The sequence below is a fragment of the Cnephaeus nilssonii genome (assembly GCF_951640355.1).
Source record: "Cnephaeus nilssonii genome assembly, chromosome: X".
NCBI lineage: Eukaryota > Metazoa > Chordata > Mammalia > Chiroptera > Vespertilionidae > Cnephaeus > Cnephaeus nilssonii.
In genome coordinates, this window is record NC_137071.1 from 43,661,519 (window position 1) to 43,733,607 (window position 72,089).

At 40.3% G+C, this 72,089-nt stretch overlaps 1 pseudogene across 1 annotated transcript; it reads left to right on the forward strand.

Annotated features, from left to right (window-relative positions):
• Positions 1-21,228: 21,228 nt before the first annotated feature.
• LOC307095292 (importin subunit alpha-1-like) lies at positions 21,229-58,920 on the forward strand (annotated as a pseudogene). The gene is made up of 2 exons: positions 21,229-21,250; positions 57,368-58,920. The product of its transcript is annotated as an importin subunit alpha-1-like (transcript).
• The last annotated feature ends 13,169 nt before the right edge of the window (positions 58,921-72,089 follow it).

Sequence of the window (72,089 nt, forward strand, 5' to 3'; positions counted from 1 at the left end):
CAACTACTGTAAAAACATCCCAAAACATTCAAACACACAGAGGCTAAATAGCATGTTATTAAACAATGAATGGCTTACCACCAATATCAAGAAAGAAATAAACATCCATTCCAATTACATTCAAAATTGTGAAGGCTAATGGCTACATTGCACAGATGCTCTTTCACTTGCAGTTCTGTTTGGAATTAATAGTTAGAAGGCAAAGTGGAATGCAGTGTTTTGGAGGCTGCTCTTTGCCCTCTGTGCTGGTAAGCAGATAGAAAGGCATCTTTGCTTTTCCTGTAGCACTTGTAGCAGAGGTGCCATGTCTGGTCCCCGCCTTCCCACTTTGGGGAAGACTGTGACAGATGTGGACATTTAAACAGTCAGTAATTTCCTAACTCACTAAGGAACAGATGCTTTATTGGTGACCTAGTTCTGTATTGAGGCTTTGGGAGGTGTGCCTGGAAAGTCAGCCTAGGTTCTGTTTTGTTCACCTTCCCAATGAATCTGGCACAGTACTTCATATCTACAATGATGCTCCTTATGCTAATGAGGTGGGGTTTGTTTTCTGAAAATGAGCCCCGACACAATACATCTGCTATCATATTTATTTATTTTTTAAAAATATATTTTATTATATATAGTGTATATCTTCTATATAATAAAGAGGTAATATGCTAATTGGTCCCAAAGGTGTCACAGTCACAACCAGGTTGTGTGTGCACAGGAGCTGGTGGGCGGGGACAGGAGTGGGGACTTGCGCCACCAGGACATGTGGCTGCCACAGGGGAGTTCCCCTGGTGATGGTGCGCGCAGGCCCATGGCGCCACCAGGCCTGGAGGGGGGTGGCAGGACAGGCTGCTGTGGCCTCCTCAGCAGAAGCATGAGCAGACCCCGTGGCGCTGCCTGGTCTGGAGGGGAGTGTCAGGACGAGGGCGGGGCCTTGGCAGAGAGCTCTCAGCACTCTTGCACTGGAATCTGAAGGCACGGAGAGGAAGGGAGTCACATAGGCAGTTAGGGGGTTTAGGCCAGGAGGGGAGAGCAGATAGGCACTTAGGGGGATCAGGCCAGGAGGGGAGAGCAAGATAGGTGGATCAGGCCAGCAAGGAAAAGCAGTTAGGGGGATCAGACCAGGAGGGGAGAGCAGTTAAAGCAATCAGACCAGCAGGGGAGCAGTTAGGGACATCAGGCAGGCAGGAGATCAGTTAGGGGCATCAGGCAGGCAGGTGAGTGGTTAGGAGCCAATGGTTCTGGATTTTAAGAAGGATCCCAGATTGGAGAGGGTGAAGGCCAGGCTGAGGGACCCCCCCCCCCCCGTGCACGAATTTCATGCACTGGGCCACTACTGTGTGTGTGTGTGTGTGTGTGTGTATACACTGAGTGGCTAGATTATTATGATCTCTGAATGCATAATAATCTGGCCACTCAGTATATATATATAATTTCAGAGAAGAAGGGAGAGGGATAGAGAGATAGAAACATCAATGACAAGAGAGAATCATTGATCGGCTGCCTCCTGCATGCCCCACACTGGAGATCGAGCCTGTAACCCAGGCATGTGTCCTGACTGGGAATCATACCGTGATCTCCTGGTTCATAGATCAATGCTCAACTACTGAGCCATGCCAGCTGGGCTATCATATTTACTTTTTATTGCTTAGAAGGTAGTGTTGGAAGGAAGATAATTATTGTGTGCTCTTTGGTTTCTATTTTGTGTTCTGTACCAATGTATATATTACCTATTCTGATGATGATGATGATGATGATGATGATAAAATCCAAGTCCACACACACACACAAAAAGAATATATGTACTCCATGTTCATTGCAGCATTACTTACAACTGGAGGCCCGGTGCACGAAATTCGTGCATGGAATGGGGGGTGTCCCTCAGCCCAGCCTGCACCCTCTCCAATCTGGGACCCCTCAAGGGATGTCTGACTGCCCCTTTAGGCCCAATCCCGGTAGGATAGGGCCTAAACGGGCAGTCAGATATCCCTCTCACAATCCAGGACTGCTGGCTCCTAACTGCTCGCCTGCCTGCCTGCCTGATTGCCCCTAATCACTTCTTCCTGCCAGCTTGATCACCCCCTAACCACTCCCCTGCCAGCCTGATTGATGCCTAACTGCTTCCCTGCCATCCTGGTCACCCCTAACTGCCCTCCCCTGCAGGCCTGGTCACCCCTAACTGCCCTCCCTTGCAGGCCTAGTCCCCCCAAACTGTTCTCCACTGCAGGCTTGATTACCCCCAACTGCCCTCCCTTGCAGGCCTGGTCCCTCCCAACTGCCCTCCCCTGCTGGCCATCTTGTGGTGGCCATCTTGTGTCCACATGGGAGCAGGATCTTTGACCACAAGGGGCAAGCCATCTTGTGTGTTGGAGTGATGGTCAATCTGTATATTACTCTTTTATTAGATAGGATAGAGGCCTGGTGCATGGGTGGGGGCCAGCCGGTTTGCCCTGAAGGGTGTCCCGGATCAGGGTGGGGGTTCCCTTGGGGTGTGTGGCGGCCTGCACAAGAGGCCTGTGGTGGTTTGCAGGCAGGCCACATCCCCTGGCGACCCAAGCGGAGGCCCTGGTATCTGGGATTTATTTATCTTCTACAATTGAAACTTTGTAGCCTGGAGTGGAGCCAAGCCTCCTGCTTGCTTCGTGGTGGCAGCCATTTCTGTTGGGATTTATGTATCTTCTATAATTGAAATTTTGTAGCCTGGAGCGGAGGCCAAGTCAGGCCAGGGCTTCAGAAGCTTGGCTTCCTCCATCGCTGGGGGCAACCTTAGCCTCCTGCTCTTTCCAGCTCCGTGGCTGCCGCCATTTCTGTTGGGATTTATTTATCTTCTATCATTGAAACTTTGTAGCCTTGAGTGGAGGCCTAGGCCAGGAAGGGCAGGTGGAAAGCTTGGCTTCCTCCATTGCCGGGGAAACCCAAGCCTCCCTCCTGCTCTCTGTGGGCGCACCCATCTTGGTTGGGTTTATTTGCATATTCATTCCTGATTGGCTTGTGGGCGTGGCTTGTGGGTGTAGTGGAGGTACAGTCAATTTGCATATTACTCTTTTATTATATAGGATAGCCAAGATATGGGAACAACCTAAGTGTCCCTTGACAGATGAATGGATAAAGAATATGTGAGATATATAGTCCTAACCAATTTGGCTCAGTGGATAGAGCATCGGCCTATGGACTGAAAGGTCCCAGGTTCGATTCTGGTGAAGAGCATGTACCTTGGTTGTGGGCACATCCCCAGTAGGAGGTGTACAGGAGGCAGCTGATTGATGTTTCCCTCTCATTGATGTTTCTAACTCTCTATCCCTCTCCCTTCCTCTCTGTAAAAAATCAATAAAATATATTTTTAAAAAAAGAATATGTGAGATATATAGAGATGATAGATGAATAGCTATATGGATAGATAGATGATATAGATTAGATATAGATATAGATATAGATATAGATATAGATATAGATATAGATATAGATATAGATATATAGATATGTAGATATATAATATAAATACTTACATTTATACTAATATAAATATATACAAACACACATCCTAATATATAAAAACCCTGGGTCCATCATGACTGGAGGCTTGACCAACCGGAAGTCAGTCCTGCAGTCAGTGCTGGGTTGCCATGGCAACTCAGCACTGACTGCTGCAGCTGCAGGCGTGCTGAACCAGCACTGACTGCTGAGGGGGCTGTGAATCATGCCTGGAGAGAGGCCTGAAGAGAGATGCAGGGTCTAATCCATAGCCTGTGTGGCAGCTGTTGATCAACACTTGCCTCTCTCTTTCTCTCTGGGCCAGGCCAGCAGCTGTGCCTCCATTTCTCTCCAGGCTTCCACCAGGGCTGATGATCAGCCCCACCTTTCTGATCAGGCCCTGTTGATAGGGCCAGAGATGCTGACAGGCATAGAAACCGACCAACCAGAACCAAATATGGGTGAAGTGTGAGGAGCCAATGGCTGCCTAGGAGGCAGAGCTTTTGATGCTGACTGGCATAGAAACCAACCAATCAGAACCAAATTGGCCGGCAGAGGAGGGAAGTTGGGGGCAAGGTCAGGCCTGCAGGGGAGGGCAGTTAGGGGTGATCAGGCTGGCAGGGAAGAGCAGTTGGAGGCAAGATCAGGCTGGCAGGGGAGGGCCATTGGGGGGCAAGATCAGGCCAGCAGGGGAGGGCAGTTGGGGGGACCAGGCTGGAAGGGGAGGGCAGTTTGGGGTAACCAGGCCCACAGGGGAGGGTCTTTGGGGGCAAGATCAGGCTGGCAGAGGAGGGCAGTTGGGGGCAACCAGGCCTGCAAGGAAGGGCAGTTGGAGGGGACCAGGCCTGCAGGGGAGTGCAGTTGGGGGCAATCGGGCCAGCAGGGGAGGGCAGTTAGGCATCTATCAGGCTGGCAGGGGAGTGGTTAGGGGGTGATCTGTCTGGCAAGCAGAAGAGGTTAGGGGCAATCAGGCAGGCAGGCACGAGTGGTTGGGTGCCAGCAGTCTCGGATTGTGAGAGGGACTAAACAGGCAGTTGGACATCCCCTGAGGGGTCCCAGATTGGACAGGGTGCAGGCCAGGCTGAGGGACATCCCCCATGCATGAATTTCATGCCCTGGGCCTGTAGTCAAGTCATAATTATCTAGGTTTCTTGGTTACCAATTTTAAAATAATTTGTGGCAAAAGAAATGAAAGGGAGTGTGTTACCTAAATCTAAAGTTCTAAAGGTTTAAACATGTTAGTTTCTTGGAATGACAGTTCTTGGTGCATTAACTTTTCCCAGTTTCTCAATCTGTAGAAGCAAATACCTTTAATTCAGTGATTGTGCATTTCCTTTGAATAAAACCCTTCTGGACTGGTAAGGAAAGTAATAAAGTGACAAATTCTGTTCCCTTGCTGTTTGTATTCTATTGAACTGTTGACACTTCAGGCTCTGTGCACCTATATAGGTAAAATATGTCCATTGGGCTCATTTGAGGCCCCCCTCTGCCCTGCCCTCAAGTTTAAACACAACAACAGAAAACCCAACAACCAAAGAAATCTTTATAGGTGGATAGGACTTTAGGAAGTTTTCTCTTACACCTTTGCCTCCCTAGGTAAGAGGGGAAGGCACAGAGGAGATGCTAGACACCTTAAACAATGAGATAACTGTAAAGGAGTGTTTTTTCAAGTTGTTGTCTGTGGAGTTTTTGTTTGTTTGTTTGTTTGTTTTTAATATTTTCCAAGAGCCTTCCCATTATTTGCATCAGAGCAGTCTTATGAAGGATTTTATTGTTGCTATTTTATGGATAAAATGAGTAGATACCAAAAATTAATTGCATAATAATGTCACACATCATAAAAGGCTTTGCAGTATGCAGAGCACATTCATTCACCTACCTCATCTCATTTGATCTACATAACTACTGTATGAGGGAGAGATGATGCTGTTTTCCTCAATTTAAACATTACTCTTTAAACAAGGTCAAGAGGAAGAGCTCTTAGCTAGGCTAGGGCTAGGATCTGTTCTTTTGACCCCAGCCTTGGGGTTATTTTTGTCATAGGCTACTGTGGAACCTGTGAATAAATAGGACTTGGGTTATGGATCCAACATTTAAATCCCTAAGATTTAGCCCAGGTAGCTACTTGTGGTCTCCAGATAGAGCTTAAGCAACAGAACACAGAGGAACAAACTTGATAAAATTTTTTAGGTTTAATTTAGCTTAACAAATTCAAAATTATTTTAATTAAATTAATTACTATTGTATCCTGTATAACCCGTACCTGGTATTAGTACCTCCCACTATTTTCATCCTGTTTTGCTGTTAGAATTGGTATAATTGCTTTATAAATTTTGTTACTTGTTAAATTAAAGGTTTATTTTTGTATCTCATGTTTAGTATCTGGAATAGAATAGAAAAATTATGTCTGTGTGCCCTTGGGACTCATTAGAAACTTTACAGTGAAAAAAAAGGGGCAAAGCTGGTCAATGGGGAAAAAACAACAACAAAGGGGATATCTGTGATACTTTAAACAATAAAGATAAATTTTAAGAAAAGAAAAAATATTTTACAAAATAAAACAAAGGGGCGAAGCTCTAAAAAAATGTATCTCTTACCTTGAGACAACATGGAGGGTCCTGGAGAGTATTACGGTAAGCGAAATAAGCCAGTGAGAGAAAGATAAGTATCACATGATCTCACTTATAAGTAGAATCTAATGAACAAAATAAACCAATGAACAAAATAGGGTCAGAGACATGAAAGCATGGCACAGGCTGACAGATCTCAGAGGGAAGAGCGGGGGAGGGATGGGCAGAGATTAACCAAAATCCATTGACACAAACAATAAGGTGGTGAAGGCCTGGGGTTGGGTGGGAACCAGGTGAAGGAGGTAATGGGGGGGCGGGAAATGGAGGACATCTGTAAATACTCTCAACAATAAAAATTTAAAAAGGGCAAAGCATCTTAAAAGACATTACTCTAAAGTAGACTTATAAATAGCCAATAAATACACAAAAATAACTCAAATTATTATGCATCAGGAAAATGGACATTAAACCCACAGTGAGATACCACTTCAGATTCATTAGAATGGCTATATTAAAAAAATAGAGATAATAACAAGTGTTGGTGAGATTGTGGAGAAACAGAAACCCTCATATACTTGTGATAAAAATGTACAGTGTTGCAGCCACTTTGGAAAAATGCTTGGTTGGCGGTTCCTAAATGGTTAAACATAGACTTATCATATGACCCAGCAATTCCTCTCCTACTATATGCTCAAGATAATAAAAAAAAACATATATTCCCACAAAATATTTGAACACAAACGTTCAAAGAATATTTATTTATAATAGAAAGTAGAAGCAACTCAAATATCCTTTAATTGTGAAAGGATAAAAAATAATGGAATATAATTCAGCCATAAAATGATATAAGGTACCAATACATAATATAACCTGGATGTATCTTAGAAATATTAAGGCAAGTGAAAGAAGCTAGTTACAAAAGATCAAATATTTATGATTCCATGTATATACATTTTCCAGAATGGGCCAATGTATAGACACAGAAAATAACTTAGTGGTTGCCTAGCATAGGGTGTGGTTGATTGAAAATGGAAAGTGATTGCTAATGAGTATGGGAGTCGCTATTGGGAGTAAAGAACATATTTTCCAGCTGATTGTGGCTATGGTTGCATAATGCTGTAAATATAATCAAAACCACAAAATTGTACATTTAAAAGACTAAGTTTTTGGACTATATCTCAATAAAGCTATTATTAAAATGTGGTGAAAGGGACATGTCCATTCAATGAAATATGGCATATCCATTCAATGGAATATAATGGGGACATTAAAATAATAATGTGACTCTTTACATATTGACATGGAAAATGTTAATATGCAGGTAAATGATAAAAATCAAGTTAATTCTGCATGAAGGGTATAAGCTTGCATATGTGTATGTACATTTAAAGATTCTATAGAAGGATATATAATAACATTTTGAGTGATTATACATTTGTGAACAATTATTTGTAATTTTTGTTTCTTAATTTTAAAATATATTCTATGATTTTTATTAATAAACTAGAGGCCCGGTGCATGAAATTCGTGCATGGAGGCAGGGGTGTCCCTCAGCCCAGCCTGCACCCTCTCCAAACTGGGACCCCTTGAAGGATGTCCAACTGTCCATTTAGGCCCGATCCCAGTGGGCAGTTGGACATCCCTCTCACAATCCAGGAATGCTGGCTCCCAACCACTCGCCTGCCTGCCTGCCTGCCTGATTGCCCCTAACCACTTCTGCCTGTGAGCCTGATCACCCCCTAACCACTCCCCTGCCAGCCTTATCAACTCCTAACTGCTCCCCTGCTGGCCCAATTGCCCCTAACTGCCCTCCCCTACCAGCCTAGTCACCCTTAACTGCCCTCCCCTGCCAGCCTGGTTGCCCCTAACTGTCTTCCCCTGCAGGCCTGGTCACCCCCAACTGCCTTCCCTTGCAGGCCTGGTTCTTCTAACTGCCCTCCCCTGCAGGCCTGGTTCCCCCCAACTGCCCTCCCCTGCAGGCCTGGTTCCCCCCAACTGCCCTCCCCTGCAGGCCTGGTCCCCCCAACAGCCCTCCTTTGCAGGCCTGGTTGCCTCCAACTGCCCTCCCTTGCAGGCCTGGTCCCCCCAACTGCCCTCTCCTGCAGGCCTGGTCCCCCAACCTGCCCTCTCCTGCAGGCCTGGTCCCCCCCAACTTCCCTACTCTGCCAGCCCAGTCACTTCTAACCGCCCTCCCCTGCTGGCCTGATTGCCCACAACTGCCCTCTTCTGCAGGCCTGGGTTCCCCCCAACTGCCCTCCTCTGTAGGTCTGGTCCCCCTCAACTGCCCTCCCCTGCTGGCCTGGCCTCCCGCAACTGCCCTCCTCTGCCAGCCCAGTCACTCCTAACTGCCCTCCCCTGCTGGCCTGATTGCCCACAACTGCTCTCCCCTGAAGGCCATCTTGTGTCCACATGGGGGCAGCTATCCTATGTGTTGGAGTGATGGTCAATTTTATATTACTCTTTTATTAGATAGGATTGTAAATTTTTTTAAATTTTTGGAGTTTTAAAAATTTTAGAAGAAAACTTAGGGTAAAATCTTCATGACATTGGATTTGCAAAGATTTCTTAGGTTTAAAACAAAAAGTGCATGCAAAAAAAATAATAAATTGGATTTTGTCAAATTTAAAAACTTCTGTTAATTAAAAGTCACTATAGAGAGGGTGAAATGCTACCTATGGAATGGAAGAAGGTATTTGCAAGTCATACATCTGATAAAGGATTAGTATCTAGAATATATAAGGAACTCTGCAATTTTATAGCAAATAATCCAATTTATAAATGGTAAAGGTGCTTTGAGTAGACATTTCTCCAAAAAAGATATATAAATGGCCAAAAAAAACCCCACAAAAAACAAACAAACCATTAAAAGATGCTCAACATTACTAATCAAATATAGAAAAACTCGACCCCTGATGCATTTATTGTTTGAATATAAAATGGTACAACCACTTGGAAAGCAGTATGACAGTTTCTTGAAAAGGTAAAAATAGAACTACTGTATAAACCAATATTTCCATTACAATTTTTACATACAAAAGTATTTTACATTCCTGCACAATGCTCATAGTAATATTATTCTGATCCATTTTGAGTTATTTTTATATGGACACACAATTGCACCATAAACCCCACCCACAACACAGTGTTTTACAATTGGGAAGGAACACTCCAACTCTGTTTCTCCCTGAAAAGTGAAGGGATCAGATCCCACATTAAACACTCCAACTTTTTTTTATTTTTTATTATTATGATGATGAAAAACATAACATACAATTTTCCATCTTTTTTCATTATAGTTCACATTCAATATTATTCTGTGTTAATTTCAGGTGTACAACATAGTGGTTAGACAATCATATACTTTACTGAGTGGTCCCCCTAATATTTCAAGTACATCCCCCCCCCCCGGCCTGTACATAACTATTACAATATTATTTTTTCCTCCATTGATCTCTCTCCAGCCACTCCCACCCCACAGCACATGCCCTCACCCCCTAGTGTCTGTGTCCACTGGTAATGCTTACATGCATGCATACAAGTCCTTTGGTTGATCTCTTCCTCCCCCTCCCCTGCCTTTCCTCTGAGGTTTGACAGTCAATTCAATGGTTCTCTGTCTCTGGATCTATTTTTGTTCATCGGTTTATATTGTTCATTATATTCCACAAATGAGGGAGATCATGTAAACAAACAAAATTTTACAGCTCCAATCCAAGTGACTGGGTCCCAAATCACCTAGCTCTGAAAATCAACAGGTTTCAACATTCATGGGTCCCCTAAGACCACAGAAAATAAAGTAGTGGCTTTAAACAGATGCAAGAACACAAGCTATAATCCATCCAACCCAAAAGGCTCAGCACAGAAGGAGAAAGTAAAACCACTTAGCTCCCAGATTCTTTCACAGATTCTTTCTGGAAGGGGTTTGACTACCTACTTCCTTACTTGCTACCTGAATGTCAGGGTTCTAATCAGCCTGCATCTGGAAGTTGACAGTGCTTCTCTGGGAGCCTGAACGGGCTTTTGGGAATATTTCATGCCTCTTCCTCTGCTTTATTCCAGTGATAAACCCAAGTTCCTATCTTCTCTATGGAAGAAAATATCTACATATATAGCACCACAACTTTCATGGCTGGCACCTAGGTACTGACTCCCAAATATCTAGCTATGATAGCCAATAAGGGTATGAGTACCAATGGGATATGTGTTCCCTGGGACCACTGAAAACAAAGATATAGATTTAAACTGATGCATGAATATTTTCTGTGGCTATCCCATTAAGCTCAGCACACAGAAATCAGGCAAAAATGTGCAGCTCTCAGTTTATCCCTGGAAGGAATTTGAATTCCTACTTTCTCTACTGCTGCCTAAAAGTGAGGTTTCTAATTAGTCTGGACACTGATAGAAGGTAATTAATAGTCCCCTGAGAGCATGAGTGGGCAGGGGGGAAATTCTTGTACTTTCTTCACTTGGGCTCACCCTGGCAATAATACCAAGTCTCCAACTTCTCCTTGAAAGGAGTTTTTCACATATTATCCACCCCATATTTTAAGGGACAGCCTCATAAATCAACTAGCTCTGCTAACTTATAAGGGTCAGTGTTCTTGAGTTCTCTGGGCCTGCAGGGAACAAAGAGGTTGTTTTAAATGGATGCACAATAACTTGCAGTGGCTATTACCTCTAGATCACCCCCCAGGTTCTAGTTCCTCCCTAAAAGGGCTAGACTACATATTTAATACCATGCTTTCCCCCGTGTTACTCAAAGGTAAGGTTTTCAATTAGCCTTCAATGAGGAGTTGATGGGCAGGCAATAAGTAGTCCTACAGGGGCCTGAACAAGAATGTGGGCATTTCACCCACCTTTGGAGCACTGAGAAAACTGGACATATGCTAATCCCATGAAAGTTGCTAAAAACAAAACAGCATCTTAGAAAAGCACAAAGGTTTGAGAGACACTGACTCTTAGGAAGCTGATTGGGGAGGTAAATATATTTTCTTAAAGATACCAAAAAACTGATGCCAAAAACTGAAGCAACAAAAGCAAAAACAAAAAAGTGGAACTGCATCAAATTAAAAAGATTCTGCAAAGTAAACAATCACAAAATAAGATTACCTATGGGCTGAGAGAAAATATTTGCAAACCACACCATACAATCTATATATATAAAGAGGTAATATGCAAATTAGCCAGGATGTCTTAAGGCATCACGACCAGCTCAGGAGGAGGCTGCATCACGACTGGCTCAGGAGGAGTTGCGTACGCAGATGGGCAAGAGGAGAATGCATGCCGCCCCCAGCCCCAGTGGCCATGGGGAGGCTGGGGCTGGGGGCAGGCTGGAGCGGAGACACAACACACAGGGGCACCTGTTCCAAGCCTCCAAGGAGTGGCTGGGAACACGCCCCCACCCCAGCAGACACACACCAGGGGTGGGGACATGCTTCAAGCAGCCACGGCATAGCTCAGAACATGCCCCCACCCCAGTGGACACACACCAGGGGGGCCTCTGAGTGTGAGCTGCAGAGGAAACACCTTTTCTGACAACTCACTGGCTAAGCTCCCTGTACGCTGCCACTCACAGTATTCTTGGTAACTTGGCTAATAAAAATCCAAGAAGGTTATCTAGGGTTTTTCCACCTCACTCCTGGAGGAAAAAACAAAGGTCCACTGCTGGAGGGGATAAGAAATGTCATATCCTGCCCTAGCTGGTTTGGCTCAGTGGATAGAGCCTTGGCCTGCAGACCACAGCATCCATGTTCGATTCTGGTCAAGGGCATGTACCTAGGTTGAAGGCTCCTCCCTGGCCAGGGCCCAGGTCAGGGCTCATGCAGGAGGCAACCAATCAAACTGTTCCCCTCACATTGATGTTTCTTTCTGTCTTTCCTTCTCTCTTCCCCACTCTCTAAAAACCAATGGAAACATATCCTCAGTTGAGGATAAAAAAAGAAAGAAAAAAATGTCATATCCTATGAAAGACACATCTTGAAAATGCCTAAAGAAAGTTGTCATTTTTTTGTGGTGAAGGGACTAGAGTCCGTGTTGATGAAAACACGTTGGCAGCTGCGGTGGCCGGCAGTGGCAACAGCAGCAGCAGGGTGATGGGGCTGGCGCCTTGCCCTGATCAGCCTGGTCACCTCCCGCAGAGGTCAGACTGCAGCTTAGGCCCGCTCCCCACAGGGACATCCCCTGAGGGCTCCTGGACTGTGAGAGGGGGCAGGCTCGGATGAGGGACCCCCCCCACCCCCGTGCACGAATTTCATGCACTGGGACTTCAACCCAGGCTCCCAGCCCCTCCTTCAGTGGCAGCCAGGGCGGGTGGGAAGCTTGGCTTCCTCTGTCAATGGGGGCAACACAAGCCTCCTGCTCGCTCCAGCTCCATGGCCGCTGCCATCTTTGCTGGGTTAAATTGCATACTCATTCCTGATTGGCTGGTGGGCATAGCAGAGTGATGGTCAATTTGCATGTTTCTCTTTTATTAGTGTAGATATATATCCTATATAATAAGAGGGGAATATGCCAATTTGGCCAGTACTCCGTAATGGTCATGACTGCTCATCAGGGGGTGGGGAGGAGCAGGGCCTACAGCAGGGACATAAGCCTGTGGTGCCTCCTCTGGAGTTGGAGAGCTAATGACTGACGTGCTCCTGTCCTCCTCCAGCAGCCCTTTCCAGCAGGCATGGGGTTGCTGAGACCCAGGCCAGGCCTCTGGCCACAGATCCACAGCTTCACAGAGACTGACTCTACCAGGCTGCCTGGAGGCCATGTGGCTGGGCCACAGGGTGCCCGTTCAAGATGTGACATAGAGGGGAGGTGCGGGAGGAAATCCAGAGAATGGGATGTGGGGGTTCAAGACTCACTTCCTTTGGGCTTTGTCCTTCTTGGCCTTGGTCCTTTTCTTTCAGGCCTGGAGCACAAGCACTGCAGGAGAGAGGGATGGATGAAGGCCAAATGTGGAATAAAGGAGGTGACTCAGGTGAGGGTGGAGACCTAGCAGAGGTGTGAGGCAGACTGTGGGGCGCCTGAGTGGTGGCTCCCCAGCAAGCGTGGTGGCTTTGGTGAAGCAGTGGCCAGGAGGCGGGCGGTCCAAGGGGTGCAGAGTGGCACCGCACCATCCCTCTATGAGGACACCCCACACAGGCACTGCCTTCACCAGCAGGCTCTGGGTGACATCTGCAAATGTGACTGCAACTTCTAACATTCTGGGCAAAGAACTGACCCTTTGCCCCTATGGGTATCAGACTTGCTAGGAGTGTGCTGTCACCAATGTCACAGATCAAAGGCAAAAACCTGGCTAGGTGGGGTGCACTGGAGGGAGCTCGGGCAGGGGCAGGGGGCCAGCGGGCGGGCATCTGCCTCGCCTGTGGAGAGTGAGGTTCTGTAGTGGCCCCAAGATGCGGGTAAGCTTGGCGGGGAACAAGGGGCATGGAAGGATGCCCAGACAGAGGGGTGCGAAACCGCAGCCCTGAGGCGGGGGTTGAGGGGCAGTGCCACCTCAGTGGAGAGGTGCAGCACTGCAGGGTACCCAACTGACTGACGCAATCTAGAGAAGCTCCAGGTGCTAACAGGGCCTTGCCCAGGTGGTCTTACCACTTCAGAGGTGATGACTCCTGCTCCCACCTTGGCTCAAAAGCAAGCCTGTTCCTGCCCTGCCCCACGGAGACTCACGTTTGCGTGGTGAGTGCGAAGCCTACAACCTGCTCCAGAGAAGGGGTGCAGTAAAGAATGGGGGCAGGGCGGGGGAGAGGAAAGAATGTGGAGTGTCCCTGATGAAGAGGTGCTTGAGAATGAGGCTCTGAAGCCTGACGGGAAGGTTTGTTCTATTTGCCCCGCGGCTGCCCCTTAGAAAGGGCAGAGGTAGCATGGCTGTGAAGGCTCCTTGCACGCTGAGTCAAGTTTCGCAGCCAACTGGAATTGGCCTCAGTTTCCTGGTCTGTAAAATGGATTAAGCGTGTCCCAGTGCTTTTGCTGAGCTTTGAGGGCCAATTGAGATACTATATAAAGAAAATGAGGGAAGAAATGAGAAAGAAATGGAAGGATGAGCAATACAAAAGAAAGATTGGAAGGAACCTATAAACCTATTGTCACTTAAATAGGGAATATAGTCAATAGTGTGGTAATGACGGTATGATGCCAGGTGGGTACTGGAAATATCAGGGAACACTTTGTAAAGTATATGATTGTCTAACCACTATTCTGAAACTAATACAAAATAATCTTGAATGTAAAGAAATGAAAATAGGATTGAAATTTTTATAAACTTCACAGTTTAAATAAAGGCTGTAAAGGAAGGAAGGGGGAGAATAAAAATAGTGTTTTTAATTTTACCACTTAATTGTCTTTTCAGTACATTAAAAATACAGTTGTCTTTATATGGCGCTTTTTAATTTTTCTAAGTCATTATCTCATTTGATGTTCAGGGCAACTTAAAGACAATATAATTATTCCCTCCACTATTCAAAGGAAGGAAATCTTGGTGTCTGGCCCCAATGATTCAATCGTCAAGCCCTTATTGAAAAGCAGGGTTAATGAAATTTTCTGTGAAGGGTCATATCTATACTAATAAAAGCCTTGGGGCTGATCAGGCCAGCAGGGGAGGGTAGTTGGGGGCAATCAGGCCAGCAGGGGAGCAGTTAGGTGTCAATCAGGCTGGCAGGGGAGTGGTTAAGAGCCAGCAGTCCTGGATTGTGAGAGGGATGTCTGACTGCCAGTTAAGGCCTGATCCCTGTGGGATCGGCAGTTGGACATCCCCCGAGGGTTCCCAGATTGGAGAGGGTGCAGACTGGTCTGAGGGACAACCCCCTCCCCATGCACGAATTTCATGCACCGGGCCACTAGTATGTATACATATATATATATATATATATATATATATATATATATATATATATATATTACAACTCAACAGAAAAGCAAACTATTTTTAAAATGGCAAAGAACCTTCAGTTTGTTCTCTGTATCTATGAGTCTATTTGTTTTGTTTGTTTATTTTTGTTTTTGTTTTCAGATTTCACATATATCTGAAATTATATGGCACTTGTCTTTCTTCATCTGACTTATATCCCTTAACATAATACCCTCTTAGTCCATCCATGTTGTTACAAATGGTAACAGTTCATTCTTGTTTATGTTCTAGTGATATTCTTTGTATATATGTACCAAAACAATTTTATCCAGTTGTCTGTTTATGGGCACTTAGGTTGCTTCCATATCTTGGATATTGGAAACAGAAACAGACTCACAGATACACAGAACAGATTGCTGGTTGCCAGATGGGAGTTGGGTATGGGGGGTTGGGTGAAAAATGTGATTGTATTAAGAAGTACAAATTGGACTGAAGGGTCCTGGCTTAGATTCTGGTCAAGGGCGCATGCCCGGGTTGTAGGTTTGACCCCAGTGAGGGGTGTGCAGGAGGCAGCCGATCAATGATTCTCTCTCTTATCATTGATGTTTCTATCTCTCTCTTCCTCTCCCTTCCTCTCGGAAATCAATAAAAAATTTAAAAATCTATTTAAAAAAATAAGTACAAATTGGTAGTTACAAAATAGTCATGGGGATGTAAAGTACATCATATGGAATATAGTCAATAATATTTTAATGACTACGTATGGTGCAAGGATGTACTAGACTAATTGGAGGGGACAGTTCATGAGTTATATAAATGTTTAAGCACTGTGCTGTACACCAGAAACTAATATAATATTGAATGTCAACTATAATTAAAAAGAAAAATAAAAGGCTACATATTGTGTGATTCCAACTATATGACATTTAGGAAAAGGAAAAACTATGGAGAGTGTAAAAAAAATCAGTGGTTGCCAGAGGTTAAGGGGGCATAAATAGGCAGAGCACTGGGAATTTTAGGTAAATAAAACTACACTGTTATAATACTATAATAGTGGGTTCATGTCATTATACAATTGTCTAAACTCATAGAATGTATAATGCCAATAGTAACCCCTAATGTAAACTATGAACTTTGGGTGGTAATGTGTGAATATAGATTCATCAACTGGAACTATAATACCACTCTAACACTGTCTTGAAGATAATATACCATCTTAACTCCTGCCCTTCCCATCCCTAGTCTGGGAATGTACACAAGAACTCTGTACTTTACCTCTGGAGCGAGACGTCCTTGATGTTATCTGTTTTTTAACCAGCTTTGGTGCCAGACCCCCTCAGCACCTGGCACACCCACCCCCACAACCTGCCTCAGGTTAAACATGAATTCCTTTCCAAGCATATAAGTTCAATGCTTTTGGCTATAAAACACAGTCTGGGAGGTGGAAAGTGTGGAGGATATCCATGCCATCTTGTCACCAACCAGGCTAAGCCTCATATATGTTTCCTTAATAATAATTTAAAAATTAAGAAACAATCCAATTTTTAAAATGGTCAATGAATATAAATAACTATTCAAAGGGAGAAAATAAAAATGGTTAATAAATTTAGGAATATTCCTAACAATATTCAAAATTAGTAAGTGTAAATAATGTTAAAAAAGGCAAAGGGCCTGAATAGATATTATTTGGAAAAAAACATAAATGGACAAAATGCAAATCAAAACCATAATGTGATATGAGTTCATACCTATTAATATGTTTATTATAAAAAATTAACAATAGGACTACCATATGATCCAGCTATTACTTTTCTGAGCACTTATCCAAAGAATATGGAAAAACTACTTAAAAAAGACTTATTGTAACATTATTTACAATAGCCAAGATATGGAAAAAACCTGTGTTTGTTCATTGAGGGGAGAATGGATAAAGATGATGTGATATATCAGTTGACAGATATGATGGTTGATAGAGAGATGGGTATAGATAAATAGATTTATATCCATACACACAAACAATAGGATACTGCTCAGCCATAAAAAGGTGAAATTTTGCTTTTTGTGACAACTTGGATGGACTTGAGGGTATTATTCTAGGTAAAATAAGTCAGATGGAAAAAGATAAATACCATATTATTTCATTCATATGTAGAATATAAAACAAAAAAATGAAAACAAACTTATAGAGGCAGATACAGATTAGTGGTTAGGAGAGGGAAAGGGTGGTGGCAGGAGGATGAAAAAGGTAAAAGAGTTCATTTACATAATGACGAATAAAAATTAGACTTTGGTGGTGAGCAAAATGTAGTATATACAAATGTCAAATTATAATTTTGAACCTCATATGATGTTATAAACCAACATTATCTCAAGAAAACAAAGAAATAAAACACATTTTTTAAGTGGAAAATAGTTTGACTTCTTCTTCCACCAGATAAAGATTGAAGCTATACTTATGTACAATCTAATTGTACGAGGTTGAATACAGGAACTCCCATATCATATTCCCTTTATAATTTTTCATAAACCACTCCTTTTAAAAAATAGCTCATATCCTGCATTACTGTTAAGTGGGTCATTTATGTTATGGAAGCAAAATAAAATTTATTTCTCATGCAAAAAAGTATTTTAAATCATTTTTGATAGGAAAATACTATTGTCATTTTATTTTTTGATATGTTTCGTAGTTCTGCTTTTGTCTTTCTCTCTTGCTGTCTTCCTTTGTAATTAGATTTTTTCCTGTGTGTGTGTTTTTTTGTAGAAATATGCTTTTACTAGAGGCCCGATGCACGAAATTCGTGCAAGGGCCTTGGCCCTGGCCTCCACCTGCCGCCGCCATGGCCCGGGGGACTCTGCCGCCTCTGCTTTGGCCCCTGCCCGCTGCAGCTTTGTCTGGAAGGAAGGATGTATGGAAGGACGTCCGGTCTGATTAGCATATTATGCTTTTATTATTATAGATTTCTTTCCCTTTATCTTTGTATATCTACAGTTTTTTTTTCTTTGTGATTACTATAGGGCTCACAAAATTCATCTTATATTTACGAAGTCTGTTTTAAGATGATGTTGACTTAACTTCCCTCACACACAAACTCTCTACACTTCTCCCTCTTATACATTTTATGTTGCTGATGTTACAATTTATGTATTTTATACAGTGTATATAATTATTGTAGTTACAGTAACTCTTAAAACTTTTGTCTTTTAATTTTTATACTAGGATTAAAAGCAAATTATGCACCACCATTACAGTATTGGAGTATTTTTCTATATATTTACCTTAACCAGTGTCTTTATGTTACTATTTAATGTCCTTTCATTTCAACTTGAACAATTCCCTTTATACAGCATATAGTAGACATGTCTTTTCATCCCTTCTGCCAACCTATGACTTTTAATTGGAAGTGTAATCCATTTACATTTAAAGTAATTACTGACAAATTAGGATTAAACTACTGCCATTTTGCATTTTGTTGCTCTATGTCTTACAGCTTTTTATGCCCCTCATTTTCACCATTACTACTTTCTTTTTTTAAAATTAATCTTTATTGTTCAGATTATTACAATTGTTCCTCTTTTTCCCCACCATAGCTCCCTTCCACCCGGATCCCACCCCACCCTCTGCCCTTACCCCCCTCATCCATAGGTGTACGATTTTTGTTCAATCTCTTCCCGCACCCCCACACCCCCTTCCCCCAGAGAATTGTCAGTCCACTCCCTTTCTATGCCCATGATTCTATTATATTCACCAGTTTATTCTTTTCATCAGATTTTCTATTCACTTGATTTTTAGATTCACTTGTTGATAGATATGTATCTGTTATTGATAATTTTTATCTTTACCTTTTTCTTCTTCTTCCTCTTCTTAAAGAATACCCTTCAGCATTTCATATAATACTGGTTTGGTGGTGATGAACTCCTTTAGCTTTTTCTTCTCTGTGAAGCTCTTTATCTGACCTTCAATTCTGAATGATAGCTTTGCTGGGTAGAGTAATCTTGGTTGTAGGTTCTTGCTATTCATCTCTTTGAATATTTCTTGCCACCCCCTTCTGACCTGCATAGTTTCTGTTGAGAAATCAGCTGACTGCCATGTACAAACCCTGACCCAGAAGCAAGTCATATAGGAATGGTTTAGCACTAGGGGCCAATGGAGGCCAGCTGGTGTGGGGGAGCGATTGTGGGCAGTTGGCCGGCCTTGGGAGGTTGGCTGTGGGAGCGAACTGACCACCATGAGGCAACTCCTGAATTGAGTGTCTACAACCTGGTGGTCAGTGCACATCATAGCGAATGGTCAACTGGTCATTCTGATCATTTGGTCTTAATGATCGCTTAGGCATTTATATAGATATAGATGATATAGATATAGATATAGATAGATATAGATATAGATATAGGTATAGAGATAGAGATAGAGATAGAGATAGAGATAGAGATAGAGATAGATATATAGATATACTAGAGGCCTGTTGCACGAAATTCATGTACAGCGTGTGAGGGGGGGTGTCCCTCAGCCCAGCCTGTACCCTCTCCAATCTGGGATCCCTGTGGGATCAGGCCTAAACTGGCAGCCAGACATCCCTCTCACAATCTGGGACCTCTGGCTACTAACCACTAACGTGCCTGCCTGCCTGATTGCCCCCAACTGCCCTCCCCTGCCAGCATGATCACCCACAACTACCCTCCCCTGCTGCGATTCACCTCCTCCCCTGGGACCAGCCTCCTCAGTGCCACACAGAACTGCAGGACCCCCAGGCCTCACCGTGTGAAGCGGCCGCTGGGCCCCCACCTTTTCTTTGCATGCAGCCATCTTGTGACGGCCATCTTGTGACAGCCATCTTGTGATGATGTCACGCACGAGTGCTTGAGGATCACCTAGGCTTTTATTAGTATAGATAAAAGGCTACATCCATCGGACTGACCGACTGGCTGGTACATATGACACACACTGGCAATTTAAAAATAAACGTTGACTTGTGCATGCATGATACATATAAAGCTCTTAGAATGGATATTATTGAAATCCCCCGTGAAATGATTTATGGGGGTGAGGGGGACATGGGGGGATAAGGACACATATGTAATACCTTAATCAATAATAAATAAATAAATATAAATATTTGTGATAAAAAGAAAATAGGTGCAATCATCATGCTACTGAGAAATCTTAATAGTAAATGGGGTCTTTGAAAATGGTACTAGATTTATTATCAAAAGATTGCAACCTGGAGAACCAAGATGGCGGCAAAATTAAACAAATGAACTGCGCTGCGCACAGCAATTTCAAAAATACAACTAGAGGACAGAGCGTCTGCCACCCAGAACCACAGGAGAGCTGGCTGAATGGTGGATTTACAACTAAGAGGGAAGAGGAAAGAGCAAACTAGGAGGGGCTGAGGTGCGGAGGCGCGTGGGTCGGGCTGGTGGCGGGGGAAGGGACGAGCGGCTTTTTTTCCAACCCTAAGGGAGATAAGCTCCCCATCACTCTGAAATCCAGTTTCTGGGGACGCGCGGGAGACCCAGACACCTACGGGGAGAAGCTGGATTCTCAGCCATCGTGTCGGAAAGTGAGAGTGACTTTCTTGCAGAGGTGCACCCAGCAATCAGTGTTTACTGCGCTAGAGCACGGGACGTGGGGACTTGGAAATGCAGAAAGGCAGAAAAGGCAGAAAAAGCAGACTTGCAGCCATTGCAGTTTGCCACGCCCTAGCCTAGTGACGCCCTGAGACCCTCCCCACCCTGAGACCCGCCCTGCCCTGAGACCCGCCCCGCACATTCTACAAACCCGCCCAGGCTCCAAACAGCAGCTTTTGCATATAAATGGTCTGCCCTGTGGCAGCTTAACCAAATAAACTGCAGTTCCAGTCAGACTGCTCCAAAACCACTCAAGCAGGAGGAGAAAACTGCAGTTTTTGCTGTAACTCCTGCTTAGTGGCCTCAGACAGCAGCTGACCTGCACCCCATTGGAGACTCAGAAACGAGGGCATCTAGTGGTTGGTGTGAGACCACACCAGATTTCAACCAGTCGCATAAGGGACACATTCAAGAGGCAGACACAGTGAGCGCCAAAGCCCTACTGGAACAAGTCCCGACCCATAAACGTGTCTCCTGCACAGCAACTCTTTCTTTATAGATACAGCGGGTCCTCACAGCCAATTGGCCTGGGGGAAAATTCCTCCCAGTGACACTAACAACAATCAAGACTTCACTACACAAAGGAGGACCAAGATGGAGGCATAGGGCGGACGCCTGATTGTTGCCTACCACAACAATTTTGAAACTACAATGGGAAAACAGAGCAGACACCATCCAGAACCACTGGAGTGCTGGCTGAGCAGATGCTCTACAACTAGAATAAAAGAGAGGGGCATGCGGGAAGATGCTGATGCCGGTGAGCCAAAGATCACACTTTAAGAACTACGGCTCTGGCGACACAATGGCGGCCTGGAATGTGCTCGGCGCAGTTCCCCCAGCGGTCTCCGGCTGAGGGGACGGCTCCACTCGCTGCCGAGCACGAACAGATGAGACCCTGGGAGACATGGGGTGGGAGACCCCACGCTTGCTGACCTCCGAGTCCTTCGAAAATCCCAGCGCCCCGGAAGCGGCCAGGTGCGCACACCCGGCGACCGGCCACCGCTGCAGACCCGAGCGCCGATGCTGCAACCCCGGACGAGCCAGCCACCATGCACCAGGTGCACTGGAGTTTCGCCGAGCCCGCTGCCCAGCGAGTTCCACGGCAGCCGCCCTGGAGCTTTGAGAAAATGGCCGGAGGAATTGCTGAGAAGGAATTGACAGATGAGGGTTGGGATCGGGAAGATGAGGCCCCGCTGGGTGCTGGATCCAGGAGCGCTCGCCCGGCGTCGCTGCTGTAGACCCGAGTGGAATTGCTGAGAGGGAATTGACCGATAGGAATTGGGATCAAGAAGACAAAGCCCCGCTGGGTCTCAGGTCCGGGAGAGGCCGCGCGCCTCTGGGTCCGGGCAAGGCTGGAAGCCAGGTCAGGGTGAGGCTGAGTCCCGGGTTCCGGTGAAACTGCGTGCCCCTGGGTCTGGGAGAGGCCACATGCCCCTGGATCCCGGTGAGGCCGCATGCCCCTGGGTCTGGGTGAGGCTGGGTCCCGGGTCTGGGCGAGGCTGTGCGCCCCTGGGCCTGGGTGAGGCTTCACGCCCCTGGGTCTGGATGAGGCCTCACGCCCCTGGATCTAGGTAAGGCTGGTTCCCGGGTTCAGGTGAGGCCGCGCCCCTGGGTCCAGGTGAGGCTGGGTCCCGGGTCTGGGGGGGACCGCGTCCCTGGGTCCGGGAGAGGCTGGGTCCCAGGCCCGGGTGGGACCGCACCCCTGGGTCCGGGAGAGGCCACACGCCCCTGGGTCCGGGTGAAGCTGGATCCCGGGTCCGGGTGAGGCCGTGCGACCCTGGATCCGGGTGAGGCTGGGTCCCGTGCCCGGTTGAGGCCACGCCCCCCTGAGTTCGGGGGAAGCCGTGTCCCTGGGTCCGGGCTAGACCAAACCAGAGGGAGTCGGACCTGCATTAACACCATTTGTCCACCATCCAGAGCTGAAAAGTCAGTGCCGACATGTACACATAGGAACTGGTGGACATTGAAATTGGGTCTCAAAAGAACTGTTGGTCCAGAAAGAAACTCACTACAGACTGATTCATTTGCCTGTCAGCATAACTATTATTGCTCGTCTCACATTCGGTTCTTATAAGTATATTTCTAGTAACACATGATGTCACTCATCTAGGGAAAATGATGAACAACATAGACTGATGAACAAGAACAGACCCAGAAACAAGGAGGCATCGATCGGACTGTCGGGCCTCAGAGGGAGGGTAGGGGAAGGTGGGGGTAGGGGGGAGAGATCAACCAAAGGACTATTGTGCATGCACACGAGCCTAACCAATGGTTAAGGACAACAGGGGCATGGTGGCATCCGTGGGGAGGGGTATGGGATGGCAATGGGGGGATGAGGACAAATATGTGACACCTTAATCAATAAAGAAATTAAAAAAAAAGATTGCAACCTAACATAATCAAAGCTGAAGTATTAACAGGATCTGCGGGAGGAGAGGTTGTTCTGATTCTAGGAATTGATTTGTCCCCATCTGACACTGGCCTCCCATTTAAATTAATTCAAAGACAGTTTCCTGTGATGCCAGCATTTGTGATTACTATTAATAAATCACAAGGACAACCTCTAGACAGAGTAGGAATATTCCTACCTGAACCCATTTTGAGACATGGTCAGTTGTATGTTGCTTTCTCTTGAGTTCAAAGAGCTTGTGACGATAAAGTTAAAGTGTAAATACTTCATCACAAAGGAAATTAGTCAAGCACTCTGAAAGTGATTTTACTCTTAATGTGGTATACAGGGAGATATTAGAATAAGTTTAATCAATTTATCAGTCATTGTTTTTTATCAATGTTGTTTTTATATCATGTTTTTATTGTTATATCATGTTGTTGTTTATTTGTTAATTTATATATTATTTTCATATACATTTTATTAATTTTCTTTCATCTCTGACACTTCTATTATAGAGAGAGGGCAAATAGTGATATTAAAATATTTCTTCTAATTAATTTCCTTTCAATGTGCATGAATCTGTGCACCAGGCCACCAGTATATACATAATGTGCTAGAGTTATAAAAATGTAATTTGAATCTATACCAACATAAGTTCAGTTATTTAAAAAGCACTATACTCCTACACATCTCTGTCCTTCTTTTAGTTTATTGATATTACCTATTACATTTTATATGTTCTGTGAACTATAATATAAATATATATATATATATTTTTAATTGAGGTATTATATGTGTACATATCTTACCATTGCTCCCCCCACCCCACAACCATACATGCCCTCACCCCCCAGAGTTTTGTGTCCATTGGTTATGCTTATATGCATGCATACAAGTCCTTCGTTTGATTTCTTATCTCCCCCACCTCTCCCTAAACTTCCCCCTGAAATTTGACAGTCTGTTTGATGCTTTAATGTCTCTGTATCTATCTTTTTGTTCATCAGTTTATAATGTTCTTTATTATCCATAAATGAGTGAGATCATGTGGTATTTTTCTTTCATTGACTGGCTTATTTCACTTAGCATAATGTACTCCAATTCCATCCACGTTGCTGCAAATGAAGAGAATTCCTTCTTTTTTATGGCAGCATAGTATTCCATTGTGTAGATGTACCACAGTTTTCTGATCCAGTCATCTGCTGACGGGCACCTAGGCTGTTTCCAAATCTTAGCTATTATAAATTGTGTTGCTATGAAGATAGGGGTGCATATATCCTTTCTGATTGGTGTTTCTAGTTTCTTCGGATATATTCCCAGGAGTGGGATTACTGGGTCAAATGGGAGTTCCATTTTCAGTTTTTTGAGGAAACTCCATACTGTTCTTCACAGTGGCTGCACCAGTCTGCATTCCCACCAGCAGTGCACGAGGGTTCCTTTTTCTCCACATCCTCGCCAACACTTGTCATTTGTTGATTTGTTGATGATAGCCATTCTGACAGGTATGAGATGGTACCGCATTGTTGTTTTGATTTGCATCTCTCAGATAATAAGTGACTTTGAGCATGTTTTCATGTGTCTCTTTTTTTAATGTATTTTTTATTGATTTATTACAGTGAGGAAGAAAGAGGGATAGGCACAACACACAAGGCACTGAACAGAATTGTATTCACGATATTAATAACCTCCAATAAAGGTGACCACCAGAGAAAGACAAATTAGGGAATAGGAGAGGAAGAGGAAGAGTAAAAAGGAAGAACAAAAAAAAAGAGTGAGAATCTGAACTTGGGAAAAGAGAAGAAAAAAAAAAGAAAAGAAAAAAAAGTAAGAGAGACAAGAATGATACTAAGAGAGAAAAGGGGAACAAACTATACATATGGGGAGTAAACTCCAATAGAACAACCACTAATCCCAGCAAATTCCAGTAACACGAGCCTGGAGATTAATACAAACTGCAACATCAACTAATATCAAGTGAGGCAAGGGAAAACAAAAGTAAGAAACAAACAAAAACAAAGCAAACAAAAGAACCAAACAAACAAACAAAAAGAATAATCAAAACAATCTCATAAAAAAGCATAAACATTCAATCTAATCAACATTCAAGCAAACAACAACAAAAGGCCAGAGAGAAAAACAGTTGTTTTTTTTTAAGTTAGTGTAGAGAGAGGTATGTATGGACTTGGAGCTGGGGGTTGGGAATTAGATATATAAGTAGGGTGAAATTTTAGCAGAGGGTAAACTGTAAAAGTAGGGAAAATCTAAAGCCAGAAAGGGTTAAGATAAACATGAGACCAAAAGCGGAAAGGTTAAGAGGAGAGTGATGGCATAATGTTAGCGTTGAGATAGGGTAAAATGATTGTAAGGGAAAGATGCAAATAGAATGTAGGACACTAATCCCAAAATAAAAGAAAGAGAAAATCAAATGGCATAAAAAAAAGTAAAATAATAGTAATAATAATGCTGATTGAAAATAAAAATGTAATAGTTAAAAAGGTGAAAATCGAGTGGGAAAAGGAAAAAAATTTAGTTTCTTAAGCAAAAGATGCAAAAAATGAAAATAAAAAATTAGAATAAAAAAATAAATTAAAAAAAAGAATTTAAAATAAAAAATAGGAAGACTAAAATGTGCAGTAGCGGCTGTCATTCACTTCCTCTATTATTCTGTTTGGTATACCTGTTTCCCAGTCTGGGCGGTATTTCAGTTCCCTTCGTTCCACTGCTCCTCAGTGTTATAAGCCAGTCCTGATTTTTAAGCCGGCTGTGTCTTAATTTCTCGTATTTATTTTTTATTACACCAGAGACAATTAGTGTTTCAGCCCCTGGGTGGCAGTGTTTCTGAATTGACTTCCGGGCCTCTCTAGCTTTTTTTTCCCCCCTCTATGGCACTCACTACCGGTTTGTGGAGGTGTGCGCCTCAGAGCTGCCTCTCTGATGGTCGCACCCAGCTCTGCTCCCCAGGTTCCGGAAAAACAACTTCCCCCTGCAGTCTTTCAGGGTATTCCCCACCTGGGTTTTCCTATGTATTGGGCTTAGTAATCAGAGTCGGAAAGAGCCCAAGTATGCTGACAGTGGGTTTGCGCGCAAGACTAAAGAGCCTGCACTCCTTTGAAAATTCTTAGTCTGACCCTCCTCATCAGATTAAAATGAGTTGCTTTTAAGAGATCACTTCTGTTAGCAGCTCAGAGGACCCCCTTCCACATTCAGCTCCAACTGCCGCAGATTTTTCTAGGCACAGACCTCCCGGGTCCTGCTGGTCCTGCGGCTCGTGCGCTTCCGCGGGGTTGAGAAACCACACCTTATCCCAGGTGAAATCTGACCTTTCCGTGGTGCAGTGAAGAGTTCCTTTGAATCCGAATGTTTGCGCTGATAGGGGACTGGTGTTCTGGTGCTCACAGCTGTTCAGTGTTTGCAGTTGTTGCGGAAAGTCAGGTTTCCAATAAAATCCTCCTTTCCTTGCAAGATGGCGAGGCGCCTGGTGAGCCCGCAGCTCTGGGAGGGGACCCAGCCCCTGTGGGTGCTGCACGGTCAGGGGAACCCTGCCCAGCACTCCCCCACATTCTCCTGGAGTTTAGCTGTCCCTTAGCTTGCCAACATACACTCACCCTGCGAACCTCTGCCGCTCCTACTCTCCGCCCCAGGGCCAGACTCCAAACACGACTCTATTCAGCCGCCATTTTGAGCAGAATCTATAATATATTTTTAGAACTATTTTTATGCATTTATCTTTTAAAACATGCAGAACATAACTGATGGAGTTACAAAGCAACATTACATGGACCCTGGCTTTTATACTTGCCCATTATTTTTATCTGTCCAGGATGCTTTTTGTCTTCCTACAGTTTTGGTTTTCTGTGTATCACCATTTTATGTCAATCTGAATAATTACCTTTAGAATTTTACATACCATAGGTCTAATTATATTAAACTCCATTAGATCTTGTAATTTGGAAATATCACAATTTCTCCATTATTTCTGAAGAACAGTTTTTGGGGGCATAGAATTCTTAGTTGACTGGTTTTTTTTGTTTTGTTTTTATCTTTAAGCACTTTTAAGTATATCACTCTACTACTTTCTGGTTTCCAAGGGTTATGATAAGAAATTAATGTTCGAGAACCCCTTATACAGAATGAGTCATTTCTCTATTGCTGCTTTCAGTAGCCTTTCTTTGTCTTTGTCCTTTATCAGTCTAATTATAGTGTGTCTCAGTGTGGCTCTCTTTTGGAATTATCCTACTTAGAGTTTTTTGAACTTAAACTTGTTGACTCATGTGCTTCAACAAATTTGGAAAGTTTTCAGCCAGTATTTCTTCAGATAATATTTTTTCTCATTTCTCTTTCTCCTTCCATTCTGGAACTTACATAATGTGTTTTTGGCTTCTTCATTGTTTCCCCACAAATTAGTTAAGCTCTGCTCACTTTTTTCTCCTCTGACTCAATTTCAATTGTTTTATTATAAGTTACTGATTACTTTATTTGTTTAGATGTGCTGCTGGGCCTCTATTAATGTTTTATTTTTAGTTATATTTTTAATCTCCATAATTTATGATTCCTTATTTTATATAACTTTTATATCTTGGTTGATATTCTCATTTTATTTATATCTGGTTTTCATAATTTCTTTTAGTTCTTTATTCAGTTTTTAGTAATGTGAGCACATTTAGTCTTTCTATTGAATTTGCTGATTGGGTTTTCTCCAGGTTATTTTTTATGAATGTACTTGTTCCCTTGAATAAACCATGTTTTCCTGTTTCTTTGTATATCTTGACATTTATTCTTATTTTTGAAAGTAGGCATTTGATATTAAAATGTGATAACAATGGAAACCAGTTTTCCATGCCTTCCCTGTGTTGTGTGTGTTTTTTTAATTGTTAAAAGCTATAGTAGTCCATTTTTTTACATTTTTCCAAACTATACTTGCAAAGATTATTCCTTGTCATGTGTGATCCCTGAAGTCTCTGTTCCTTTCAGTAATTTCAGCTACTGTTTTGACAGAGATTTCCTTAAAATCCAGGGAAATGAAACAAAAAACAAAATGGAGAGAACAACCACCTCTACAAATCTTTACTGATTGTCTCTCTGCTAGGGCACTTCTTTACCATTTAGTTTGGCTTTCTCTGAGATCAGAAATCAGGCTAATGTGAAAACCTAAGGTCTTCTCAGGACTTTTTAAAGCATGCAATATTGACTGGGTATGCTCTTGGTTTTCTAAGTTACTCCATATATATGACTACTTTTTATTTTTAAATTAAATTTATTTGTGTGACATTGGTTTATAAGATTAAATAGGTTTCAAGTGTACATTTCTATGATACATGATCTGTAAATTGCATTGTGTTTTCACCACCTGAAGTCAATTCTTCTTCTGTCACCGTATATTTTACCCTTTATTACCCCACCTCCCTTTGCTCTGGTAACCACAATATCTTTGCCTGTGTATATGACTTCGTTTGTTCACTTGGTGATTTCAGTTTTGTATCCCACATATGAGTGAAATTATATATATATATATATATATATATATATATATATATATATATATATTTTTACTTTTTCTGTCTGACTTATTTTGCTTAGGATGATACTCTCAAGATTCATCCACGATGTTGCAAATGTCAGCATTTCATTTTTTCCTATGGTTGAGTAGTATTTATATATATATATATATATATATATATATATATATATATATATATATATAAAACTTCTTTATCCATCATTCATTGAAAAGTACCAGGTTGTTTCCATGTCTCAGCTACCATGAATAATGCTGCAATGAACACAGGGGTACATATATTTTTATGAATAAATATTTTCAAAATTTTGGGGTAGATATCCAGAAGAGGGATTTCTGGGTTAAATGGTAACTCCATTCTTAATTTTTTTAAGAACCTTCACAGTTTTCCATAGTGGCTGTAGCAATTTACATTCTCACCAGAATTGTATGGAGGTTCCCTTTTCTAAACATCCTCTCTAACACTGTTATTACTTGACTTATTAATAATAGGCATTCTAATAGGTATGAGGTGGTATCTTATTGTAGTTTGTATTTTAATTTCCCTTATAGCTAGTAAAGTTTAACATCTTTTAATATGGCCCTTTGCATGTCTTTTTAGGAGAAGTGTCTGTTCAGGGCTCTGTCTATTTTTTTAAATGGATTGGGTTTTTTTTTGTTGTTGTTGCTATTGAGTTGAATGATATCTTTATGCATTTTATATATTAGCCTTTTATTGTAGGTATCACATGCAGATACCTTCTACCAACCAGTAGGTTTACTTTTTTTGTTTTATCGATAGTTTCTTTGGCCTTGCAGAAGCTTTTTAGTTTGATGTAGTCCAATTTACTTATTCTCCCTTTTGCTTCCCTCACTTTGGGGGTAAAGTTCATAAATTCCACTCTGAGACCAAGGTCTATAAGTTTAGTACTTATGTTTTCTTCTACATGTTTTATTGTTTAAGGTCTTATATTTAAGTCATTGATCCACTTTGAGTTAATTTTTGTGTATGGAGTCAAATAGCAGTCTAATTCTATTCTTTTGCATGTGGCTTTCCAAATTTTCAGCACCATTTATTGAAGAGACTTTCTATTCTCCGTTGTATTTTTTTGTTCCTTCATTGAAGATTAGTTGCCCATATATATGCATTGTTATTTCTGGACTCAATTCTTTTCCATTGGTCTGTGTGTCTGTTTTCCTGCCAATACCATACTGTTTTGAATATTGTACCTTTGTATTAAAATTTGAACTCAGGGTGTGTAATATTCTTAGCTTTGTTCTTTTCTCCCAGGATTTCTTTGATTATTTGAGGTCTTTTGTGGTTCCATATAAATTTGGTTAATTTTTGTTCTATATTTTTAATGCCATTTGGGATTTTAATGGGATTTGCATTAAATCTGTATATTGCTATAGGTAACAGGGCCATTTAAACTATGTTATTTGGTGACATACAACCTTTCATGTTATTTTTGTATAGTCCTTTGCATTATATCCTAAACAAAATACCAACAAATTGAATACAAAAATACATTAAGTGATAATACATCACAATCAGAGTTCATTCCATGAGCACAAGGATGGTTCAACATACACAAATTGATCAATGTAATATTACCACATTAACAAAATAATGATTTTTATCATATGATCATACCAATACATGCATAAAAAAGCATTTGAGAAGATCCAACACCCATTCATTATTAAAGCACTCAATAAAATGGGTATTTTATTTTTTCTAATTCATGAACATGGAATATCTTTCCATTTCTTTGTGTCTCCTTCAATTTCTGTTAACAATGTCTTGAAGTTTTCAGTGTATACGTCCTTCACATCCTTTGTTAAATTTAGTATTTTAAGTATTTTATCCTTTTTTGTTACAAATGCAAAATATATTATTTTCATTTCTTTTTCTTAAATTTAATTGTTTATATATACAACTGCAGTTGATATCTGTATTTTGCTTTTTTTATACTAAAATTTTACTGTATTTGTTTATTTCTCCTAATAGTTTTTGATGCAGTCTTGAAGATTTTCTATATAAAGAATCATATAATCTGCAAAAAGTGACAATCTTACTTCTTATTGCCAGTTTGGATATTCTTTCTCTTGTTGAATAGCACTGATGAGAGTGGGAATCCTTGTCTTCTTCCAGATCTTAGAGAAAAAAGCTTTCTTCTTTCTATTACTGAGTATGATATTAGCTGAGTGGTTGCCATGTATGGCCTTTATTATGTTGAACTATTTTTCTTTTGTACCCATTTTTTAAAATATATTTTTATTGATTTCAGAGAGGAATGGAGAGGGAGAGAGAAATAGAAACATCAATGCTGAGAAAGAATCATTCATAGGCTGCCTCTTGCATACCCCCTACTGGGGACCGGCCCGCAACCCAGATATGTGCCCTTGACCAGAATCAAACCCGGGACCCTTCAGTCTGCAGGCCAACGCTCTATCCACTGTGCCAAAACTAGCTAGGGCAATCTATACCCATTTTATTAAGTGTTTTAATCATAAATGGATGTTGATTTTCTCAAATGCTTTTTATGAATGTATTGATATAATCATATGATTTTTTATCCCTTACTTTGTTAATGTGGTATATTATATTGATCAATTTGTATATGTTGAATATGAAATGAATTGTTTGTGATGTATTATTATTTTAATGTATTTTTGTATTCAATTTGTTAGTATTTTGTTTAGGATTTAATATAAAAACACTCTGAAAGGCTACATGCTACCCAATTTGATAACCTAGAAAAAATGGACAATTTCTTAGAAATATATAACCTTTCCTAGATTGAATCATGAAGAATTGGATAAGCTAAATAGAAAATTGAAGCAGTTATTAAAATTCTCCCCCCAAAAAATAACAGTTCAGGACCAGATGGCTTCAGGTGAATTCTACCAAACATTCAAAAAAGATTTAATACTTACCCTTCTCAGACTCTTCGAAAAAATTGAAGAAGTGACAATACTTCCTAACTCATTTTATGAGACCAATATTGCCCTGATACCAAAACCTGTCTAGGACAATAGTAAGAAAGAAAATTGCAGACCAATATCTCTAAAGCATATATTATTAATAGCTATATCTGAAGAATTCCAATATATTTAAAGGAATGTAGCAGCAAAAAGATAGTTTTCCCTCCTTTGTAATTAGTTATGGCACATGTTCCTGAACTCTATGTTGGACAAACAATTGTAATAATAACAAGAATAATGTTTCAAAGAAACAAATAAAACATCATTATCTTTAACTTATAGAACTATAGAGAAGATTAAATTAGTTAATATGTGTGAAAAAGCAGGTAATGTGTACATAGAATATTTGCCTTTATTTCTATGTTATCTCATTTCTAACCTATCATCTTTCTTCCACTGAGTCCCAGATCCTGATGCATAGTATGATCCATCTTCTGCTGGGCCTCGGTTCTTTTTATACCAAGGTTCATGCCCTCACTAAGAAACAGAAAGGTGTGAATAGAATGAAATCTGGAGACTCCCAGAAATTAATAATTGAACTCATAAAGTCCAGTCCTTACTCATTTTTAATAACTCCCTCTTGGTTATCAATTTTCAAAGTGTTTTCACATTTATGCTCTTGTTTGTTTTTCCAACAACACTCATTCCACAGACAAGGAAAGTGAGCCACAGAGAAGTAACAAGGTAACTGAAGTAGCTTGGGACAGAATTAAAATTCAAACCCTTGCTTTCTAACTTTAAATTATATGTGTTTACCTACACCACAAACTAAATCCTGAATCCCCTCTACAATTATTTTTCCAAGGGATTAATTTGCCCATATTAATTAAAATGTCTCAAGAAATTAGGTGTCACTTTTCATAATCCTAACTATAATTATCATCTTCTTCTTAATACTGACAGGATTCATACAATGAATACTTACAACATGGCAAGTTCTGGGGTTTAAATGTGCTATCTTATTCAATCTTTATTTTAAAATATATATTGTTGAGAATATTACAGAGGTTCTCCTTTGCCCCCATTGGCCACTCCACCCAGTTCCTATTGTACGTATCCATGGGCAATGCATATATGAATATAAATCCTTTGGCCTTCATAACCTTATTGTCTGTGTCCATGGACAACGCATATATGCATATAAATTATTTGATTACTGTCTTCCTGACCCCTATCCTAGATTCCCTCTGCTATTCATCAGTCTGTTCCATGTTTCCATGCACAGGTTCTATTTTATTCATCAGTTTATTTTGTTCATTAGATTGCACATATAGGTGAGATCATGTGATAATTGTCTTTCTCTGTTTGGCTGGCTTATTTTTTTTTAGCATAATAATCTCCAGGTCCCCCTATGCTGCCTCAAGATGTAAGAGGTCCTTTTCACAGCTGCATAGTATTCCATTGTATATACTAGTATGTACCACAGCTTTTAAAAAATATGTTTTTATTGATTGTAGAGAGAGACGTAGGGAGAGAGATAGAGTGATAGAAACATGGATGAGAGAGAAACATCAATCGGCTGCCTCCTGCATGTCTCCTACACACCCTTACTGGGGATCGAGCCCACAACCCGGATATGTGCCCTGACCAGGATTTGAACTGGTGAACTCTTGGTTCATGGGTGGACACTTAACCACTGAGCAACACTGGCCAGGCATTACTACATCTTTTTTAACCACTCATCTACTGATGAGAACTTGGGCTGTTTCCAGATCTTAACTATTGTAAATAACACTGCTATGAACATAGGGGTGCATATAATATTTCTGGTTGGTGTTTCAGGATTCTTAGGATATATTCCTATAAGTGGGGTCACTGGATCAAATGGCAGTTCCATTTTTAATTTGTTGAGAAAACTCCACATTGTTTTCCACAGTGGCAGCACCAGTCTGAATTCCCACGAGTAGTGTATTAGGGTTCCCTTTACTACACATCCTTGTCAACACTTGTTCTTTGTCAATTTATAAATGGTAACCATTCTGGCAGTTGTGAAGGGATATCTCATTGTAGTTTTAATTTACATCTCTCTAGTGATATTGAGCATTTTTGTCATATGTCTCTTGGCCATTTGTATATTCTTTTTTGAAAAGTGTCTATTCAGGTTGTTTGCCCATTTTTAAATTGCATTGTTTGTCTTCCTGGTGTTGAGTTGTATAATTTATTTATATATTTTGGTGACTAACCCCTTATCAGTTATATCATTAGCAAACATGTTCTCCCATACAGTGGGTTCCATTTTCATGTTGATTCTGGTTTCCTTTGCTGTGAAAAATATTTTTTTATGTAGTCCCATTTGTTTATTTTCTTAGTTTCTTGTGCCCTATCAGTGAAAATTCTGTTACATGAGATATCTGAGATTCTCCGGACTACATCTTCTGCTAGGACTTTTATGGTTTCATGACTTACTTTTAGGCCATCTGTCCATTTTGAGTTTATTCTTGTGTATGGTATAATTTGGTGGCCTAGTTGATTATTTTGCATGTACCTGTCCAATTTTCCTAGCACCATTTATAGAAAAGACTGTCTTTACTCCATTGTATGCTCTTGCCTAATTTGTCAAATATTAATTGGCCATATTGGCATGGGTCAATTCCTGGGTTCTCTGCTTTGTGCCATTGATCTGTATGCCTGTTCTTGTGCCAGTAGCAGATTGTTTTGATAACAATGACTTTGTAGTATCATTTAATATCTGGTATTGTGATCCCTCCAATTTTTTCTTCTTTCTTTCTTTTTTTTTAAAAAAATATATTTTAATTGACTTCATAGAGGAAGGGAAAGGGAGAGAGATTGAAACATCAATGATGAGAGAGAATCATATTGATCAACTGCCTCCTGCATGCCCCACAAGTGGAGATTGAGTTCATAACCCGGGCATGTGCCCTTGATCGGAATTGAACCTGGGACCCTTCAGTTCACAAGCTGACACTCTATCCACTGAGCCAAACAAGCTAGGTCTCATCTTTCTTTTTTTAAAAATATACTTTTTATTAATTTCAGAGAGGAAGGAGGAGGGAGAGAAAGATAGAAACATCAATGATGAGAATCATTGATCAGCTGCCTCTACACACCCCCCACTGGGGATAGAGCCCACAACCCGGGCATGTGCCCTGACCGGGAATTAGACTGTGACCTCCTAATTCATAGGTCAACGATCAACCACTGAGCCACACTGGCTGGGCTTTTTTCTTCTTTCTTAAAATTGCTGTGCCTCTTCAGGGTTTTTTGTTTCCATATAAATTTTTGGAGTATTTATTCTAAAACTGTGAAATATGCTAAATGGTATTTTAATAGAGATTGCATTGAATCTATAGATTGCTTTCAATATTATGTGCATTTTAATATAGTTAATTATTCCAATCTACGAACACAGTATATACTTCCACTTGTTTATATCTTCCTCTATCTATTTTTTTCAATGTCCTGTAGTTTTCTGAATACAAGTCAAATGACAAAGTAATAATCTTTTTTAATTTAATAAATCTTTATTGTTCAGATTATTACAATTGTTCATCTTTTTTCCCCCATAGCTCCCCTCCACCCGGTTCCCACCCCACCTTCTGGCCTTACCCTCCCCCATTGTACTCATCCATAGGTGTATGATTTTTGTCCAGTCTCTTCCCACACCCCTACACCCCCTTCCCCCTGAGAATTGTCAGTCCACACCTTTTCTATGCCCCTGATTCTATTATATTCACAAGTTTATTCTGTTCATCAGATTTTTTATTCACTTGATTTTTAGATTCACTTGTTGATAGATATATATTTGTTGTCACTTTGTTGTTCATAATTTTTATCTTTACCTTTTTCTTCTTCTTCCTCTTCTTAAAGAATACCTTTCAACATTTCATATAATACTGGTTTGGTGGTGATGAACTCCTTTAGTTTTTTCTTGTCTGTGAAGCTCTTTATCTGACCTTCAATTCTTTTTTTTTTTTTATCTCCAGTTTTCTTCATATATTTTTTTTCTTTTTCTTTTTTTTTTAAATCTTTTATTGAGGTATTATATGTGTACATATCTTACCATTACCCCCCCACCCCACACCCACACTTGCCCTCACCCCCCAGAGTTTTGCGTCCATTGTTTATGCTTATATGCATGCATACAAGTCCTTCGTTTGATTTCTTATCTTCCCCCCTCTCCCTAACTTTCCCCCTGTAATTTGAAAGTCTGTTTGTTGCTTTACTGTCTCTGTATCTATCTTTTTGTTCATCAGTTTATAATGTTCTTTATTATCCATAAATGAGTGAGATCATGTGGTATTTTTCTTTCATTGACTGGCTTATTTCACTTAGTATAATATTCTCCAATTCCATCCAGGTTGCTGCAAATTATGAGAATTCCTTCTTTTTTATAGCAGCATAGTATTCCATTGTGTAGATGTACCACAGTTTTCTGATCCAGTCATCTGCTGACGGGCACCTAGGCTGTTTCCAAATCTTAGCTGTTGTAAATTGTGCTGCTATGAACATAGGGGTGCATATATCCTTTCTGATTGGTGTTTCTAGTTTCTTCGGATATATTCCCAGGAGTGGGATTACTGGGTCAAATGGGAGTTCCATTTTCAGTTTTTTGAGGAAACTCCATACTGTTCTCCACAGTGGCTGCACCAGTCTGCATTCCCACCAGCAGTGCACGAGGGTTCCTTTTTCTCCACATCCTCGCCAACACTTGTCGTTTGTTGATTTGTTGATGATAGCCATTCTGACAGGTGTGAGATGGTACCTCATTGTTGTTTTGATTTGCATCTCTCGGATAATAAGTGACTTTGAGCATGTTTTCATGTGTCTCTTGGCCTACCTTCTGTCTTCTTTTGAAAATATTCTGTTTAGGTCCGTTGCCCATTTTTTTATTGGATCATTTATCTTCCTTTTATTAAGTTGCATAAGCTGCCTGTAGATGTTGGAGATTAAACCTTTATCAGTGCTAGCATTTGCAAATATGTTCTCCCATGCAGTGGGCTTTCTTGTTGTTTTGTTGATGGTTTCTTTTGCTGTAAAAAAGCTTTTTATTTTGATGTAGTCCCATTTGTTAATTTTCTCTTTAGCTTCCATTGCCCTAGGGGCAGTGTCAGTGAAGAAGTTCTTCTGGCATATGTCTGAGATTTTGTTGCCTGTGGATTCCTCTAGTATTTTTATGGTTTCCCGTCTTATGTTTAAGTCCTGTATCCATTTTGAGTTTATTTTTGTATATGGTGTAAGTTGGTGATCTAGTTTCATTTTTTTGCATGTGTGTGTCCAATTTTTCCAAAACCATTTATTGAAGAGACTGTCTTGATTCCATTGTATGTTCATGCCTCCTTTGTCAAATATTAATTGAGCATAGTGGTTTGGGTCGATATCTGGATTCTCTATTCTGTTCCATTGATCTATATGTCTGTTCTTGTGCCAGTACCAGGCTGTTTTGAGAACAGTGGCTTTGTAATACAGCTTGAAATCTGGTATTGAGATCCCTCCTACTTTATTCTTCTTTCTCAGGATTGCTGCGGCTATTCGGGGTCTTTTTTTATTCCAGATGAATTTTTGGAGAGTTCTTTCTAGGTCTGTGAAATATGCCGTTGGTATTTTAATGGGGAGTGCATTGAATCTGTAGATTGCTTTGGGTAGTATGGACATTTTAATGATGTTGATTCTACCAATCCATGAACATGGTATGTTCTTCCATCTGTTTACGTCTTCCTCTATCTCTTTTTTCAGTGTCCTGTAGTTTTCCGCGTATAGGTCTTTTACCTCCTTAGTTAAGTTTATTCCTAGGTATCTTAATTTTTTTGGTGCGATGGTAAATGGGATTGCTTTTTTAGTCTCTCTTTCTGTAAGTTCACTATTGGTGTATAGAAATGCCATAGATTTCTTGGCGTTAATTTTGTATCCCGCTACATTGCCGAATTCATTCATTAAGTCTATTAGTTTTTTGATGGAATCTTTTGGGTTTTTTATGTACAGTATCATGTCATCTGCAAATAAGGACAGCTTCACTTCTTCTTTTCCAATTTGGATGCCTCTTATTTCTTCTTCTTGCCTAATTGCGGTAGCTAATACTTCCAGTACTATGTCAAACAGGAGTGGTGAGAGTGGGCATCCCTGTCTTGTTCCTGTTCTTAGGGGAAATGGTTTTATTTTTTGCCCATTGAGTATGATGTTTGCTGTGGGTTTATCATATATAGCTTTTATTATGTTGAGGTATGATCCTTCTATTCCCACCTTGTTGAGAGTTTTTATCAAGAAAGAGTGTTGGATTTTGTCAAATGCTTTTTCTGCATCTATTGATATGACTATATGATTTTTATCTCTCAATTTGTTTATGTGATGTATCACATTTATTGATTTGCGGGTATTGTACCATCCTTGCATTCCTGGGATAAATCCTACTTGGTCATGATGTATGATCTTTCTGATGTATTGCTGGAGCCGATTTGCTAGGATTTTGTTGAGGATTTTGGCATCTATGTTCATGAGGGATATTGGTCTGTAATTCTCTTTCATTGTGTTGTCTTTATCTGGTTTTGGTATTAGGGTGATGCTGGCTTCATAGAAGGAGCCTGGAAGTGTTCCTTCCTCTTGAATGTTTTGGAATAGTCTGAGGAGGATAGGTTTTAGTTCTTCCTTGAATGTTTGGTAAAACTCTCCTGTGAAGCCGTCTGGCCCCGGGCTTTTGTTTGCCGGAAGCTTTTTGATGACTGCTTCAATTTCTTCCATAGTTACTGGCCTGTTGAGCTGTTTAGATTCTTCCTGATTGAGTTTTGGAAGGTTGTATTTGTCTAGGAATATGTCCATTTCCTCCAAGTTGTCCAGTTTGTTGGAATAGAGTTGTTCGTAGTATTTTGTAACAATCCTTTGTATTTCATCAGGGTCTGTTGTTATTTCACCTCTTTCATTTCTGATTTTGTTTATTTGGGTCCTCTCTCTTTGCTTCTTGGTGAGCCTGGCTAGAGGTTCATCAATCTTGTTTATCCTTTCAAAGAACCAGCTCTTGGTTTTGTTGATCTTTTGTATTGTTTCTTTGGTCTCTATGTCGTTTATCTCCTCTCTGATCTTTATTATTTCTTTCCTTCTGCTTACACTGTGCTTTCAATTCTAAATGATAGCTTTGCTGGGTAGAGTAATCTTGGTTGTAGGTTCTTGCTCTTCATCACTTTGAATATTTCTTGCTACTCCCTTCTGGCTTGCATAGTTTCTGTTGATAAATGGGCACTCACTTGTAAGTAATTACCTGTTGTTGTTGTTTTCTTGCTGCTTTTAAGATTCCCTCTTTGTCTTTTGCCCTTGGCATTTTAAATATGATGTGTCTTGGTGTGGTCCTCTTTGAATTTCTTTTGTGTGGGGTTCTCTGTGTTTCCTGGACTTGTAAGTCTATTTCTTTCACCAGGTAGGGGAAGTTTTCTGTCATTATTTCTACAAATAGGTTTTCAATATTGTTCTCTCTTCCTTCTTCTGCCAACCCCATAATTCAGATGTTGGTACACTTGAAGTTTTCCCAGAGGCTCCTTACACTATCTTCATATTTTTAGATTCTTTTTTCTTTTTGCTCTTCTGGTTGGGTGTTTTTTGCTTCCTCATATTTCAAATCTTTGACTTGATTCTTGGGATCTCTTACACCCCCCCCCCAACACTTTTATTCTTTATGCCCATGTTCCTCTTTTTCTCTCTATTATTTTCTTTTTCCTACATCAGTTCCTTTAGTATTTATTGTAGTGCTGGTTTAGTCATAATAAATTCCTTTAGCTTTTTTCTTTCTCTAAGAAGCTCTTTATTTCACCTTCAATTTTCAATTATAGCTTTGCTTGATAGAGTAGTCTCAGTTTCAGATCCTTGCTTTTCTTTTTTTTTATGAAGAGTATATATTTTGAACTTTGTAATAATCCCCTTACATTTTTTTTTCAATTTTTTTATTAAGGTATTATATGTGTACATATCTTACCATTGCCCCCCCACCCCACACCCATATATGCCCTCTCCCCCCAGAGTTTTGCGTCCATTGGTTATGCTTATATGCATGCATACAAGTCCTTTGATTGATCTCTTATCTTCCCCACTTCTCCCTAACCTTCCTGCTGTAATTTGACAGACTGTTTGATGCTTTACTGTCTCTGTATCTATCTTTTTGTTCAAGTTTTTAATGTTCTTTATTATCCATAAATGAGTGAGATCATGTGGTATTTTTCTTTCATTGACTGGCTTATTTCCCTTAACATAATGGTCTCCAATTCCATCCAGGTTGCTGCAAATGGTAAGAATTCCTTCTTTTTTATGGCAGCATAATATTCCATTGTGTAGATGTACCATAGTTTTCTGATTCAGTCATCAGATCCTTGCTTTTCATTACTTTGAATACTTAACGCCATTCCCTTCAGACCTGTAGTGTTTCTGTTGAAAAATCAGCTGACAGCCTTATAGGAGTTCCCTTATAGTTAACTGACTGTCTCTCATTTGCTACCCTTGAGATTCTTTCTTTGTCTTTAATGTTTGCCATTTTAATTATGATGTGTCTGGCTGAGGCTCTCTTTGTGTTCATTTTAATCAGGACTCTCTGTGCTTTGTAAACTTGGGAGACTTTTGCTTCACCAGGTTAGGGAAATTTCCTGTCAATATTTCTTCGCAGAGGTTCTCTATCACTTGCTCACTTCCTTCTCCCTCTGGTACCTGTATGATGCAGTTGTTGCTTCATTTCATGTTGTCCCACAGTTCCCTTAACCTTTCCTAGTGCTTTTTATGTGTGTGTTTTTTTGTTTTGTTTTTTGTTTGTTTGTTTGTTTTTCCTGCTCTAATTGAGTGATTTTTTTTTCTTCCTTGCTTCTAATTTGCTGTTTCTGTCTTCAGCTTATTCTAATCTACTATTGATTCATTCCAGGGTGTTCCTTAGCTCAACTATGTCATTCTTCATTTCCAATTGTTTCTTATTCATGGTTTCCATATCTATTTTTATGCTGAAGTAGTTCCCACTAAGTTCCTTGTAGTTCTCATTAAGTTGCTTGTAGTTATCACTAAGTTGGTTATGCATCCTTTTAACCATTAATTTGAACTCTATATTTGAGAAATTGCTTGCCTCATTTCATTAAGCTCTTTTTCAGGATATTCCTCCTGTTCTTTCATTTGGGGCCTGTTCCTTTGTTTCCCCATTTTTGCTGTTTCTTTGTGTTTGTTTATGTGTATCAGATAAGACTGCTATGCATTCCAGTCTTGGTTGGGTGGCTTTCTTGTTGGGCCCAGTGTTGTAGTCTCCTTGATTTTCTGAGTTGGGTGTTATAAGAATTATCCTTATGTGGGTAATGGGCTCTCCTGTTGAATTTGGGTCTTGATTGTTGCTGTTCCATTTGTGGGTGGCTGTCATACTAACTCTTATGCAGGTTCTGAGAGAAAAAAAAACTAGACAAAACCAGATGAAATAAAAAACAAAAAAACAAAACAAGAATAATAAAATCAAAATCCACAACAGAGAGGCTAAAAACAAACAAAAAGTAAACCACACACACACAGAAAGCATACTTGATGGCATGAGACCAAAGAGTTAGAGGAGAAAAAACAAACAAACAGAATATAAAAGCAAAGAAGAAAGAGACCAGAAATTGGGTTAAGTATAAAAAATAAAATATAGACATAAATGACCTTAATAATAATAATATTTTAAAAAGAAATAACACTAAATATAATAAAATTTAGAATAGGAAAATAAAAATGGTGGAGAATGAGAAAAGAGAAGAAAAATTAAAGTAAACATTTTATAAAGTGAAGAAAATGAGAAAAATATTGACTAAAATGTAAGATAGCAATAGGAGAATGTGTAAAAAGAGAGAGAGAGAGAGAGAGAGAGAGAGAGAGAAAGGAAAGACAAAACACACAAAGAAAAAAACCTTTGGATCTTCTATTTGTGGAGCTCACTGAATTTTGTTCCTATGTTGTTGGATTTGGCCAGTGGTACATGGGTCTCAGGCTTCCTGGGCAGTTCCTTCATGAAGGCCAATGTTAGTTGCTGTCCTTTCCTGGCCCTGGGCAACCTGGCTGAATCTCTTCAGGGTGGATACCCAAGTAGTCTACTAGGCAGAGCTTCTCTGGTTCAGACTTCCAGCTTTGAGATTCAACCCTTAAATATACTTGTTCTGAGTTGCTTTCCCTTCACCTGTGGAACTGGGCTGTACAGGGGTATCTAGTTCCAATCAGTATGGTTTAAAGAGACTTGTGTTGGGGGTGGTGCTCATAGCTTGTAGGAGAGGTGAGGAGTGTTTCCTCTCCTTCCAATACCTCAGCTATGCTTGGGTCACTGGAACCCCCTTATCACCACCCCAAGTAGGAGAGGATTTTAATAAATAAATAAAAATAATCCCAGCCCTGCTTGGCTCTATAATATTTCAGCATAGCCAGCTCTTGCTGGGTAGGGCTTTTGCACATGTTCCCACCAGGCCAGATGTCTGATTCCCCCATGCCACCAGGCCTAGAAGCTTAGGTGCAGATTTCCAGCCCAGAGCCATACCACAGGTGGAGGAAGTGGTGCCTCCTCTTCACTGGAGGTAGGGAGGATCACGCTTCTTTACCAGGGAACTCTGACTGATCCCCCATCCTGCTTTCTTCTGAGAGCTGTTTCAAAGAATAATCGGTCCCTCAGATCTACTGCTGGGTATTCTGCTCAGATCCCTCCACTGGTCCTGAGTTCTGCTAAGTATCCCCTCTCACAGACACTGATCCTGGTGAACTTCCCAGGCTTGTGGTGTAACAAAGCACTCACATTTTTCCTGGGATAGCGCAGCCTGAGTCCCCACCAGTGGACCAAATCAGCATTGATTTCCACTACCCGATGCTATGTGGCTCCCCTTCTCTCCTCCATTGCTCTGATTTGGGGATCCCTGCATGGGGCTGAGACCCTACACTCTTAGGGGGTTGGAGCTGTGCTGGCTTACCTTCCCTCCAACTTCCCAGCTGTGCATCACAGCTGCAGGAGTTGGCTCACCCACTACATGACTTCTCCTGTCTCCTCTCCATACTCCCCACTCACAGTATTTCAGACTAGCTATTTTTCAGCTGTTTTTTTTTCCCCAAGTAAAATGTAGACTATAGTTATCATGCCCTCCCTCCTGTGATAGTTCTTTTGACCTCTCAGAAACCTTCTTTTTATTTCCTTCCAGGTTATGGCCTTTCAGAGAAGCCACTTTAGATTGCTGGAAGTGTAAAGTACAGATAAATGGGATGCGGCCATGGTTTACATTCTATCTGGTCTAATCTGTTGAAATGTTTGCTCTATCTCCAAGGGAACTCTATCTCACAATAACCTTAAGAAGTTATTAGCATCATTTTGCAGATGTGACCATTAAGATCCTGAGACTGAAAAATTTATTCAAGGTTATTCATGAATGGTAAGAGCTAGAGCTTGAATTCTAACCCTGGACTGTTTATTCTAAAACCTCTGCTCTAAAAAAATGCTACATCATGTTGTTACTAAACAGCAATGTTTCTGAACAATAGTATGCCCTCTGGGTTCCTAGTTTGGGAATAAACTCTATTTTGCTAATTTTATTGGACACTCCTAGGCCCACTTCATTTTTTAGTTTTAAAATAAAATTTTATTAGTAGATGACAGAAATTCTAATAACAATTTTAATAATTCTTCCAGGATTCTCTTGTAATATTCAAAATCTCACTCTATTCCTATTCCTTCCTCTTCACTACAAATTCACCTAAGTCTTAGAGCTTTGTACAAATATTGGCTCCAAATCTTCTTTCTGACTCTGTTTCTGCAGTTATAAAATTTTAATGATTAATCTTTTTTACAGTCAGCATTAAATGACATGATGCTAGGTGAAGGCTGACAGTAGTTATCTATCTTACTCACATCTTTCTAAGCCCAAAAAGAAAGATTGAATATTAAACATTCTGAAGTAGCAAAAACTTTTCTTATTAAGTGTTCTTTAAACATTTTAGTGTCTGTTTCACAATCCCAAAAATATTAGAATTTTGAATATTACATTTGAAAGACTTTAAAGATGAACACAAGTTTGACAAAAGCAATCTTAAAAAAGTTAAGTAAAGCTTTCAATTTATCATGACATATGAAGATATAAATTATATATATTTATAAATTACATATCCTATATAATAAAAGCCTAATATGCTAAGTGTCCAATCATTCAACCATTCGACAGTGTCTATGATGCACACTGACAACAAGGGGGCAGATGCTCGGGCTGGTAGGTTAGCTTGCTGCTGGGGTCTGGCCCATTGGGACTGGGCGAGATGGGCCAGACTCACCCTGGAGCCATCTTGTGGTCCCTCCCCAGCCCCAATTGTGCACCAGTGGGGTCAACCTGGCCTGCACCTTACTTTAATATTAAAGTAATTGTGCACCAGTGGGGTCAATCCTCGCCCCTCAGGGGATGTTGGAGAGCTGGTTTTGGCCTGATCCCTGCAGGCCAGGCTGAGGAACCTAGCATTTATATGTCTGTATATATAAAAGTATATATATATATATATATATATATATATATATATATATATATATGTATATATATATATATATATGCACATGTGTAAGACAGTGATCATTTTGAATATGAACATAATAAGAATATGTAAAAAATAATTTCAAACAGTAATTATAAATTCTTATTTTAACATGACTCCAGTTTAGTTCTTTTTTTCTTATTTTATAACTAGTAGCCCGGTGCACGAAATTCGTGCACACTGAAAGGGAATTAATTAGATGAAATATTTTAATATTGCTATATGCCCTTTCTTTATAATAAAAGTGTGAGAGATAAAAGGAAATGAGTACAATGTATATGAAAATAATACATAAATTTATTAATAAGTAAACAATAACAAAATGATATAACAATAACAAACTGATATAACAATAACAAACTCGTAATATAAAAACAACATTGATGCAAATAATGATTGATAAAGTGATTAAACTTATTCTAATATATCCCTGTATACCACATTAAGAGTAAAAACACTTTCAGAGTGCTTGACTAATTTCCCTTGAGATAAAGTATTTACAACTTTAACTTTAACGTAACATGCTCTTTGAACTCAAGAGAAAGCAACAGCCGTAACTGGTTTGGCTCAGTGGATAGAGCGTCGCCCAGTGGACTGAAAGATTCCAGATTCGATTCCGGTCAAGGGCATGTACCTTGATTGTAGGCACATCCCCCGTAGGAGGTGTGCAGGAGGCAGCTGATCGATATTTCTCTCTCATCGATGTTCCTAACTATCTATCCCTCTCCCTTCTTCTCTGTAAAAAAAAGCAATAAAATATTTTTTTAAAATACTTAAAAAAAAGAGAGAGAGAGAAAGCAACATATAACTGACCAATGCCAAAAATGGGTTCAGGTAGGAATATTCCTACTCTGTCTAGAGTTTGTCCTTGTGATTTATTAATAGTCATCACAAATGCTGGCATAACAGGAAAATATCTTCGAATTAATTTAAATGGGTGGCCAGTGTCAGATGGGGACAAATCAATTCTTGGAATCAGAACAATCTCTCCCTCTGCAGATCCTGTTAATATTTCAGCTTTGATAATGTTAGGTCGCAATCTTTTGATAATAAATCTGGTACCATTACAAAGACCCCATTTACTATTAAGATTTCTCAATAGCATGATGATTGCACCCACTTTCAATTTTAATTTATGACACGGCATTCCAGAAGGAGTAATACTATTAAGAAATTTGATGGGAAAATTTTCCTTTTCAGCATCATCTGTTGAGTCAATGGAATCATCACTCAAATAGGCGTGAAAATCTCCATCAAGTATATCCAAAATTTCTTCATTTAATTTTTGAACGTGCTCATTTTTTGAACAAAGAATTGCATGTTTATATATATTTTAATATTATCTATAGATATACTATTTCCAAAGGTGGCTTTAATAATAGATCCATTAAAAATCATTTCATGGGGAATTTCAATAATATCCATTCCTAAATGAAAACTGCTATCAAGTTTGCCATCTCCAAGTTTTACTAACCATTCACTATAAGCAGAATCCTCTGATCTCATATTTGTTTTAAGAGACAACTGTCTGAAACATCCCCAAACACTACAGTACTTTAAAACTTATTTGTACTATGGCCAATCGTATAGCATGGCAACACAAAAATCCCCTCTGAAAAGAACTTTCCCACCAAATGCAACATTCAAATTAGTGCCAGCGAGAGCTTTATATGTATGGCACGTGTGCGAGTCAAAGTTTATTTTTATATTTCCAGTGCGTCATATGTACCGGTTGGTCAGACGGATGGACAAATGTCGGTCACTTAGCCTTTTATCTATACAGATTATAAGTCATGATTTTAACTTTTTAAAAAAATTATCCTTTAATACCTCCAAAGCACAATGAGTAAGAATCTGAAGGTTTATGTGGCTTCTATTTGGTTTCTAGGACAAAGTTCTTTCCTTTACCCACCACTCACTTCTCTCCTTTTACTCTTGAATGTTAATTTCAACATAATTTTTGTAACACCTCTTGAAAAGGATCCCACCAAGTTTTTGATAGTCCACATGATAAAACTTACAGAATAATACAGCATGAGACTTTCATTCTCTCACTAAGTTCTTCATATAACTGTAATTCCTCAGCCTCTAAAGAATGAAAAAGGAAAATAAAAGTGCCTTCTCTCATTCCAAGGCCTTTCTCAGTCAGGCAACCACAAAAAGAAAGAATGAGCCTACAATTCATGTCATGTAATCTCTATCAGGCATAATTCAAATCAAATCCCATCATGCAAAGTCTGGGATAATTAAAATGTATAAGAGAACAGTGGTGACCTGGGGGAGAACTTATGAAACCTTGTCTCCTGCTTTTGCTGACTATTCTTTTCGTTATGCTAGACTCCAAGTCCCTATCGGGGACTTGGTCAGGCGGCTGTGGGTGCTAACCCACGCCACCTGGATCCGTGATCCGGGACCTGGGCAGGCGTCTGCGGGTGCTAACCCATGCCGCCTGCCATGGTCCGTCATCCATGATCGTGGACCTGGGCAGCCTGCTGCAGGCATTAACCCACGCTACCTGCCCTGGTCCATGATCCCTGATAGGGGCTTTGAGTCAGCTGCCACTGGCGATGGCTGACTCGAAGCCCTTATCTGGGACCTGGTCAGGTGGCTGTGGGCGCTAACCCACGCTGCCTGCCCTCGTCCGAGATCGGTGATGGCGGACCTGGGCAGGAAGCTACGGGCGCTAACCCATGCCGCCTTCCCTGGTCCGTGATCCCTGATCGTGGACCTGGGCAGGCGGCTGCAGGCCTTAACCCACACCGCCTGCCCTGGTCCATGATCGGTGATGGCGGACCTGGGCAGCCGGCTGCGGGCGTTAACCCACACCGCCTGCCCTGGTCCGCGATCGGTGATGGACCTGGGCAGGCAGCTGCCCTGGTCCGTGATCTGTGATCGTGGACCTGGGCAGCCAGCTGCGGGCGTTAACCCACGCCGCCTGCCCTGCTCCGTGATCTGTGATCGCGGACCTGGGCAGCCGGCTGCGGGCGTTAACCCACGCCGCCTGCCCTGCTCCAAGATCGGTGATCGCGGACCTGGGCAGCCGGCTGCGGGCGTTAACCCACGCCGCCTGCCCTGCTCCGAGATCGGTGATCGCGGACCTGGGCAGCTGGCTGCGGGCTTTAACCCACGCTGCCTGCCCTGGTCCATGATCCCTGATAGGGGCTTTGAGTCAGCTGCCACTGGCGATGGCTGACTCGAAGCCCTTATCCGGGACCTGGTCAGGCGGCTGTGGGCGCTAACCCACGCTGCCTGCCCTCGTCCGAGATAGGTGATGGCGGACCCCGGCAGGCAGCTACGGGCGCTAACCCATGCCGCCTTCCCTGGTCCGCGATCGGTGATGGCGGACCCGGGCAGGCGGCTGCGGGCCTTAACCCACGCCGCCTGCCCGGCTCCGCGATCGGTGATGGCAGACCCGGGCAGGCGGCTGCGGGCCTTAACCCACACCACCTGCCCTGGTCCATGATCCCTGATAGAGGCTTCAAGTCAGCCGCTGCCAGCGGCTGACGCGAAGCCCTTATCCGGGACCTGGTCAGGCGGCTGCAAGTGCTAACCCATGCCAACTGCCCTGGTCCATGATCGGTGATGGCGGACCTGGTCAACCGGCTGCCGGCAGTAACCGTCTGCCCCAGTCCACCATCATGGCTTGGATCTCACTGGCATGGGTGCTGCCCTTTCCCCCTGCAATCTTTGCTGGTTTAACGTGTATATTTGCTCCTGATTGGCTGGTGGGCGTGGCTGGTGGGCGTGGCTTATGGGTGTAGCGAAGGTGCGGTCAATTTGCATATTACTGTTTTATTAGATAGGATTAGGAAAACAGGATTAAGCCAATCTTATTTGCCATACAAGTTTACAAATAACACTCTTCCTTTTCTTAATGTTAATGTTCCATTAATGTTAGTATACATTTATAATGCTAATTCAGAGATATATGACATTTAAAGTAGCAGAAGAATTATAAAAGATATTAAAGTGGTTGCATCTCAGCTATGTTTTATTATTTCAGTAGAAATTTTACTGTCTTGTTCATACTGTCATAAAGAATATATTTTAAGACCAAGTTTAATTATTATAAAAAATATAGGTGAGAGATCAACCAAACGGGAGATCCAAGATGGCTGCCGAAGGGACAGCAGGCTGCAAGATAGTGTGTGAGTGAGAGAATGAAAGGAGAGTGCATGGACATGCAGGGAGTGTCTGTATTTGTGTGTGAGGGACAGCTATAGTCCAAGGGACTGTTGGGGACTGGTGGATTGGCCTGCCCCAACCGGGCAGCCTCTAGTGCTGTTGAAATCTCTCCCAGAGCAGCTGGCTCTGTCGCAGAGGCTGCACCACTTTGAAGGGAAGACCAGCTGTGATCAGGAGACCAGCTGTGATCAGAAGCCCAGCCTTACCTTCAACCAGGGAGACCTTGCTCCCAACACCCTACAACCACAACACCCAGGGACCAGCTACCTCAGCTGCAAACACACAAACGCTGGAACTCCAGCCTCACCAACTGTGGGTGCCTGGGAGGTTGTTCAGGGGGAGACAAAGTAGAGCAGAAAACACAGGCAAGCCCTGCATCTTCTCACAGAGCAGATAGAAGGAAGAGCTGAATCAACCAACATCCACCTGGAACTGACAAATTAAACACAACTGGTGAGGCAATCCATGGATGTAAAGGTCAAATATCCCCTAGAGGAAGTCAATGCAGCAGAGAAAGAGCTACATAACCAAACACCCTGAGAGGAGTGATCATGAGGAGACAAAGAAACAGCCCTCATATGAAAGAAAAGGAGGGATTACCAGAAAAGGAAGTAAATGAAATGGAGGTAAGTGATATGACAGAGAAAGAATTCAGAGCAATGGTCATAAGGTCACTGAAAAAGATGGAAGACAAATTCAACAATATGTGTAAGAACCAAAAGGAAATGAAGAAGAACCAAGAAGAAATGAAAAATGCCATTGCTGCAATAAATAACTCAATATAAAGCATCAACAGTAGACTAGAAGAAACGGAGAACTGCATCAGTGAGCTAGAAGACAAAGTAGGAAAAATTACCCAAGAAGAGCAGCATCTAGAAAAAAACAAACAAACTGAAAAAACAGGAGGAGAGCCTAAGGGAACTTTGGGATAACACAAAATGAAACAACATCCACATAATAGGGGGGTGCCAGAAGGAGAGGAAACTGAGCAAGAAACAGAAAACCTGTTTGAAGAAATAATGACAGAAAACTTTCCTAATATCAGGAAGAAAAACCTCATACAAGTCCAAGAGGCTCACAGTGTCCCAAACAAGATGAACCCCAAAAGATCGACACCAAGACACATTATAATTAAATTTGAAAACACCAACAACAAAGTAAGAATCTTAAAGGCTGCCAGAGAGAGACAGAAAGTTACATACAAAGGATCTCCCATCAGACTCTTTATTGATTTCTCAACAGAAACACATCAGGCCAGAAGGGAATTGAATGAAATATACAAAGTCATGCAAAGCAAGGGTCTGAATCCAAGAATACTGTGCACAGCAGGGCTATCAATCAAAATTGGGAGTGAAATCAGGAGCTTTACAGACAAAAAAAGACTAAGGGAATTTATTACCACCAAACCAGCAATGCAAGAAATGCTAAAAGGTCTGCTGTAAAAAGAAGAAATAGGAAGAGAAGAAGGAACACAGGCATAAAGAATAACAATGGCAACAAACAAGTACCTATCAATAATAAATTTAAATGTAAATGGATTAAATGCCTCAATCAAAGGACATAGAGTAGCTGAGTGGATAAGAAAACATGACCCAGCCGAAACCGGTTTGGCTCAGTGGATAGAGCGTAGGCCTGCGGACTGAGAGGTCCCAGGTTCGATTCCGGTCAAGGGCATGTACCTTGGTTGCGGGCACATCCCCAGTGGGGGGTGCGCAGAAGGCAGCTGATCGATGTTTCTCTCTCATCGATGTTGCTAACTCTCTATCCCTCTCCCTTCCTCTCTGTAAAAAATCAATAAAATATATTTAAAAAAAATCTTCCAGCATACAAAAGCCCTGGTCCGGATGGCTTTACAGGGGAGTTATACAAAGCATTCAAAGAAGAAATAAAACATATCCTCCTCAGACTATTCCAAAAACATTTGAGCTCTTTCTATGAAGCTAGCATTTCGCTAATCCCAAACCCAGATAAAGACACCAAAAAAAAAAAAAATTACTAGTATTATTTTAATTTTTCAATTATATTTTACATTTGCTGTTACATTAGTTTCAGGATAATAGTTAGATATTTATATAATTTACAAAGTGATCAGCCTGATAAGTCGTGTCCACCTGACACCATACCTAGTTATTATAATACTATTAATTACTAGTAGCCCATTTGCAGGAAGAATCCTGCAAGCGGCTGCTGCGGCCGCGTGCACTGCCGCTGCCGCCGCCTTTTCGGCCACCGCGCCTGCACCCACGTGCCGCTGCCGCCCACCCCACCCCACCCCGCCCCGCTCCACCCCGCCTGAGCTTTCCCTCTGGCAGCCACCTTGCTTTCCGCTTTTCCTCCCTCTTCCTTCTAAGTTGTCTTCAGTCTTCACTCCTCCCTCCCTCAGCGTATGCAAATTAACCGCCATATTTGTTGGGTAATTTGCATATACTCGCCCTGATTGGCTGGCGGGCGTGACTTTGGCTGGTGGGCGTGGCTTGGGCGTAGCGAAGGTGCGGCCAATTTGCATATTACTATTTTATTAGGTAGGATAACCCCTATGCTATTCTTTACATCCTCATGACTATTTTGTAACTTCCAATTTTTACTGCTTAATCCCTTCACCTTTTTTTACCCAACACCCTAACCTAGCTTTGATCCTGCAACCATCTCAAAATTCTCTGTATCTATGAATTTGTTTCTGCTTTGTTTGCATATAATTTTAGGTTTCTCATATAAGGGAAACCATATGGTATTTGCCTTTCTCTGTGTGACTGATTTCACTTAGCATAATACCCTCTAAGTCCATGCATGTTGTCACAATGGTAAGGTTTAATTCTTTTTATGGCAGAGTAATGTACCTTTGTATATGTGCATCAAATCCTCTTTATGCAATTGTCTATTGAGAGACATTTAGATTGCTTGCATATCTTAGCTATTGTATAGGAGATGTGCTTCTTTGTCTCTTGCTATAGCCTTTGTTTTAATGTCCAGTTTGATTTGAATATTGCTATCGCAGTTTTTTCTTATGTCCATTTGCACAAAGTATATTTTTCCATTCCTTTACTTTTATTCTGTGTATTTTGATCTGAACTGGGACTATTGTGGGAAGTATCTGTTTGTTTCTTGTTTTCTTTTTTTTTTTTTTTTAAGTTAAAACCAGATCTTAACCCTTTGCACTCATTTGCTTTTTTCTCGATTCCTTTATTCTACTCGGAATTTAATTTTTTAAATACCCCAGATTTTACAAAGCTTGGCAGTAGAATAAAAAACTGGAGTTTCTTTTCATACAAACTTATTTATTTGGATTTTTTTATATTTCAAATTATCGATACATTCAATAACCATCACACTCGACATTTGAGTGCAAAAGGTTAAGTTTTATTCCAATTTCCTGACTGTTAGAAGCACAATAGTATGGTTCAGGCAACAACCTCCAAATCATAAAGGTTGTTAAAATTATTGATTTTATGATATAACTAATAGCCCGGTGAATGAAATTCATGCACGGGTGGGGGGGGGGGGGGCGTGTCCCTCAGGCCAGATTGCTCCCTCTCCAATTTGGGACCCTTTGGGGATTTCAGACTGCCAGTTTAGGCACAATCCCTGAGGGATCTGGTCTAAACCAGCAGTCGGACATCACTCTCACAATCCGGGACTGCTGGCTCCTAACTGCTCACAAGCCTACCTGCCTGATAGCCCCTAACCATTCTGCTGCCGGCCTGCTCACCCCAAACTGCCCCCCTGCCGGCTTTCTCATCCCTAACTGCGGCCCTCTGCAGGCCTCATGGTCCCCACTGCCCTACCCAGCTGGCCTCATGGCCCCCAACTGCCCTCCCTGGCTGACCTCATAGCCCCCAACAGCCTTCCCCAGATGGCCTGATGGTCCCAACTGCCCTCCCCTGCTGGCCTCATGGCCCCCAACTGCCCTCCCCTTGCTTCTCATTGGATGCCTCCTCAGCTGTGATGTCTCTCCTGATTAAAAAAACACCACAGGTGGGTGTAGGATTAGTTCATTCTGTGCTTCTGCCCCTCCTACCATTCTCAATGTGCTTTCTTCTTTATGCCTCTTGTTGTAGGACTTATCCCATGCAGCCTAATTTTAGGAGATTCTGAATGATGGTTCTTCTGTATTGTAATTGTAATTTTATGTGGTTGTGGGAGGGGCAATTACTGGTGTTTACCTCTGCCACCTTCTTGGGAACTATTCTATTGATTGGAGAATTTATTTATTTTCTCATTTTTATTGAATTTATTGGGGTGACACTGGTTAATAAAATTATACAGGTTTCAGATGGACCATGTTTCTGTTGGTTGGAGCATCATCCTATACACCAAAATGGTTGTGCGTTTGGTTCCACATCAGGGCACATACCTAGGTTGAGGGTTTGATCCTCAGATGGTTGCATACAGGATGCAACCAATCAATGTTTCCTTCTGACATCGATGTTTCTCTTTCTCTCTCCCTTCCTCTCTCTCTAAAATCAATAAAACATATCCTCAGGGGAGGATTTTAAAAATTATATAGGTTTCAGGTGCACAATTCTACAGTACATCAGTTTTACACTGTATTGTGTGTTCACCACCACAAGTCAAGTCTCCATCCATCACCATTTATCTCCCCTATACCCTCCTCCACATCCCTCAATCTATTCTTCCCCAGCAATCACCATACTGTTATCTGTGATTGGAGCAGTTAAAGCAGGAATAAATTGTGATGGAAGGTGACTTTACTTGGGGTTGTGTACACACAATACAGTGTACAGATAATGTGTTGCAAAATTGTGCATCTAAAACCTATATAATCTGTTAACCAGTGTGACCACAATAAAAATTATAATAATGATAATAAAAGAAACAGCTAAGAAAATCTCAGCAACTCTCAAGAGGAAAAAAAAATCAAAATATGGCAATCATGCAATGACCTATATGTTATAATTATCAGAAAATCACTTGAAAATAGTTATTATAACCAAGATGTAGAGAATATCACTGTAAAATAAATGGAAACATCAAAAGTATTAGCAGAGAATTAGATGCTATAAAAAAGAAAATTTAGAAATGAAAAATAAAATAACTAAAAAAATAACTCAAAACACTCTATATCAGATTGGAGATAACAGAGGAAAGAGCTGGTAAACCTGAAAAAAGGGTTATAAAAATTATCCACTCTGAAGAAAACAGAGAGAAAAGAAATATTAGCAGAGTTTAGGTATTGTGGGACAAAACCAAAATTTCTAATATTTATGTCATCAGAGTCCCAAAATGGAAAGAGAAGGGTGCTATGTAGAAAAATATTTGAATTTATAATGGCTAAAAGGACCCCAAAATTGTTGAAACAAATAAACATACAGAATCAAGGAACTTAGCCAAATTTAAAATGGATAAACTTAAATAACTGTACATCTAAATCCTTCATAATCAAAATGCTAAAAACAAAGGTAACAAAAATATATTGTAATCAGAGAAAACCAATGTAGTCATATGGGAAAACAATGATTCAAACAACTGCACATTTCTCTTCACAAACCATGGAGATAAGAAGACATCTTTAAAATGCTCAAGCAACTGTCAGCCTGAATTCTACATACAGTAAAAATAACTTTTAGGAATTAAACTGAAAAAAAAAATAGTTTCAGATGAATGAAAATAAAAGAATTTGTCACCAGCAGACCTGCTCTAAAAGAAAGAATAAAGGAAGTTCTTGGATGAGAAGGAAATGATTCTAAGTAGTTACTTGGAACATCAGAAATGAAGAAAAAGAAAATAAATATCTTTGTAAATGTAATAGACTATTATTTTCTCCTTTTAAGTTACCTGAAGTACTCATAATGATTGAAAAATGATAATATTATCTGGTGGGGTTTTAAATGTATGTAGATGCAATATATATTATCACAAAAATATAGAAATAAAGTTTAAAGTGACTGATATTGCATGTGAAGTGGTAAAATATCCATTCTGTTCACAGTATTTTTTCATAATCATTTGTATTTCTGTGGGATCAGTTGTTATTTCACCTTTTTCATTTCTGATTTTTTTTATTTAGGTCCTCTCTCTTTACTTCTTGGTGAGCCTGGCGAGAGGTTCATCAATCTTGTTTATCCTTTCAAAGAACCAGCTCTTGGTTTTGTTAATCTTTCGTATTGTTTTTTTAGTCTCTATGTTGTTTATCTCCGCTGTGATCTTTATTATTTCCTTCCTTCCTTCTGTTTATGCTGGGCTTTTCTTGTTGCACTATTTCTAACTCTTTGAGTTGTAGGGTTGGATAATTTATTACCATTTTTTCTTTTTTTTTCTTTTTTTTTGAGGTAGGCCTGTAGATCTATGAAATTTCCTCTCAAGACTGCATTCACTGTTTCCCATAGATTTTGGATTGTTGTGTTTTCATTGTTGTTTGTTACCAGGATGCTTTTTATTTCTTCTTTGATCTCTTTGGTAACCCAATCATTGTTTAATAGCATGCTGTTTAGACTCTACATGTTTGATTTTTTTAAAAAAAATTATTGTAGTTCATTTCTAGTTTTATGCCATTGTGATCTGAGAAGATGCTTGATATTATTTCTATCTTCTTGAATTTGAAGAGACTTTGCCTGTGTCCCAATATGTGGTCTATCTTTGAAAATGACCCATGTGCACTTGAGAAGAATGTATATTCTGTGGCTTTGGGGTGGAATGCTCAGAAGATGTCAATTAATTCCATCTGATCTAGTGAGTCAATTAGGATTGATGTTTCTTTGCTGATTTTTTGTTTAGAGGATTAGTCCAGTGGTGTTAGTGGGGTATTGAAGTCCACTATTATAACTGTATTGCTGTCAATCTCTCCCTTGATATCGTCCAGAAGTTTTTTTATGTATTTGGGTGCTCCTGTATTGGGTGCATATATGTTTACCAGAGTTATATCTTATTGTTGAATTGCTCCCTTTAGTATTATAAAGTGGCCTTCCTTATCTTTTTTTTATGGCCTTCACTTTGAGGTCTAATTTGTCAGATGTAAGTTTTTCTACCCCAGCTTTTTTTTCATTTCCATTTGCCTGAAAAACCTTTTTTCATCCCTTCACCATCATTCTGTGTGAGTCCTTTGTTCTGAGATGGGTTTCCTGTAGACAGTAGATATATGGGTCATGTTTTCTTATCCACTCAGCTACACTATGTCTTTTGATTGAGGCATTTAATCCACGTACATTTAAAGTTGTTATTGATAGGTTCTTGTTTGTCGCCATTGTTATTCTTTATGCCTGTGTTCCTTCTTCCCTTCCTATTTCTTCTTTTTACAGCAGACCCTTTAGCATTTCTTTCATTGCTGGTTTGGTGGTAATAAACTCCCTTAGTCCTTTTTTGTCTGTGAAGCTCCTGATTTCACCTTCAATTTTGATTGATAACCTTGCTGGGTACAGTATTCTTAGATTCAGACCCCTGCTTTGCATGACTTTGTATATTTCATTCAATTCCCTTCTGGCCTGATGTGTTTCTGTTGAGAAATCAATCAAGAGTCTGATGGGAGATCCCTTGTAGGTAACTTTCTGTATCTCTCTGGCAGCCTTTAAGATTCTTACTTTGTCACTGGTGTTTGCCAATTTAATTATAATGTGTCTTTGTGTCAGTCTTTTGTGGTTCATCTTGTTTGGGACTCTGTGAGCATCTTGGACTTGTGTGAGTTTTTTCTTCCTGATATCAGGGAAGTTTTCTGTCAATAATTCTTGAAACAGGTTTTCTATTCCTTGCTCAGTTTCCTCTCCTTTTGGTATCTCTATTATGCGGATGTTGTTTCATTTTGTGTTGTCCCAAAGTTCCCTTAGGGTCTCCTCCTTTTTATTAAGATTTTTTTTTCTAGATGCTGCTCTTCTTAGGTATTTTTCCTACCCTGTCTTCTAGCTCACTGTTGCAGTCTTCCATTTCTTCTAGTCTACTGTTGATGCTTTCTATTGAGTTATTTAATGTAGTGATGTCATTTTTCATTTCTTCTTGGTTCTTCTTCATTTCCTCTTGGTTCTTACACATATTATTGAATTTGTCTCCAACCTTTTCAGCGTCCTTATGACAATTTCTCTGACATATTGCTTGCCTCCATTTAGTTTACTTTCTTTTCTGGTGATTCCTCCTTTTCCTTCATATGTGGGCTCTTTCTTTGTCTCCTCATGATCATTCCTCTCAGGGTGTCTGGTTATGTGCCTCTTTCTCTCTCCTGCGTTGACTTAAAGGCACTTTCCCTAGGCAATATCTGACCTTTTCATCCATGGATTGCCTCACCAGCTGTGTTTAATTTTCCAATTCCAGGTGGGTGTTGCTCGATTCAACTGTTCCTTCTATCTGCTCTGTGAGAAGGCACAGGGCCTGTCTGTGTATTTGGCACTGCTTTGTCTCCTCCTGGACCGACTTTTTAGGCACTTGCAGTTGGGGAGGACGGATTTCCACTGTTCATGGGTTCACAGCTTAGGAAGCTGGTTCCTGGGCATTGTGGCTGTAGGGTCCCGGTAGTTATCCGAGGTGTCCCTGGTTGAAGGTAAGGCTGGGCTTCCGATCACAGCTGGTCTCCCCTTCAAGATGGTGCAGTCTCTGCAGCAGAGCCGGCTGTTCTCAGAGAGATTTCAGCAGCAGTAGAGGCTGTCTGGCCAGGGGAGCCCAGTCCACCAGTCCCCAACAGTCCTGTGGAATTTATCTGTCCCTCTCTCACAAATACAGACACTCCCCGCATATCCATGCACTGTTCTTTCATTTTCTCACTCACACATTATCTTGTAGCATGCTGTCTCATTGGCAGCCATCTTGGATCTGAAAAATATGCATTCTGAGTTGACTGGAACACTTAAGTGTATATATTGTCCTTTAATGTTTGTTGTTGTTCTTGTTTGTTAATCTTCACCAGAAGATATTTTTTCATTGGTTTTTAGAGACAGTGAAAGGGAGGGAGAGAGACAGAAAGAGAGGGAAACATCAATGTGAGAGAGACACATCAATTGGTTGCCTCCAGCACACAGTCCAACTGACTGGAGTGGGTAGGAGCCTGCAACCCAAGTTTGTGCCCTTGACTTGATTTGAACCCGGGACCCTTAAGTCCACAGCTGAAGCTCTAACCACTGAGAAAACTTGATAGCCTTATCCTTCAATGTTTGAGTACATAAATAACTTTACCACATTTATACAATGGAAAATCACACAGCAATAAAAAACAATGAACTTAAAAATATATCCTCACTGGAGACACCATCTTAGGGCTGACCCATGGAGGAGGTTTTTACAGCAACCAAACCGCAGCCTGTCCTCTGTTCACAGTCTCCTGTGAAAGCCAGAGCTGGCTGTGTATAGCTTCTCCCTTTGTCTCATATTCATGCCCACCAAGTAGAATGCTAATTAACCAGCTGACTGCCTAAACAGATTCAAGAACAAGGGAAAAGACAGTACAGAAATGCAGGGTCACCAAATAGAACTTAATATGGAGTTGAGAAAAGCTAAGAAGGATGACCATATGCTAAAAAGGAGAAATGAAAGCTCGTTTGCGGATGATGATACTTCTCTACTGATGGAAAACCACAACAATTAGGGCACTATAAATTGTCCTATTGAGGACGTTCTCAAAGGCAAAAATAGCAGCAATTTTAAAAGCCACCTCCAAGTTACTCAGGCTGTGAGAAAACTGGTTTTTTTTTTAGGGAAAGACAGCCACCTATAGACAACATAATCCAGGCTGATTTCATTCCAAAATTTGTGTCCTTCTTGGGAAGAATTGATTGCAGTCCCATTCTGTTTGAATCTGCTTGGGCCCTCACTAACATTGCTTCCAGGACATCAGAACAGACCAAGGCTATAATAGATGGAGGCGCCATTCCAGCATTCATTTCTCTTTTGTCATCTCCCCATGTTCACATTAATGAACAAGCCTATGGGCTCTAGGAAACATTGCAGGTTATAGTTCAGTTTTCCAAGACTTGGTTATCAAGTGCAGTGCAATTGACCCACTGTTGACTCTTCTTGCCGTTCCTGATATGACATCTTTAGTATGTGGTTACTTACATAAGCTTACCTGGACACTTTCAAACCTTTGTTGCAACAAGAATCCTGTACCCTCATTAAATGCTGTTGAGCAGATTCTTTCTACTTTAGTTCATCTCTTGCATCAAGATGATCCAGAAGTATTACCAGATAGTTGCTGGGCCATTCCCTACCTTACTGATGGTCCAAATGAATGGATTGAAATGTCAGTGAAAATAGGAGCTGTGCCCCAACTTGCAAAGCTCCTAGGAGCTACTGAATTGTCAATTGTGACTCCTGCGCTAAGAGCCATAGGAAATATTGTCTTTGGGACAGATGAACAGAAGTAGGTTGTAATGCATGCACTTGCTGTCTTTCCAAGCCTGTAATGAACTCCAAAACTAATATTCAGAAGGAAGCTACATGGACAATGTCAAACATCACAGCTGGCCACCAGTACCAGATACAGCAAGTTGTGAATCATGCATTAGTCCCATTCTTGGTTGTTCTTTATAAGTCAGACTTTAAGACACGAAAGGAAGCTGTATTGACTGTGACCAATTATACACGTGGTGGAACAGTTGAACAGATTATATACCTCTTTCATTGTGGCATAATAGAACCACTGATGAACCTCTTAACAGCGAAAGATACCAAAATTATTCTAGGTATTCTGGATGCTATTTCAAATATCTTTCTGGCTTCTGAGAAACCAGGTGAAACTGAGAAACTAAATAAAATGATTGAAGAATGTGGAGGTTTGGAAAAAATTTAAGCTCTATGGAATCATGAAAATGAGTCTGTGTACACAGCTTCACTAAACTTGATTAAGAAGTATTTCTCTGTAGAGGAAGAGGAAGATCAAAATGTTGTGCCAGAAACTACCTCTGAAGTTTATACATTCCAAGTTCAGGATGGCACTCCGGGGACCTTTAATTTTTAGATTGTACAACTGCGGCATAGTTTTTGGTTGTGTACTATGTGTGGTATAAATATGCCTTACTGTTTATCTACTAAGAATTCTTTTAAAATGTAGTTTGTTATTGTAGCACTTTTTACAATGAATCTATTCTTAAACAGTTCCAAACTGTACATACTGTATGAAGTTTCTCCTCTTAGTGGGTTTCTTATTTCTATGTGGAATTTCATATCTTACATTCTCCTGTACATAAAAATTATATTCCACCAGGGAGGAAAATGTTAAAAAAAAATCCTCACCCAAAGATATGTTCTTATTGATTTTTTTTTTTAGAGAGAGAGAGAAAAGTGAATGTGAGAGAGAAACATTGATCAGTTGCCTCCCATACATGACCCAACCAGGGATCAAACCCACAATCTTTTGGTGTGTGGGATGATGCTCCAACTGAGCCACCTGGCCAGGCAAAAAAATAATGAACTTTTTATAAACACAAAAACTTACATGAATGGTATAAAATCTTAGACGAGTCTCAAAGGCATTATGCTGAGTGAAAGAAAGCAGTTTTATATGGTTACATACTCTATTACCCATTTATATAGCATCTGAAATGAGAAAATTATAGAGATGATGAAAATATTAGTGATTTACAGGGGTTAAGGATAGAAGAGTGAGAGAAAGGCTGGGTGTAACATGAAGATCTTTGTGGTAATGGGATATTTCAGTATCTTGATTGCAGTGATGGTTACACAAATCTACACATGCAACAAAATGACACAGACCTATATACACATATTCTACCAATGTAAAACTCTTAGTTTTGCTATTAATACTATAATTATGTAATATTTAACCATTTAAAGAAATCAGACGAAGGGTACAGTCTTTTCTGGGAGAAACATATCTTAGAAACAGAATGTCTCTCATAGTATCACCACCCTCAGTTAACAACTGTTAAAAGTACAGTATACATTTCTCTAGGTCAGGTGTCAGAATTTTATTTTTCTAAAAGTGTCAAATATTTTAATGCTTTAAGTAAATATTTTATTCTTTGTGGACCATAGCATGTAGGCTGTTATTGACAATTAATAAATAAATGATGATGGCTCTGTTCTAATAAAACTCTATTAACAAAAACAGATGAATTTGGCTCATGGACTATCAGTTTTTAAAAAAATATTTTTATTTATTTCAGAGAGGAAGGAAGAGGGAGAGAGAGTTATAAACAACAATGATGAGAAAGAATCTTTGATCTGCTGCCTCCTGCATGCCCCCTACAGGGGGTCAAGCCTGAAATCTGAGCATGCGCCCTGACTGGGAATTGAAACTTGACCTCTAGTTCATAGGTTGACACTCAACCACTGAGCACACCAGCCAGGTTCATGGACTGTCATTTTATGAGCCCTGCTCTAGATTAAATGTATAATCCTATCTAATAAAACAGTAATATGCAAATTGACTGTCACTCTAACACACAAGATGGCTGCCCCCATGTGGTCAAAGATCCTGCCCCCATGTGGACACAAGATGGCCACCACAAGATGGCCAGCAGTGGAGGGCAGTTGGGAGGGGCCAGGCTGGCAGAGGAGGGCAGTTGGGGGTGACCAGGCTGGTAGAGGAGGGCAGTTGGGGGTGACTGGGCCTGCAGGGGAGGGCAGTTGGGCGGACCCAGGCCTGTAGGGGAGGGCAGTTAGGGGTGACCAGGCCTACAGAGGAGGACAGTTAGGGGGGACCAGGCCTTCAGGGGAGGGCAGTTGGGGGGACCAGGCCTGCAGGAAAGGGCAGTTGGGGGGGATCCAGGCCTGTAGGGAGGGCTGTTGGGGGGACCAGGTCTGCAGGGGATTGCAGTTGGGGGGACCAGGCTTATAGGGGAGGGCATTTGGGGGGGCAGGCTTGAAGGAGAGGGCACTTGGGGGGACCAGGCCTGCAGGGGAGGGCAGTTATGGGCGACAAGGATGGCAGGGGAGCAGTTAGGCATCTATCAGGCTAGCATGGGAGTGGTTAGGGTGATCAGGCTGGCAGGGTAGTGGTTAGGGGCAATCAGGCAGGCAGGCAGGCGAGTGGTTGGGAGCCAGCAGTCCTGGATTGTGAGAGAGATGTCCGACTGCCCGTTTAGACCCGATCGGACATACCTTCAAGGAGTCCCAGATTGAAGAGGGTGCAGGCTGGGCTGAGGGACATACTGCCCCCCTGTGCACGAATTTTGTGCAGCGGGCTTCTAGTATATAATATAATTATATGGACAAATAATATAAGGGCATAAATAATCTATTTATTATATATTTTATGTAATATAATTATGCTGACATAAATAATTATTACATGTCTACAATTATAGTCTACATATTGAAATCCAAGAGTCACCACTTATAAACAATGTTTGTTTAGTGATTAGCACATGATCACACCTCATCATACATGGTAATTGGTTCTGTTGTTGTGTGGTGTGACTTTCTGCAGTAGTTTTAATGTGTGCTGGCCTAGGCCAATGTTCTGACATACACTAAGCCACCCCCAGCCATGTGCATTTGTTTACTTGTGCTAATTGGTGGATGCACACATTTACTAGACATATTCAGTATAAACTTAAAATTACAGTAAGACATTTAGAAAACTTTTCTGTGAAATTAAACTTTTCATATATACTTAATTTTAATTATACAAACGTGTCTACATAAGTAAAAACAGAGTAACTAATTTGTCAAAATGTTAACATATGCATTTGGAAAGCCTATTTTATTATATAATGGACTTTCAGCTTTAATGGACACACCCCCACCTGAATTAGTCCATTATGCTATATATATATGCTATTCTCTTGTGCAAATGGCTCTGTAGAGATTAGCTGCTTTTAACTAATTTTTAAAGTAATAAAATATTTAAAACTAAATGTTATGGCATATTGAATCCTAATTGCACTCATTTAGGATGCAATTAATTCTGTTTATTCAATCAGTTTTCAGGCTGGCTGCCTTATTTACAAATATTGTTTTATACTCTCATAAGGTTCCTCAATTTACAAAGCACTTGTAAAAAAATCTCATTTTAGATTTACAAGAATGCTATTAGCCAAGAAGAAATGAAATAGCCATTATACCTCCATTTTGGAGTGGAGGAAAATGAGGAATGGAGAATTAACTGACTTGTGTAAGTTGCATAGCAGGTTAGTATGTAAAAGGGGCTTAGAACCCAAGTCTCTTAATTCTTTGTCTGGGTTACATTTTTCTGGGTTACATCCACTGGTTCTCATTTTGGTCTTAGCATGTTCTCCAACTATGTAACAAATAGGGTTAATACTCTTAAATATTAATGAAAACATTGTAAGGTATAAAAATGTCAAATTTCTATATTATACACCTGAAACTAATATAACTAATGTAATGTTGTATACCAACTTTACTTAAATGAAAAATAAATAGGCAAAGAACAGAAACAAGAACTTGAGAAAAGAAATAGAAGTAGTCATTAAATATATAAAGATGTGCTCTAATCATATATTTAAGTTAAAATTGAAACAGTAAGACTTTTCACCTATCAGATGCTTAGATTAACCAATGTGTGTGGAAGGAGATTACAAAAAGGCAGCAGAGTAAGAGGAAGCTACACAGACATGCTCCCAGGACCAAACTGGAATTACAATTAAAATACAGTAAAACCATCCTGAATAATCAATGAAGACTAGCTGTAGAGAACCCTGATAATGAAGGATGGAAATAGAAGACCACACAGAGACTGGTAAGAAGGGCAGAGGTACGAAAGGGCTGGGCAGCAACTGAAGTTCTGGAGGGATATCTCAGCTGTGAGGGCTTCCCACTGAGAACTCTGGATCTAAACCCCAAGCTGGGCCACCATCCCAAAGCACCAGAACTGAGAAAGGTGCCAACATAAAATGTGGCTGTGAAAGGCATCATGGTTGCTTCCTGACAGGGAGAGACAGCTGGAAATATGGCACGCTCTTAAAGGGCCAATACACAAAGTTTCATGTTCAGTCACTCACCTTGGGTTCTTACAGAAGGAGGTGAGAGTAGAGTATATCTGTGTGAGCAGAAGCCAGAGTTTGGGGCTCTGTGGTTAGAGCTCAGAAGGCAGACATCCAGTTTCCTGTACTTAGTAATTCCCTCATACTGCAGAGGACATGTTTCTGCAGGATACCTTTACCATCTAGGAAGCTTTTTCCTGTGGGGGTGGGGGTGGTGGTGGAAGCAATTGCACTACCCTGTTAGAAAACCTTTGGCCCCATCCTGTGGTCAATAGCCTAAGACTAATCACGACTGAATAACAATCAGACTGCAGGCATAGGCAGGTCTCTGGAGGCTTTAGGTCCTTGCCTTATCTATTTCTGGGCCTGGAGTTAGGAAAAGCATACCTAGGTGCACATCTTGGTCCATTGCAAAGGCACCAAGCCCCAGAAGAAGGAGCCACAAGCTGTGGGTTGCTGATAGTTCCAAACAGGTACTCAGGGCCAGTCACAAATAGCATCTCACATTGTCCTACAGTAGAGATTGGGAGTCACAGCAAATCTACCTAATACCTATATATAATTACAAAATAGACAGCCAAAACTGAGAAAAAGAAAAAAAAAACAAATGAAAGAAAAAGATAATTTAAAGATGTAAATAAAATGTAGATAAGAAATCAGATGTAGAGTTCAGAATAACGATGGCAAGGATGTTCAAAAGCATGAGAAAAGATATGGCAACTATGAAAAATGACCAGCTGGAAATAATAACATAGCACTAATAAAGAACACATTGGAAGGAAAACACAGCATATTAAGGGAAGCTGAGGATTGTATCAGTGAATTAGAGGACAGGGTAGAAAAAAATCACTCAATTAGAGAACCAAAAGGGAAAAAAAGACAACTGAAAAACAGGACAGCTTATTGGAGCTGTGGGACAATATGAAATGTAACAATATTAACATAATAGTAGTGCCAGAAGGTAAAGAAAGTGAGCAAAGGATAGAGAACCTGTTTGAAGAAATAATGGCAGAAAACTTCCCTAAACTGGTGAAGAAAATGGTCACACAAATTCAGGAGGCACAGAGAGTCTCACACAAGAAGAGTCCAAAGAAGCCATGCCCAGACACATCATAATTAAAATGCCAAAAATTAAATACAAAGAGAGAATCTTAAAGGCAGCAGGAGAAAAGCATTTTGTTACCTACAAACTTGCCCCTATTAGGCTGTCAGCTGATTTTTCATCAGAAACTCTACAGGCCAGAAGGGAATGGCATGAAGTATCCAAGGTAATGGAAAGCAAGGGTTCTGAGACCAAGATTACTATATCCAGAAAAGTTATCATTCAAAATACATGGTGAATAAACAGCTTCCCAGACCAAAAAGAAGGCTAAAGGAGTATACCGCCACCAAACCAGCATTGCAGGAAATGCTAATGGGACTGCTGTAATGAGAAGAAGAAATAACGAGAGAGATGGAGAGGGGGAGAGAGAGAAAGAGAAAGAGAGAGAGAGACCCAAAAACATAAAGAATTAAAGTGGCAATGAATAAATACCTATCAATAACACCCTTAAATGTAAATGGATTGAATGTTGCAATCAAAAGACATAGGGTAGCTGAATAGATATAAAAGCCCAACTCAACTATGTACAAGAGACCCACCTCAGAACAAAAGACACACACAAGCTGAGAGTGAAGGGATGGAATTTTTTCCCATGCAAATGGAAACAAAAAAGGGGTACCAATACTCATATCTGACAAATAGATGTCAAAATGAAGGCCACCACGTGAGACAATAAAAGTTACTACATAATTCTAAATGGATTGATCCAACAAGAGGATTTAAACCTGGTCAACATATATGCACCAAATATATATATGAGCACCTAAATATATTTTAAAACAAACCTTCTGCAGGACCTTAAGGGAAAAATCAACAGCAATACAGTCATAGTAAGGGACATTAACACCCCGCTGACTTCAATGGCTAGATCTTCCAGACAAAAAATTAACAAAGAAACTGATTCTAAATGACACACTGGATTAGGCTATTTAATTTATATGACTCTCCACCCCAAAACTACAGAATATACATTCTTCTCAAGTGCCCATGGGTCATTCTCAAAGATAGATCACATGTTAGGACACAAAACAAGTCTGTACAAGTTCAAGAAGATTGAAATCATATCAAGTATCTTCTCAGATCACAATAAGATGAAATTAGAAATCAACTACAGTAAAAACACTCAAAAATATTCAAACACATGGAGGGTAACTACTCCAGACATGAAGACAGAAGAGAAGCAGTCCAGAGATGGAAGACGCCGACGTCGCCTTGCCATACTAGCAGTCAGCAGCTGTGCATCACTGCAGGTTGCCCAGGACCAAACCAGAGAGAGTCGGACCTGCATTACCACCATTTGTCCACCATCCAGAACTGAAATGTCATTGCTGACATGTACACATAAGGAACTGTGTGACATTGAAATTGGGTCTCAAAAGAACTGTTGGTCCAGAAAGAAACTCACTACAGACTGATTAATTTGCCTGTCAGCATAACCATTATTGCTTGTCTCATTTTCGGTTCTTATAAGTGTATTTCTAATAGCACATGATCTCACTCATCTAGGGGAAATAATGAACAACATAGACTGATGAACAAGAACAGACCCAGAAACAAGGAGGCATGGATGAGACTGTCGGGCCTCAAGGGAGGGTAGGGGAAGGTGGGGGTAGGGGGGAGAGATCAACCAAAGGACTTGTGTGCATGCATATGAGCCTAACCAGTGGTTAAGGACAACAGGGGGGTGGGGGCATGCATGGGGAGGGGTGTGGGATGGGAATGGGGGCATGAGGATAAATATTTGATACCTTAATCAATAAAGAAATTTAAAAAAATAAAAATTAAAAATAAAAATTCTTGTGGCAAAAACAAACAAACAAACAAAAAACAAAACAAAACCCACATGGAAGCTAAATAGCATGTCATTAAACAATGAATGGGTTAACAATGAAATCAAGGTAGAAATAAAAAAAAAAACCTTCCTGGAAATAATTGAAAATTAACACACAACAACCCCAAATCTTTTGGACACAGCAAAGCAGTCCTGAGAGGACTTCTAGTTCATAGCACTACAGGCCTGCCAAAAAAAAACACACAAAAAAACAACCATAAGAACAGTAAGTATTAAACTATTTAACACTACCATTTAAGAATTAGAAAGAGAACAACAAGAAAAAAACAAGAAATGCCTAGAGTAAGTTGAAGGATTGAAATATTAAAAATTAGAGCAGAAATAAATGACATAGAGACAAAAACAAACAAACAAACAAAAAAACCAACAACAGTACAAAAGATCAATGAAACCAAGAGCTGGTTCTTTGAAAACATAAAGAAGATTGATGAGCCTTTAGCCAGACTAATAAAGAAATAAAAAATGATGGCCCGAATAAATAAAATTAGAAATGAAAGAGGTGAAGTAACAACTGACTCCACATAAATACAAAAGATTGTAAGAAAATGCTATGAACACCTATATGCCAAGAAGCTGGACTACCTAGATGAAATGGACAAATTCCTACAAAATATAATCTTTCAAAACTGTATCAGGAAAAATCAGAAAACCTGAATAAGCCAATAACAACTGATTAAATTGAAGCAATCATAAAAAATCTTCCTGCAAACAAAATCCCTGATCCGGATGGCTTCACAGGAAATTTTTACTAAATATTCAAAGAACTAAGACCTATCCTCCTCAAACCATTCTAAGAAAATATGGGAGAACATATTTGGCAATTATACATCTGGTAAAGTTTTAATATCCAACATATATAAGGAATGCATACAACTTAACAAAAGGAAGACAAACAATCCAATTAAAAAATAAACAAACTAAGTAGACATTTCTCCAAAGAGGACATACACATGTTGAAGTGATATGTGAAAAAGTGCTCAGTCACTGATCATCAGAGAGAAGAAAATTAAAATGGCAATTGAGGTATCCCTTCAAATCTGTCAGAATGGGTACCATCAACAAATTTAACAAATGACATGTGCTGGCGAGAATGTGGAGAAAAGGAACCTGTAGTACACTGCTGATGGGAATGCAGACTAATGCAGCCATTATGGAAAACAATATGGAGTTTCCTCAAAAAAGTTAAATATGGAACCGCCATTTGACCCAGTGATCCTACTTCTAGGAATATATCCTAAGACAGTGATGGGCAACCTTTTGAGCTTGGTGTGTCAAACTTCGCCAAAAAACTGAGCATAACTCAGGTAGTGTGTCACTTTGAGGAAAAAACTAACTCCAAGACTCTAGTCGAAAATGTTTCATCCTCAGGAGCAGCAAATGTTTCATCCTCGGCATGCGGCCGTGTGTCATCAGAAATGGCTACGCGTGTCAGTGCTGACACGCATGTCAGAGGTTCGCCATCACTGTCCTAAGAAAACAAAAACATCCATCAGAAAGAATGTTTGTACCCTTATGTTCATAACAGCACAATTTACAATAGCTAAGATCTAGAAGCAGCCCAAGTGCTCATCAGTTGATGGCACCATGGAATACTATGCACAGTAAAAAAAGAAGGATCTCTTATCCTTTGAACAGCATGGATGGACCTGGAGTTTATTATGTTAAGCGAAATAAGGCAGTCTGAGAAAGAAAAGTATCACATGAATTCACCCATATGTGGAATCTAATGAACAAAATAAACTGATGAACAAAATAGATCCAGATACATGGAAGTATGGAGCAGACTATCAGATCTCAGAGGCAAGACATGGGTGGTTGGGTCAGAAGAGATCAACCAAAGAACATGTATGCATTTATGCATAACCCATGGACACAAACAATAGGGTGGTTAAGGCTGGGGTTGGGGGCAGGGCAGGCTAGAAGGCATCAATGCGGAGAAAAAGGGGACATGTATTGCTTTCAAAAATAAAGATTTTTTAAAAATAATGTGTGTAGAATTCAGATCTTATATTGACTGACATATGAAGTGTTAGTTGAACAATATGCTAGTTTTTATCAGAATTTGATATGTCTATATCCTTTAACTCCCCCAAAATTGCATAGGAATTTATCCTACAGAAATAATTGGGTATTTTCAGGAAGATGCACTCACACACAGAGAAAGAAGAGTGACAAATAAAAAAAAGAGAGAGAGAGAGAAAGAAATAAAGAAGAGTGACAGAGAAATCTACAATTGCAGAATTGTTGGACATTATGAAAAGTTGTAAACAACCTAAATATAAATCAGTAAACGACTGATTAAATGGAAATTATGCCATTGTTAAAAAGAATGAATCCAATCTATTCTACTCAAATGGAAATGTACTCAATATTCATTAAGGGAAAAAAGGAAATGACAAAACAGTATCTTACCTAATAATAGACAAACATGTAAATTGACCGTACCTCTGCTATGCCACCAGCCAATCAGGAGTGATATGCAAATTAACCCAACAAAGAGGGCGGTTAATTTGCATACACAGGCTCCGAGTGACGGGGGCGGGATGCTTGCATTGTTGCCATGGTGACGACACAGGTGTTCTGCCCCACCCCCATCTCTCAGGGCCTCTGGGCAGCATGGGAAGGTGGGGCTGGAGCGGAAAGAGGCAGCTCCGGGGCCTGAGCGGAAAGGGGCTGGGCTGGAGTGGAAAGGCAGTGCTGGCAGCCAGGGAAAGGAAAGCCCATTCTAGCACGAATCTTCGTGCATCGGGCTTCTAGTATTGGTATAATCTCATTTTTGTAAAAGTACAATGCTATCTTTTACATATTAGAAATATTAAAGAAAATGTTACAAATTGTTAACAGTGGTTGTACATAGGAAATGGCTTTATGTATATTTGTAACAAAATTGTTGGATTCATGAGCTCCAGAATCCAAAATTTATATGAAGAGTATACAAAGGGATACTGTAGTGATCTCTCACAAATACTGGGAACACACATCTCCAGTGCCTGATACAGCCAGTGAGGAAATTAAACACAGCTCCCCCAAGTTAAGGAGGAGAAGGATGTTTGTATATGTGGAAAAGCAAACCAACTACCTCCGTCTTCTACCCTATGAAAGCACTTTATTTTTTTTTTTCATTTTTTTACTGTTTTGTCCATGCTATGAAAGCACTTTAAATGACACATCCTGAGAAATGTTATAAACAACCAGCATTTACATGATATATCAATAAAAATATAAATCAACATTTGGATAACATTTGGCATACACATACATTATTGCATTTAGTTTTTTAAGAACAGCTATTTGTATCCATATTTTGCACATGAGGATACTGAAACTCCAAGTGAGTGACTTGTCCCAATGTCACATAGTTAAGTGACAGAATCAGGACTATAATTAAAGATTTTGGACATCAAACCCCACGCTTTCTTTGCTACTCACCTCTTAGTCACTAAAAATACTAAGTCATTAATAGTTTTGTTTTGTTTTCAGGGAATGCAGTGATGTCCTTGAAGGAAGCTGGATAGAAAGAACAGGTCCATTGGTTTATTGTTTTTAAAATAATATCACTTTTATCTGTCCTCCAAACATGCAATTCCAGCTCAGAACTCTAGTGGCAGACACATTGAATTGGGAGGCAGGAAAGTTTAGTTCTACTCACACTAACTTTCTGTGTGACCCAGGCCAAATCTCTTTTCATTGGTAAGTTTAACTTTTCTGTACAATTGGATATCTTCTGTTTTAGAGATTCATATTCTCTGGAATGCCATTGAATCTATACATAAGGGAGTGGACTAAATTACTCTCAGCTCTGTTTCAGGTCTGAAAGTTTATATTTCTATAGAAATTGCTGTCTAATAACTATAGTTATTACATGCTCACCATGTGCCAGACCTTGTACTAAAAACACACACACACACACATACACACACACACACACACACACACACACACACACGTAACTTAATATTCACAATAAATCTATGAAATGGGTACTTTTAAGATGCTCATTTGACTCATGTGGAAACTCAGATGCAGAAATCAAATTATTTACTCAAAGTTACACAGTTGTAGATGGAAGAGACAAGTTATGAATCAAGTAGTTTAATTCAAGAAGTCCATAGTTTGAACCACTGGAACCACTGAGCCCACTAGAAAGGCCCTTTCTTCTATTATAGTAATTTGCCAGAAATCATCTTGATCATACAAGACAGTCTAGTCCCATTAAATAATCTTTTTGTTAATGTCTGAAGGACTTATTCTGATCAGTTTCAAAATTCCCTTGAGATAAATCCTTCATAGAGAAACTTCTCTGAAAGCACAGATATAATCTCAAGAAATTAAGATGGAAGCAGAATTTTGTGCCCTAAGCCAACCATTAGCAACTTTGGTGAAGGGAAGTTTTGACAGTAGCCTGGTCCTATGTATTGGTGTTACTTCCTATCCTCATAGACAGGACCTACTATGTGCAGTTTTTCAGGTTATTCACTGCACAAGGGAGCCTGGTGAAGAGCATAAGTGAGGGCTGAAATTCAGTTCCCATTCCACTTGTACTATATGCCCTGGTTTTAAGCTGTACCTCCCCAAGAAGGGCACCTTTTGCCAATTTTCAGAAAGGCATAGTCCACTCACCAAACTATTCACTTGCAGAGCTAGGTCTCCTTTGAATGTGAGAGGTTGGGGTGAATGAGAATTGCTTTTGCTAATTCACACAAAGTTGCTGCATGAACTAGCAGCTGCCTTGCTAATGAAGCACTTCTCAGGGCCTTCAAAGACTTGTTACACTATCTCACTACTCAAAGTACTGCTAGCTTCTGGAAGACAACTAGCTGATCTGAGAAATTCCTACTATTAGTGTTAAATACAGTGCCAAGGAGAATGGTTCTCAGACCTAAGCACAATGAAATGAACCTTAGTTGGAAGTACTCTAAATACAAAAGGCATGAGAAGATTATAGTAAAGGATGTAATTGCGTTAACTGAGTTCAAGGGTCCTGAATCAGAAAAATCACAAACCAAGAAATTGCGAATAAAGATCAAACCACTAGGTATTAAGCAGTCCTGGATCATGGCAGAGAAGCTTGAAAGCTGCAGATAGTTCAACAGTAAGCATTATTAGGAAAGTGGAGAAGGTGCTTTTGATAAACCATAAATAAATTTCTTGATCTCAGTTGAGATTCAAAGAATAGCTTGTTCAAGGAATGGCCCTTTTAATTTTGTTTATTTTATTCATTAGATTCCATGGACTCATAGATACAGAGAATAGAGTGACAACTGTCAGAGAGGAGGGTTGGAGGGATGGGTAAAATTGTGAAGGGGTTAAGCAAAACAAAACAAAAAACATAGACACAGATAACCATATAGTGATTATCAGAGGAAACGGGGAGGGAGAGGAAGGTGGAAGAGGATATAAGGGGGATAAATGTTGATGGATGGAGGCTTGACTTGGGGTGATGAACACACAATACAGTGTACAGGCAATGCTTGTGGAATTTTGCACCTGAACCTATATAATTTTATTAACCAATGTCACCCTCAATAAATTCAATAAAATTTTTTAAAAAGTGAAAAAAAGGAATGGTACTTGAAGACAGAGAAAAAGAAAAAGTGTATACTTAAAGTCAACTTGTATTCACTAAGAACAAATAATGACAAACCAAGCTGGTTTTGTTTATTGAATTTATTGGGGTGACATTGGTTAATAAAATTATAAAAGTTTCAAGTGTACATTTCTATAATACATGATAAGTATATTATATTGTGTGCTCATCACCCAAAGTCAAATCTTCTGAAGCAGAACTAAGTAAATGTGACTATATCAAGTTAAAAAGCTTCTGCACAGCAAAAGAGACTGCCAACAAAACAAAAAAACAACCAACCGAATGGGAAAAGATATTTACAAATAATAGCTCCTACATGGGGCTAATAGTCAAAATATATAAAGAACTCATTCAAAACAAACAAATAAACAAACAACTCATTTTAAAAATGGGCAGGGGACCTGAACCTAGTTTGTTTTCAACAAGATACTGTTAACGTAAAAAAAAACATTGAAACCTGTAAAGAATTTTTGTGAGTTTATTTGAGCCAAACTGTGAACATACGCCGGGAAGCAGAACCTCAATGAATTGAGATAATGCTCCAGAGAATGGTGGGTTACATTTGTATTTATACATTGCAATCAAAGGAGGGACGTAGGTGGGTTACATAAAATTCATTGGTGATAGATTAAGGAGGTGGGATAAAGCAAAGCGGGGAAACCCCTGGAATTGGATA